The 72,089-nt window shown below is 37.6% G+C and overlaps 2 protein-coding genes across 2 annotated transcripts; one reads left to right on the plus strand and one right to left on the minus strand.

Moving 5' to 3' along the window:
- Positions 1-21,408: 21,408 nt before the first annotated feature.
- LOC131164246 (protein EXORDIUM-like 2) lies at positions 21,409-23,604 on the plus strand. Its single transcript, XM_058121286.1, has one exon. The coding sequence runs from the start codon at positions 22,419-22,421 to the stop codon at positions 23,337-23,339; it is 921 nt and encodes a 306-aa protein (XP_057977269.1). The 5' UTR covers positions 21,409-22,418; the 3' UTR covers positions 23,340-23,604.
- A 2,019-nt stretch (positions 23,605-25,623) lies between these two features.
- On the minus strand, positions 25,624-31,122 carry LOC131164245 (phospho-2-dehydro-3-deoxyheptonate aldolase 2, chloroplastic-like). Its single transcript, XM_058121285.1, has 5 exons — positions 30,440-31,122; positions 28,929-29,206; positions 28,170-28,446; positions 26,807-27,052; positions 25,624-26,152 (listed from the first exon to the last, which is right to left on the minus strand). The coding sequence occupies exons 1-5, from the start codon at positions 30,953-30,955 to the stop codon at positions 25,892-25,894; spliced, it is 1,578 nt and encodes a 525-aa protein (XP_057977268.1). The 5' UTR covers positions 30,956-31,122; the 3' UTR covers positions 25,624-25,891.
- Between the last annotated feature and the right edge of the window lie 40,967 nt (positions 31,123-72,089).

The raw sequence follows: 72,089 nt of genomic DNA on the forward strand, positions 1-72,089 counted from the left end.
TGGTGCATACGACTTCCAAACCACGAATCCACTCCGGTTAATATGTTGGTGGCCGAGAATGGAACCCAGGGGTGTTTTCCATTCTTCAATCAGCTAAGAATTCATCGAGAAATTGAGGAGAGAGAGTGAGTTGGCGTGGAGAGAGAGAGAGACAATGAGTGGTGAGAGAGAGAGAGAGAGAGAGAGTTGCAATGTGGCCAGGAAGATTTCAATTAAATTTTCCTTTTGAAGTTCAATTAGAAACTTCTTTTAAGCTTATTGATATATGTTAACTTATTATTTATATATATATATATATATATATATCATTTATTTAAGTAATTCAATTTAATAATAATTAATTAATTAATAATTTTTATTTATTATCATCATTTTTTTCACTTCCATGCATATTATTTTGGGGGTCATTACATGGCTTGCAAGAGTGTTAAAAAAATTTGGGATAATTTAAAGATTACGTATGAAGGAACTAAAGATGTTAAGAATAGTCATATTAACATGCTCACAAGTGAATACAAGGCTTTTAGAAAGACTCAGAATGAATCTATTTCATCTATGTGCACTAGGTCCACACACATCACTAATTCTCTTAATGCACTTGGAACAACTTACCTCACTTATGAGATGATTAGGAAGGTGCTCAGAGGATTACAATCCATATGGGAGCCGAAGACCACGACCACTGTAGAAGGAAGAGACTTGAAGGCTATGACCTTGGATGAGCTTATTGGATCTCTCCTCACCTACAAAATGACTATCAACGAAAGGAAGAACGAGCAAATTAAAACAAAGAAAGCCACTACTCTTAAGGCTTCAACAAAGAGCTCCAGTGACGAAGATGATGAGGATAATGACGAGGACATGGCCCTATTAACTAAAAGATTCGGTAAGTTCTTTAAAAAGAACAAAAAATTTGGTAGGAAATTTCAAGGATCTAGGACAGAGAAAGGAGAACCAAGCAGGAGAGAGCAAAAGTCGGATCCTGGTACTTGCTACAACTGCAAAAAGGTTGGCCATATCAAACCGGAGTATCCATTGCTTAAGAAAGACTCCAAGAAGAAAAAGAACGCAATAAAGGTCGTCACGTGGGACGAGTCAAGTTCCAACGGTTCAGACAATGACTCAAGTGGTCATGAGGTAGCAAACCTCTGTTTAATGGCACTTGATGATCACAAGGTACAATGTCATTATATTTTTTCTTGGTATAAAATACTATTAAAAATAAAATTTTATTCTAATATATTCAATTTTATAAAAAAAAAAAATTCAAATGTTAATGATATGTAAAATTAAAATTTTGTTTACTTGTTGATGCCAAATAGTGGGTAGTCACTCCAAAGATTAATAATATGGGTGATTTGAGTGGTTGCTGAATGATTATAGTGACTAATGAGATCTAAAAAATGAAACAAGCCTTTTAAGAGGCTTCAATGGCCTTCAAGGGATAACTTTGATGCCTAAATTAGTAGATTGGCATGGAACATTAAGAAAAGAAAGAGTTATTGAAAAAGAGAGAATTATCAGTGTAGTTGCATTTACTTGCCCCTTTTGAGAGAGAGTTCCTTGTCCATTATGCCTTGCTTGTGTGGCTTGTTCCCACAACAAGGCTTAACTGACCTTCGCATGTTTACACAAGTATCTCACCTTTAATGAGGGTGGTTATTCCTAGGTGGATAATCATTCGTCGATAACGATTCTATGTATGTGATTTGTACATAACTATAACTACTTTAGATATGGCAGTTGGTCAGTTCCTTCATGCTTTGAGGTGCCCTACCTGTGTATGTCGTGCACGCATGTGTGTGTGAGGTGCAACTGAGTTGTTTTGAAGACCTCCAACCGAAGTGTCTTGAGCACATACAATCCAAGTGGTGTCCCGTGTGTGCGAACGAGGGGCAACTGAGCGACCTTGGAGACCTCAAATCGAGGTGTTGTGTATCTATGTGTTGTGCCTATAGACTAAGTGTAACTAAACTAACTTTTTAATCCCTCTTTTTACCGCCAATATTTTTTTGAAGGTGGAGTAATAGTGCAATTATAATTTTTTAAATGCTCCATTCTTATATCCACAAATATGTCTAGTTCTGTTTTCTTTTTCTTCGAATAAAGCTGCTTCCTAATAGAAATCATTTGTATTAGTCTGCAAGATTCTCTTTCCTTTTTTAGGAAGTTGGAGTGGTAGCAATCAAAATAAGGTACCTTGAAGACCTTAAACTAAACAACATGTGTACATGTATCGCACATACATCTGATGTGCAGTTGAGTCATCTCGAAAACATCCAAGTGAGATGGTATTCTCATTTTTATTCTCTTTTAAATTGAAAATTATTCCCAAAATTATATATTTTCTATCTTATTTTTACTTTCTAATATTGTTTTAAGATCTTACACATAGATGGTATCTATGTGTTGCACCTATATTTTCTTAGTAATGTACAAAAATAGTACATGCTACCCTGAACATAATTCTTCTAATTTAATAATAATTTTTCATGAAAAAATTACTACTTTAGTTTATTCCCTTACCTGATACTGAAAAGAAACCCCCTAAAATACCTCTCCTGCACTCGCAGGGTTCCCTATTCAACACCCTGAAAATGACAACTCGCAGAACTAAACTTTAGTATTTTTCCGTGAATAACATTTCCTATAACTACGGCAAGACATCATATTTTGCATAAAAAGTCTTACCTTAAACCAAGGATGAATTCCAACTCTGCCCCATCAACGATTTGCTCCAGTAGATTTAGAGAGAACTTCCTCAGAAGGGTCGTGGTGGCCTCATATCGTCGATCCGGTGAACAACGGAGCCGAAATCGAAGAGAGAGGAGAGAGAAACCATAGGGAGGAGAGAAAAAGTGAGGTTTTCTGATTTTTCTACTTAAAAATATGAATTTTGCACTATTTATACAATGGGATTCGTTAACGAGTCATGTCACCTCATCGACGAGGTCAAGAGGCAATTCGTCAATGAACTCTTCCCTTCGTCATGAACTCTTCCCTTCGTCGATGAAATTCAAAGTGGCCCAAAACCTCCTCTCGGTATCTTCTCGTCGGCGAGGCACACCTCCATCGACAAGCCTATACTGCCACGTCATCGATGAAACCTACTGTCTCCTTCTGTTATTGTTTCCCATTTTTCTCTTTTCTTTATTATTTAAATACCATTATTTTTCGGATCATTACAATATCTGTATATTTGATATCGTCATACCTGTATTTTTCGTAAAAACTCATCGTCACATATTTCAGTATAATTCTGCTATTTCATATTTCTTATGTCACACAACTTTTGAATGATATTTCATAATCTAACAATCACAGGGAAATATTCATATCGTAATATTCCAAAATCATATACAATATTTTCATTTTCACGTACTTTAAGTCAACCAGTTAATCCCCAAAAATATTTGTCATAATTTATTCCCCTTACCTGCTTACTGAGAAAATGCCTGTAGGGATCCTAAACTGATGTTTGTGGCATTCGGAGCACGACACCTGTAATCATACATTTTAGTTTGCTCAGCTCAAACTCGGGATAATAGCTACTTAACATTCCTAGGCCCACACACTCCCATTAACCGGTCAAATTCTAAAGAAAGGCGTGTATGATCCACTTCCCTTATTTGAATTTAATTTCTAACATATTTTAAAAAACATCAATATGATCAAATCCCCGCAGTTTAATCTAATTCCAAAATATTCCCCAAAAATTCTAATATAATCAAATCTTGCAGTTTGATTAATTCTTTGGAATATTTTCAAAAATCTAATATAATCAAATACTACAATTTAATCGGTTAATTTTTAAAACAACAAACATAATTTATACTCCTCACCTTAACCTTAGAGTAGTGCTTAAGATCCCCAAATTAACAATCTACTCCAATTAACTTGCTCAGAATTGAAGTCGGGACGTTGTGGTGGTGTATAATCGTCGATTCAACTGAAGATTTGAGAGAAATTGAGGAGAGAGAGATGAGAGAGAGAGTTTGTCTTATCCCAGGAGTGGTGTCTACGACTTCCAAACCACGAATCCACTCTGATTAAAGTGTTGGTGGTTGAGAATGGAACCCAGGGGTATTTTCCATTCTTCAATCGGCCAAGAATTCATCGAGAAATTGAGAAGAGAGAGTGAATTGCCGTGGAGAGAGAGAGACAATGAGAGGTGAGAGAGAGAGAGAGAAAGAGAGTTACAATGCGGCCAAGAAGATTTCAATTGAAATTTTCCTTTTGAAGTTCAATTAGAAACTTCTTTTAAGCTTTTTGATATATATATAACTTTAAGTAATTCAATTTAATAATAATTAATTAATTAATAATTTTTATTTCTATTTATTTATTTATTATTATTATTATTTTCACTTCCATGCATATTATTTTTGGGGTCATTACATGGCTTGCAAGAGTGTTAAAAAAATTTGGGATAAATTAAAGATTACGTATGAAGGAACTAAAGATGTTAAGGATAGCCGTATTAACATGCTCACAAGTGAATACAAGGCTTTTAGAATGACTCAGAATGAATCTATTTCATCTATGTACACTAGGTTCACACACATCACTAATTCTCTTAATGCACTTGGAACAACTTACCTCACTTATGAGATGATTAGGAAGGTGGTAAGAGGATTACCATTCATATGGGAGCCGAAAACCACGACCATTGTAGAAGGAAGAGACTTGAAGGCTATGACCTTGGATGAGCTTATTTGATCTCTCCTCACCTACGAAATGACTATCAACAAAAGGAAAAACGAGCAAATTAAAACAAAGAAAGCCACTACTCTCAAGGCTTCAACAAAGAGCTCCAGTGACGAAGATGATGAGGATAACGACGAAGACATGGCCCTACTAACTAAAAGGTTCGGTAAGTTCTTTAAAAAGAACAAAAAATTTGCTAGGAAATTTTGAGGATCTAGGATAGAGAAAGGAGAACCAAGCAGGAGAGAGCAAAAGTCAGATCCTCGTACTTGCTACAATTGCAAAAAGTTTGGCCATATCAAACCGGAGTATCCATTGCTTAAGAAAGACTCCAAGAAGAAAAAGAACGCAATAAAGGTCGTCACGTGGGATGAGTCGAGTTCCAACAGTTTAGACAGTGACTCAAGTGGTCATGAGGTTGCAAACCTCTGTTTAATGGCGCTTGACGATCACGAGGTATAATGTCATTATATTTTTTCTTGATATAAAATACTATTAAAAATAAAATTTTATTCTAATATATTCAATTTTATAAAATAAAAAAAAAAAGTCAAATGTTAATGATATGTAAAATTAAAATTTTGTTTATTTGTTGATGCCAAATAGTGGGTAGTCACTCCAAAGAATAATAATATGGGTGATTTGAGTGGTTGCTGAATGATTATAGTCACTTATGAGATCTAAAAAATGAAACAAGCCTTTTAAGATGCCTCGATGGCCTTCGAGGGATAACTTTAATGCCTAAATTAGTAGATTGGTATGGAACATTAAGAAAAGAAAGAGCTATTCAAAAAGAGAGAATTATCAGTGTGGTTGCATTTACTTGCCCCTTTGGAGAGAGAGTTCCTTGTCCATTATGCCTTGCCTGTGTGGCTCGTTCCCACAAGAAGGCTTAAATGACCTTCGCATGTTTACACAAGTATCTCACCTTTAATGAGGGTGGTTATTCCTAAGTGGATAATCATTCATCGATAACGATTTTATGTATGTGATTTGTACATAACTATAACTACTTTAGATATGGCAATTGGTTAGTTCCTTCATGCTTTGAGGTGCCCTACCTGTGTATGTCGCGCACGCATGTGTGTGTGAGGTGCAACTGAGTTGTTTTGAAGACCTCCAACCGAAGTGTCTTAAGCACATGCAATCCAAGTGGTGTCCCGTGTGTGCGAACGAGGGGCAACCGAGCGACCTTGGAGACCTCAAATTGAGGTGTTGTGTATCTATGTGTTGTGCCTATAGACTAGGTGTAACTAAACTAACTTTTTAATCCCTCTTTTTACTGCCAATATTTCTTTGAAAGTGGAGTGATAGTAAGATTATGATTTTTTAAAAACTCCATTCTTATATCCACAGATATGTCTGGTTCCGTTTTTTTTTTCTTCGATTAAAGCTGCTCCCCGATAAAAATCATTTGCATCAGTTTGCAAGATTCTCTTTCCTTTATTAGGAAGTTGGAGTGGAAACAATCAAAATAAGGTACCTTGAAGACCTTAAACTAAACGACATGTGTACATGTATCGCACATGCATATGATGTGCAGTCGAGTCGAAAACATCCAAGTGAGATGGTATTCTCATTTTTATTCTTTTTTAAATTAAAAATTATTCCCAAGATTATATATTTTCTATCTTATTTTTACTTTCTAATATTGTTTTAAAATCTTACTTCCCATTCCCAAATACTTTTAAATATTTATAATCAATGCTCAAACTAATTTATGACCACACCGACAGTTGAAGAGCAGTGCCTTTTATTGAATGCCAAAGTTTAAAGCAGGGATATGACCGAAACCCACGGACACCCAATGCCAGAAGCAATCTGTGTGGGTGCAGACAAAATTACAGTAAAATATTTGTAGGTTAGAGTAGGAAGCATCTGACTCCCACTTTACACTATTCTTTTGCCCATGCTTATACTGGAAGCAATTTGTTCCGTACGCACGCGCCCACGGTGGGCCTCCCCGTCAACTCCTTCCCGGTACGCCTCCGCTCCGCCATCTGATGCAGCCAGTGGGCCCAAGGACGGCAGCGGGCAGCCACTATCTTTGACCAGCGCTCGCCGCCCGCCATGCCGACGCCGTGGTGCTATCCGCGCACGTGATTTGCATGCTTTTTGGTTCACTACTTTAGCTCCACGGCGGTCGTCCAGTCTCCCCGTGCCAGCCGTGACCGCTGCCTTTTATAGAGCTCAAAATAAAAAAATAAATAAGTTTTCTTTTTATAATCTAGGGAACTTTAGGCCTCGTTAGCTATTTTAATAAAAAAAAATTAGAGGATATTTCTGAATTTTATTATTTTTAAAATAATTAAGCTGAGAAATAAGATTACTTTTAGTAATTAAATGAATATTTAATATTTTTATCTAACTCATTACTTTTTTGGTAAAATTTTGAGAAATTTTTTTTAACATTAACCTTTTTGAGTTTTTAATAATACGCTTAACTTTTTAAAATTTGCAAGGAAATACTTTTCATGTAGTGAATAATAAACTATACATTTACATAATAATTTCGCCCCTTTTTAATTAAATATCAATTGAAAAGTAATGGCTCACAAAATTCACTTTTAACATTTAGGTTATCAAATAAAAAAACATTGATTTTATGAAGTGAGCAATCATTGAAAGATTTTTTCAAAGTTTAATATTATTTATACATATCTATCTCACATGCATTGACCATGTCATGAACTAGAATTTTTTAATTAAAAAAATTATCCTAAAATATAACTTAAAATAGAAATAAAAAATATAATATTTGCTTAAATAATTTATTTTCATGAATATCATATCATAAAAAATAAATTATTTTATTATTATGTTTGGAAGCATAAATTTTGGATCTTGAATTTAAATATGAGTAGATTTTAACAAATTTCAATATAATTTTATATTACGTCTTATTTAAATCTAAAAATAAAAAATTTTATTAGAGAGAGAGAGAGAGAGAGGGTATTATGGATATATCACGTATGATGCCCTAAGGGACATGCGGAGATTGAGAGAGAGAGAGAGAGAGAGAGAGAGAGAGGAGAGAAGCCTCAAAAGCCAACAAGTCATGTTGGTCTTTTAGAAATTTTAGTCAATCATGAAAAAATTAAGAGAAATTATAATTTTATTGTCAAGCCTCATGTAATTATTTTAATCTTATCCTTTTGTGACAGAGATTAGAGATGGGATGGAAATCATGTAATGAGTTCTCGTGATTATTTTTGTTTTAAGTTTAATTTTGTAGGTTTTTAAAAAAGAGGAACTAGCTAAGTGTGAACTAGCTAAAACTTAAAAGGCCTAGAATAAAATTTTTCATTTTCCTATAAATCACACTTGTACTAAAGAAAAAGTATGATTAATATGACAAATATTAGGACCAAAAATTTTAAATAGAACAAATATTGCTCATTGATAAAATAGATATGACAAACATTCAATAAGAAAATTAATAAGTATAATATTAATAAAATTTTGGCTTCAATCATCTTAACATCCATGCACAATACACTTCTAAGATGAATTTTGTGCCCTCTAGTGTATAGTTTACTATAGTTGATTTATTTTTTATATATTCTATTGTAAGCCCACTTTTAAAAAATTAAAATTAAAATTTATAACTTTTGGTAAATATCAAAATTTTAAGTACAGTAAAAAAAGTGTATATACCAATATTTGAGTCCTCTCTTTTCTTTGATTTTCGACTACAATTTATTTGACCTTTTGTATGAATGTTATTGACTTTGAATGCTTCTGCCTGAATCTTATATGCCACAATCTGTGTATGAATATTACAAATGACTTTGAATGCTTCTGTCTGACTTTTTTGTGCCTCAATTTATGTATCTAGATCCTCCTTTAAAATATTGATTGTTGTGTTTTTTCTGAATTCGCACACTACTTACCGTTACTCTCACACTATAAGAACCCGAACTGTAATATATGAATTTAAATGATTAAGAGAAGGGTAAAATTAGAATTTGAGCAGGCTTCGTTGACGAAGGCCTTGTGCTGCTCGTCGACGAAGTTCAAAGGCTCGTCGACGAGGAGAAGCCGAGGGGTTTCGGGAAATCGAAAATCTCAGGCTTGTCGATGAGGTCATTGTCTCATCGACGAACTTTCTATATGGTCTCGTCAACGAGGACGCTATTCGTCAACGAGGACGGTTGAGTCAAAGAGCTATAAATAGATATTTTCATTAATTCTCAACTAAGAAAACTCAAATTCTCTCTTTATCTATCTAGAAACTCAACCTACTCTCTATCTCTCTAGATTTCTCATTTGTACGTCACTGGAATCGACGATCCGACATTACCACGAGGATCAGGGAAGGATTCTCTATAAGTTCTACGGATCAAATTTTCATTTCAGGCATTCTCGAGTTTTGTCCCAAAATCAAGGTAAGGCTCGATTTTCAGTTCTGATTCGGTAGCCTTGTAGGTAACGGAGTTGTGAATAACTTTTGTACTATGATTTGTAGATTTTGGAACTCGGTTCGCTATTTAGGGGCCTTGGAGTTCGGGATTTATCATTTGGGGAAAAGGTAAGGGGATTCAGTTTATGTCAGTTATTTTTGAAATCAGACTCGATAGAACTGTGGTTCACGGCCCTGTGTGCGTTTTGATTACTCATTTGGGAGAATCTGACGGGAAAAATTATGGGTTTTTCATGTTACAGTTTTGGGAAAAATGGTGTATTGGGTTACATCCTTGGTTTTGTTGGAAAACTGTATGTATATGGTAATTTATATTGTGTAATAGGGATGGTCGTGCCTTGACTTTATTTAAACTATATATGTTTGGAAAATCATGATTTTTGGATTACCAAATGGGTGTGGTTTGTTTGGTTATATAAGCATGCATGGTTATGTTTTGATGGAATGCAATAGGAACTGGGTTTTGAGTTGTTTCAAGTACTGTGAGTGTCCGGCTCTATATCCAAGGGCGTATGAAATCACTGGCCATGTTTACAAAGAGTGTTTGACTTTATATTCGAGGGTGTGAGCCTTACTGATTGATCACCGAAAGGTGTGGATCCACTAGTTAGTACCGGTACGATGCCATGGGAGCCTGAGGTTTGCCATGTGTCAAGGACGCCCTGCATCGCGGGCTAGCTACGGGCCGACACCAGGTATTACGGGCCCGCTACGGGCCGATGGGTGTGACGACACCGGGTTGATCATGTGTGTGTGTGTGTGTGTGTATCGACTGTTTTGAAACTAGTATTGGAACTGTATTTAACTATGTATGTTTTGCTGTCATGATAACACTCAAATGCCACACACCGATATAACCTATATTCGCCCTTACTGAGAGGTGTCTTACCCCTGCTGTACGTACATATTTTCAGGTCCTTCGAGTAACCGGAACTAGCGTGCTGGTGTTGGGAGCATAGTGGTTGGTGTACTGCAAGAGGTACTTGGGTAAGTACTAGGACTGTATCGGGTTGACTTTTGTGGTTATGGTTGTCACCCGGGTAGTGTTGTATTTTTGTGAAGTTTGACTCCTTTGTATAGACTCTGGTATGGTATAGATTGTGTATAGAAATACTATCTTCCGTTGTGTTTCTATTGTGTATGTGAATATGTATAGGGTGCCTAGGAACCCCACGGGATCGGACCCTCATTCATTGTACTGTATCTTGATTTTGTATGATACAGGGACATGTTAGGTTATTTTTTCACCCTCGGGTCCATTATTGGATTCAAGGCGTGACAGCTTAGTGTTAGAGCTAACCAGGTTGTTAGGCCTTATAGACTTAGTTTGGTATAGCTGTATGTACATACCAGAGCGTCAGGAGGTTGGATGTGGATAGAGTTCGTTGAGGGATGTTTTGTTGCTAAACCGGGACTCGTCGGCAGTGTTCTGTGTTTTTTCCTGGAATGCGATTTTAGTAAAATCACGGCAAACCATTGATGATTTTCGTGTTAGTGTGATAGAACAGACCTGGACCTGGCAGGTGGTAGTTAACATGATTAGGGGTAGATAATTGTGTTAACTGTACATGTTGTAGGAGTCTTGATAGAACTCTGTTGTGTTTTCAGAATAGAGCCCAAGGATAATGACCTGGGAAGTGGCTCCGAGGAGACGGCGAGTCATGAGTCTCCTACTGTGCCTCAAGGTTTGACAAGGCAAGTCCTGCGGGAGATTGGGCAGAGTGTGTGGAGACACGAACGTTCTCCTACGTCTGCGGGGTGCACCATTTAGAGGTTCACACGCATGCAACCTCTGACGTTCTCAAGGGGACATGACCCGACGATAGGAAAGGATTGGGTCGAGAAGATTAAGAGGATTTTGGGGGTCCTCACTGTACAGACAGGCAGAGAGTCCTCTATGTTACCTTCCAGTTGTCAGGGGAGGTAGGGCGTTGGTGGATTGCGGTGAATCTGTTGGAAAAGCAGAGGGTCGGTCCTATGGAGATGTCTTAGAGCCGTTTTAAGGAAGTTTTCTTTGACGGATACTTCCCAGCTTCTGTACGTGACGCTAAAGCGGATGAGTTTTTTGCGTTGACTCAGGGGAGTATGACGGTGTACGGGTATGTTGCTCGGTATATAGAGCTATCTCGATTTGCGCCGTGTTTGATCTCGAACGAGTACGAGAAGACTTGGAGGTTCAAGAAGGGCTTGAGGAAGGACATCCGTAGACTAGTGGGTATGCTTCAGATCCATGAATTTTTGGATTTAGTGGATAAAGCCACTGTGATTGAGATTGGTATCCGAGAGGACGAGGTGGATCAGGAGCCGAAGAAGAGGCTAGTACCTTCTAGTTCTCAATCTGGATCTGGTCAGGGATCGTAGAAGAAGAGGAACAGGGGCTCGGGTTATCGATAGAATTTCGAGCATTAGGGTTCTCAGATGAGCCAGGTGGGTGAACGTTGTACCAGGTGTTGTAAATGGCATAAGGGTGAGTGTCAGCCGTTTGGGGGTAACTACTACAATTGTGGTCAGTTAGGTCACATGGCTCGGAATTGTCACGCACCAAAAAGGGGTACGCCTTCTTCGAGTCAAAATCGAGGGAGTAATCAGATATCCCGGGGAACCTACCAGACGAACACAACTCCAGCGATGGTGTACTTGCTTACTCCAGCGGATGCTAAGCATGCGAGGAATGTGGTGACAGGTACTATGACGTTGCTTTTAAATAGAGTTGTGGTTTTATTTGATTCGGGTGCGACCCAATCTTTTATATCTGTTAATTTTGTAAAACTGTTTGGGGTGGAGACCCAAGTCATGGAAGAGGAATTGTCTGTAGTTACACCATCAGGGGGTATATCATTCTGTAGGAGGATGTTGGAGGACTGCCCAGTGGTAATCCAGGGGATGCTGCTACCAGCAAACCTTGTAGTATACGACATGTCAGGGTTTGATGTAATATTGGGAATGGATTAGTTATTCTCCAGTTGTGCTGGGATTGACTGTCGTAGGATGGTGGTAGTGTTTAGACCTCTTGGAGAGCAGGAGTACGAGAACTATAATATATGAATTTAAATGATTAAGAGAAGGGTAAAATTGGAATTTGAGCAAGCTTCGTCGACGAAGCCAGATTTTGTCGACGAAGGCCTTGTGTTGCTCGTCGACGAAGTTCAAAGGCTTGTCGACGAGGAGAAGCCGAGAGGTTTTGGGAAATAAAAAATCTCAAGCTCGTCGACGAGGTCATCGTCTCGTCCATGAGCTGTCTATATGGTCTCGTCAACGAGGACGCTATTCGTCGACGAGGACAGTTAAGTCAAAGGGCTATAAATAGATATTTTCATTACTTCTCAGCTAAGAAAACTCAAATTCTCTCTTTATCTCTCTTGAAACTCAACCTACTCTCTATCTCTCTAGATTTTATCATCGTACGTCGCTGGAATCGATGATCCGATGTTACCACGAGGATAAGGGAAGGATTCTCTATAAGTTCTATGGATCATATTTTTGTTTCGGGCATTCTCGGGTTTTGGCCCAACATCGAGGTAAGGCTCGGTTTTCAGTTTTGATTCAATAGCCTTGTAGGTAATAGAGTTATGAGTAACTTCTATACTATGGTTTGTAGATTTTGGAAATCGGTTCGCTAGTTAGGGGCCTTGGAGTTCGGAATTTTTCATTTGGGGAAAAGGTAAGGGGATTCAGGTTATATCGGTTATTTTTGAAATCGGACTCGGTAGAACTGTGGTTCGCGGTCCTGTATGCATTTTAATTACTCATGTGGGGGAATCTAACGAGAAAAATTATGGGTTTTTCATGTTATAGTTTTAAGAAAAATGGGGTATTGTGTTACATCCCTGGTTTTGTTAGAAAATCGTATGTATATGGTGATTTATATTGTGTAATAGGGATGGTCGTGCCTTGCTTTATTTAAACTATATATGTTTGGAAAGTCATGATTTTTGGATTACCAAATAGGTGTAGCTTGTTTGATTATATGAGCATGCATGGTTGTGTTTTGATGGAATGCAATAGGAACTGGGTTTCGAGTTGTTCCAGGTACAGAGAGTGTCCGGCTCTATATCCAAGGGCGTATGAAATCACTGATCATGTTTGGCAAGAGTGTCCGACTCTATATCCGAGGGCATGAGCCTTACCGGCTGAGCATCGAAGGGTGTGGATCCACCAGTTAGTACCGGTACGATGCCATAAGAGCCTAGGGTTTGCCATATGCCGGGGACGCAGGGTATTACGGGCCTACGCCAGGTATTACGGGCCGACTACGGGCCGAAGGGTGTGACGACATCGGGTTGGTCGTGTGTGTGTGTGTGTGTGTATGCACTGTTTTGAAACTAGTACTGTAACTGCATTTAATTGTGTATGTTGTGTTATCATGATAATACTCAAATGCCACACACCGATATAACTTGTATCTGCCCTTACTGAGAGGTGTCTCACCCCTGCTGTACATACATATTTTTCATGTCCTTCGAGTAACCGGAACTAGTGTCCTGGTGTTGGGAGCATAGTGGTCGGTGTACTGTGAGAGGTACTTGGGTAAGTACTAGGACTGTATCGGGTTGACTTTTGTGGTTATCGTTGTCACCCGAGTTGTGTTGTATTTTTGTGAAGTTTGACTCATTTGTATAGACTTTGGTATGGTACTAATTGTGTATAGAAAGACTTATCTTCCGTTGTGTTTCTATTGTGTATGTGTATAGGGTGCCTAAGAACCCCACGAGGTCGGACCTTATTCATTGTACTGTATCTTGATTTTGTATGATACAGGGACAGGTTAGAATACTTTTTCACTCTCGGGTCCATTATCGAATTTGGGGCGTGACACACACTAAATTTCTAATGCACTATTTGCTATGCGAATGTTGTGTGCAACTCTCACTATAACTCTCTCACCAAATTTCCTCACACACTGTTTACTCTGAGTATTCTGAAATGTTGTGTGTCCATCCCTCTCCAAATACCTCACTATTTATAGGCTTTTTGTGAAAATTTTGATTAAATTGTGATTGATTCTGATTAATTTTGATTTGTTCAATTAGCTTTCAATCCTATCATTTTCATCAATCATCAATTTAATTTGATTTGTCACATTTAAACTTTGATTTTCAGCACATGTATTTAACTCCTTTTTTCCTTTTGCAGGTTTGCAGATTGAAGACTTGCCGGTTCACTTTATTTTTCCTTTTCTGCATTTTTTTCTTGTATTTTTATTATTATTTTTTATTTTATACATGAAATCAATATCATTTAAAATTAAAAGTTATTAATATATTATATATGATTTAAATGAAACTTTTTTCAATATTAAAATTGCTTAATACGATCTTGAATTTTTAAATAACAATGTTACATTTTATATATTTATATATATATATATATATATATATATATATTCAAAAATAATTATTCAATGTTCCCAAACAATAACAAATATCTTTGATCACTAGTTGATTGGTTAAAATGACATAGTTGGATTAGGATGTGGATTAGCTATGAACATAATCTTACACTAGACAAGCATTCTTATTTATATAAAACATATCTAAAATGAAAAATTATTTGGGGGAGAGAGAGAGAGAGGAAGGGTATTATGGATATATCACATATGATGCCCTAAGGGACACGCAGGGATCGAGAGAGAGAGAGAGCAAAGAAGTCTTAAAAGTCAACAAGTTACATTGACCTTTCAGGAATTTTAGCCAATAAAGAAAATTAAGAGAAACTAGAATTCTATTGTCAAACCTCATGTGATTATTTTGATTTTATCGTTTTGTGAAAGAGATTAGAGATGGGATGAAAATCATATAATGAGTTCTCGTGATTATTTTTAATCATTATGGCCAACACGTGCATTTGTTTTATGTTCAATTTTATAGTTTTTAAAAATAGAGGAACTAGCTACATGTGAACTAGCTAAAACTTAAAAGGCCTATAATAAATTTTTATATTTTCCTATAAATCATACTTATCTTATCTTCTCAACCGTTGTTCAAACTAAAGAAAAAGTATGATTAATATGACAAATATTAGGAACAAAAATTTTAAATAGAACAAATATTACTCATCGATAAAATAGGTATTGTTAGCCTTGTTGGCTACAATATCATATTTAATGTGTTTTGATGATATTAACCTATTTGTATTGTTCCTAATGTTTTCCTATCTTTGCAGATCTTGTTTAGTACAGGTACTCGTTCATGGAGTACTGGGTCGAAAGTAAAGATCGGACCGAGTAGTCGTCAAGTAGGAACGATCATACGAACACGTACTCGGAAGGACCCAAGCACAATCGAAAGTTTAAATTGTAGAATTATTTGTAATAAGGATTGTGTGTGTGTTAGGAACTTTTTGTAACTCTTGTGTTTTGTTTCTACTTGATTTCTGAGTAAGAGTTGAGCAATGCACATGCATACTAGGACATATGAGTTTATAAAATTGCACTAAAGTCATAAACACAGACTCATCTTTCATGGTTTCCAAAGTTAAACTTTAAGAGTTTGTTAAATGAATCCTAAACTCAAACATGGTTTTCAAAGGGACAAACTTTTAACATTTTGGTTTTACAAACATTTTCATACTTGGTTCCAAATGTGTCAAAACAAGTCTTATGTCCTAAAGCTTTAAAAAAGTTAAGTATATTTTTATAAAAGGATATTCTAAGTATATAAGATATCAAGTGTTCTTTCAATTGTGTTTTCATAAATTAAGATATCTTATATTTGAGGAAAAGCTCACTTGGACAAGTTTTGAATTTCATTAGACCTAATATCTTTCTAATATTTTTTCCAAGAAATGTTTTAAGTCATTAAAAGACTTTTATTAGGAAAAACAGAGCAATTGTTGACTGACATAGTGCAATCTCGAGTCTTGAACATCTTTTGGTATTTGAGGCATAACTTTTGATATAAAAGTCCAAAAATGACAATCTTGGTGTCCTTGGAAAGCTAAGAAAAAATCCTACAACTTTTATGTTAATGACTTTTTTTGATTCAGGGCACTCATCGACAAGAATCAGGAATCCGTCAACAAGTGACTAGTTGACACTAGTCGATGAGTGCAGGGGACTAGTCGACGAGTTCAAAGGGCAGAATTGTTCCAACGGGTGAAAAATGACTAGTTTACCAAATAAAATATTTTTTTCTTCTTCCCAACGTCTAGTTAATGATCTCTTGGCTCTTGGGCTATAAATACAAGCTATTAGACTTGTATTAACATGGTTTTGAAGGTCTTTGATCATTCTTAGTGAAAAACATCATTTTATACAAAATCTAGCACATTGCATATTAGTTCTTCATTACATGTGCTCATTTTCTCTTGCTCACTTATTGTGTTTGATTCAATTCTTGAGAGAATAGTATGATGTTTGAGTTGTAAATCATATTTGCTCATTGTAAGGAGCATTCTTTGTAATCTTCCATCTTCTTGTGGAAGGTTCTTTATGAACCAAGTTGTAAGGTTCTTTGTGAACCGAATTAGTAAAGGCTCTTTGTGAGCGGTAGGGATTTGTTCCCGAGTTTGTAAGGCTTGCTCTGCCAGGGAAGGAGCAATTATAGTGGATTGTGGAATCCTTGGCTTGGTATTAAGGCGTAGACGTAGGCTGAGTGTCGAACCATGTTATAATTGTTGGAATTGGTGTGATCCCAAGAGGGGGGTGAATTGGACATTTGAATTTTTTTTACTAATTTAAACAATTACGCCGATTCACCACATCTCATATCCCATTTGAAATAACATATGTATGTAAAGTAAGTGAGCAATGTGTGCATACATACACGTGTGTCGCATATCTCATTTAAATTATTTTTAGTGTGCATGCAAGATGGTTATAACAAAACATGAATAGACATACACATACTGAAATTAAAAATTAGAAAGTAAATGAGATAAGGAGAGAGAGACACACACGATATTTGTTATTGAGGTTCGGCCAAACTAGCCTACGTCCCCGCATTGGGCATACCCCCTAAGGATTACACTAAATCTACTCACTTAAACGGACAGAGTAGAAGCCGTTTACATCCTCTCCTTATAGGGTGAGGAAAACCCAGTTTAATTACAAGGTTAAGCCCAACTTGTCTCACTTACGGGACTGAGACTCTCTAGTTCAAGTTTCGGGCTGAACCCAACCGGTCTCACTTACGGGGATAAGACTCCCCGGTTCAATTAATGGGATGAACTCAACCGGTACAATAAAAATAATTTTTGTACATGAAAATGCTTTTGAAAATACAAGTAAAGATGTACACATTAATGCTCAAATACATGCACTCTCTTATGATATGATTTATGTTTAATAGAGTAACGGTATTTTTTTAAAAATGATTTTGCAATCTTTAAAAAGAATGTATATGATAAAAAGTTTCAAAGATTTAAACCCTACAAAATATTTTTTTTCCAAACAATATTTTTCAAGAACAAGCCGGAGAACCTAGGGTTTTCGTTTCAAATGATTTTGCACACAAAAAAAAAAGACAAACATTTGATATTCAATGTGCAAATCAAAGCAAGAAAGTATTTCTCTAATATAATATTTACCATGGAAATATATGGAGAAATATCAAAGCAAACTCTCAAAATGATTTTCAAAGTGAAAATGAAATGAGAGAGTTAATGCCTTGAATGAAGAACAAAATGCCTATAAAAATTACTCTTTTGTAAAAATGATTTACAAATAAATGAAAAAGAGTTTTGCAATAAAAGCATGTTTTGGGGGAACTTTGATTTGGATAAAATTAAAGAAAAAAGTTGGCTAATCAAAGTTGCTAATTAAAGTTATGAAAGGAGTATTTATAGTTTTTCAACGAAATATGACCGTTGGGGACCTATTGGGAATTTTAGAAAAGTTTAATTAAAATATAACCCCAATTATCCTTAGTTACCCGCGGTAAAAATGTGGCAACCCGAGAGTTTTGGTCGCCCGAACAAACATAAATAAAAAAATTACTTTTTCAAGTTCGAGTGTTGAGAGAAAGTTCGGGTGGTTGGGCCAAGGCGATTTTCCAAACACTCGAGGTTTGGTACCTCAGTGAACGGTTCGGTCTGTTAAACTTTATAATTCGGTTGCCCGAGGTATTTTTGATCTTAGAGTTTGGGCGGTCGGGAATAATGGAAAAGTGGCTTTTAAGTATTTGGTCGACCGGGGGTAGTTAGTTCAATTTAAGTTCGGTCGCCCGAGCCTTAGTTAACTTGTTGACTTTTTGGCCAACAGAGTATTCGGTCAACCGAGGGCTATAACACATAAATAGTTCTGTCGCACGAGGCTTTCAATTAAGCCTAAAAACCTAATGTCGGTCAACTAAAGCCCTAAGGTTTGTTTATGGCCTTTGGTTCCCTATGGTCAAACCACGGTCATCTGAGCATCATATCATGCATATGCATGCATTATTACAGACCAAATAAAAAATTAAATGCAATACAAATTAAAATCAAAATATCTTCTTCTTTTACTTTTCATTTTCCATGAAATTCACTAGTAGTATGTGAGTTTTATGTCCCTACTGGCTTCCATTTTTTGGTATCTTATGTTCATGCTAAAATGATAACTTGTTCACACACTAAATACACACATAAAATACTGGTGGTTTGTCAACATCAAAACAGAGATCGGACTCAAAAAGCCAACAAAAATCTCTGGTGTTAAGCTTTCCCTCCCTTCACTCTTTTATTTATGTTTTGTGCATGATTTATATTTCATATATTGTGATATAATTACTTGTATCTTACCAAACATTCTATTTTGTAGAAACATATGCATTTTGCGAAAAGAGTCTATTTACTCCCTCTTTAAACTACATACTCCCGGCTGGGACGACTAACAGGTATGACAAACATTCAATAAGAAAACTAACAAGTATAATATTAATAAAATTTTGACTTTAATCATCTCTTGACCTAACATCCATGCACAATACACTTGTAAGATGAATTTTTGTGCCCTCTAGTGTATAGTTTACTATAATTGATTTATTTTTAATATATTACATTGTAAGCCCACTTTTAAAAAATTAAAATTAAAATTTGTAACTTGTGGTAAATGTCTAAATTTTAAGTACAGTAAAAAAGTGTATATAACAAAGTATTATCTATGCTCAAAATTTTTACTCCTAAATGTTAAGCAAATATGGAAATGGAGAAATAAATATGAAATTTAATGGCTTGATGAGGATGAGCCGCAGATCGTGGAGGAGCCAATTCTCATGCGCTGGAATAAAAATACCACGTGCTTATTTATTTCATTAAATACCACATGTTCATTTATCCCATTAAAATGCAATAACTCCTTTCATTCTCTGTCTATCCTATGTATCTATAAATGAGAGCATTTGCGTTATGTGAATAGTGCAAGTGAATGAGTGAGCGAGGAGTGTGAGAGTGTTGAAGGTGAGAGAGAGAGAAAAGTGTGAGAAGAATTTAGTTGAGTCTGTGTCTCCTCCTCTTGTTTATCTCCTAAATTATAGTATATTTGGTGTGCTCCGTGGAGGTAGATTAGATTAGATCAAACCACATAAATCTGGTGTTCTTATTTTGTGTGATAGTTTTGCTTGTGTGTGTGATTATTGTTCCTAGATCCCTAACAATTGGTATTAGAGACAGATCAAAGTAAAGTTGCCAGATCATAGCAAAATTGCCAAATTAGAGCAAAGTCGCCAGATCGGAGGTCCTAGGAGCTATATTGTGCTAATTACATGTCTAAGGAAAATTCTGTCTAAGAAAGTGAGACTTAAGCGGTCCATTGTGACCCCCCACTTCCCTGAGAATTTATCTGGTGTAATTTAGTACAATCATCACTAGGCCCCACTGCCACGTCATCAGTCAACCCACTCCATCGTGATGTCATCATGTTGCGTCAGCATCTTCATCAGTGTCGCGTCAGCGTTGTGTTAGAGCCACGTTAGCAGACATGTGTCAGTCGCCACATCATCCCTGGGCCCACTTGCCACGACAACATCCACATCATCCCTGGGCCCACTTGCCACGACAACATCCACATCATCCCAGGACCCCACTTGTCACGTCAGTTCCACGTCAGCAGTCAAGTAACTGCGTTAGTAATGGCATCAGGAATATTCCGTTAAGTGGGAGTATATTGCATTAAGTTTAACAGAAAGTTGACCGATTTTGACCAAAAGATTTGACCAGGATTTTGGAATAATTTCAGGTCCGTTTTTCGAACGACTTGAACCATTTCTAAGATTTTCAGCCATTCCAGATTCAACCGCGCTGTCTGTTTGAGTTTATTTCATCTCTAAATTGACAAATCAAGATGTCAAACGAAAAGAATTCAAAGATCGAGATGTTTAATGACACCAACTTTAGTTTTTAGAAGATGCAGATTGAGGACTACTTGTTTGGTAAATAGTTACATTTACCATTGAAGGAAATGCCAGATTTCTTGATAATATATTTTTAAAATTTATTATTTTTTAAAGGATAATGGCGATCAAGAAAGTAATGGAAATTTGAAATTTTTTTATAGATTTTAAATTTAAAACCATTTTATTAATTAAATTTCTAATGTGCTCGTGACCTTGGTGGCCCCAAGGTCACAAGTTTGATTGCCCCTTGAGAGTTTATCCCGATGAATTACCAAAGGTACGTCAATGGACGAGCAGCTTTCACCCCCTTAGGTTTGGTGTTGCACCATAGTGGTCAAAGTACCGCGATGGTGGCCGGAGTTCCTTGGTTATCAATAATAATAAGATAATTTGTAAGAAAGAAAATGTTGGTGAAAAATTGTCTTATGTTCTCTTAATTAATAACAATATATATTATATGAAATATATTCTTAACACTTCAAAAATATGACTAGTAATGGATACATATTTTTTCATGTATTAATTGACAATTTTATCTATTAATTTCACAGTGAAATGACGGATTTGTCATTTTATTTTTTTTATTTTTGGGTGCTTTTTTCACTTGTAAAGTAAAAACTTAGAAAGCAAAATTGTCAGGTAGGGTGAAATTAACACCCCTTTTTTACCTTGACTTTTCTTTTTAAAAGTAAAAATTGAGTTGAATGTGTCAGATAAATAACTTTTTTTAATTTTGAAAACCCAATTTTTAATTAAAAATTATAAATTTGATGCAAAAAAGCATTTCACTCTTATTAGTAAGTGTTATTGGCACTCTATATTATTTCATTATATATTAAATGATAATTTTATTTATTCATTTTCACAATAAAAAGATAACTGTATTTTTTAAAATTTTAAAATTATAAAATAAAAAATTGGAAGATAAAATGATCATTTAATATATAATAAAATAAAATGAAAGGGGTAATAGGAAATTATAAAGTGTCAATAATGCTAATGTTCATATATATATATATGTCTATATATATATATATATATATATAAATAAAATACATTTGGTGCAGAAGACGTGTTTTCTAGCTAGCTTTCAGCTAGTAAATGATTGAGTGATATAAACACGCATCAGAAGAGACGTATCATTCACACACCAAACTCGTGCATGCCAATTGCCCTTCCTCACTCCCAGTCCCAGGCCTGCCCCCTGCAATCCAGACTAGGTCCCCACTCCCTCGCCCTTATCTCGTAGGACTCAGTAATTTAATCCTCTGGCTCAGGTCACGCCGACTCTAATTATTAAACTAATGCTAAAGCAGCGCATCACTACCCTACCCTCCCTTCCATCGTTCTTTACCTACGTACGTCATCATCCATCAAAACTTTAACGTGGGCCCCTGCCCTCCAATCATGCAACAGCCCTCACCCTAACCCACCCAGTTTCAACCCCCCCTGCCCAAAAGACGCAAAGTACTCCAGCCCACTGGACCAGAAATCCCTGCAGTACTGCAGAGATTAAACAGTTCATGGGGCACAGTTCTCATCCTCATCCTCATCCCATCCGCCCATTCATCATCATTACCCCCAAAGCGAGAGCCTTGATCTACGGCTCCGATTTTTTCTGGCGGCATGGACATTGGGACCCACTTGTAAATGGGTAAATTTCATCATGGAGGGGTGCATGGCATGGTAAATATAAAATTAAAATATAATATACCACTTGGGTTAGTCACCATCAGGGAGACCTTGGTTGTAGCTGGATTACCACGTCATCCAGAACCTGACAGCCTGGCTGGCGAGACTCCTTCGCGTTTGACAGCCAACCACTCCGCCCCACGTGGCAGTCTGGGACCCTGACACATCTGGCCCTACATCTGTAACCCTCCCTTCTCACGAGCCCGTGTATAAATATCAAGCCCTCTGCAGTCATCCATTCCAATATTAAGTTTTCTTCTTCATTTCCAAGCTTCAAACTCACTCTCCCAATGGGGTTTATTTACCGTTTTGCCACTATCTGTTCGTTTCTTCTCCTCTGTTCTTTCTTCTTCTTCCAGCTTTCTTCCTCCGCTCTGGTACAGCAGCAGCCGCTGGTACTGAAATATCACAACGGCCCTCTTCTCAAGGGCAATATCACCGTTAATCTCATCTGGTACGGCCAGTTCAGCCCCGTCCAACGCTCCATTATAGTCGACTTTCTCCAGTCCCTCAACTCTCCCCGGCCGCCGCTTCCCTCCGCTGCATCCTGGTGGAGGACCACCTCGAAGTATAAGGGCGGCTCCGCTGTCCTCCTCCTCGGCAAGCAATTCGTCCACGAGGCTTCTACTTTGGGGAAAAACCTCAAGAACTACCACCTCGTAGCTCTAGCCTCCAAGCCCGCTTCCTCCGGCGTCTCCACCGCCGGCCCCTCCATAAGCATCGTTCTAACGGCGAAAGACGTCGCCGTCGACGGATTCTGCATGAACCGGTGCGGCACCCACGGGTCTACCAGGGGGAAGACCCGATCCGCCTACATCTGGGTTGGCAACTCGGAGCTTCAATGCCCCGGCTACTGCGCGTGGCCCTTCCACCAGCCGATCTACGGCCCACAAACTCCGCCGCTGGTGGCGCCCAACGGGGACGTAGGCGTCGAAGGTATGATCATTAACCTCGCCACCGTCTTGGCCGGGACCGTCACGAACCCGTTCGCCGACGGGTATTACCAAGGGCCGCCGAACGCGCCTATGTACGAGGCGGTGACGGCGTGTACCGGTATCTTCGGAAAGGGGGCTTACCCCGGCTACCCGGGTGAAGTGCTGGTGGATAAGACCTCGGGCGCGAGCTACAACGCGCACGGGGTGAACGGGCGGAAGTTTCTGCTGCCGGCGATGTGGGACCCGCAGACCTCAGCTTGCGCGACGCTTGTGTGAAGCGTGGAAAGAAAAGTAGAAAGGAATTGTCACGGGGGATGTATGTGACAGGAAATCAAGAGCGTATGTAAATACGACAGCGTTTTGAGGTGTGGAAAAAACAATGGGCTCTTTGAAGAAGCTTCTCGGTTTGCATGACGTGTAAATTGTGTTATAAAAAAGGCTGCAAATATTTTTGTGGAAATAAATAATATTAATGATTATTAATTGCCAGAATATATAAGTGATTATTATATATGAAATAAGATGACTCTATTTTTCTTTCTTTCTTTCTTTATATATATATATATATATATATATATATACTATTTGAATGGGTAAGGTTTTTGAGATTTTGTTTGTTTGTTTGTTAGTAATTAATGGTATCTGAAAGGCGCCACCCTTCTTTTGTTTATTCAACTAGGAAATTTGATTATTGAATTGACAATAAACATTGAACATTATCAACATCTGACTGATTTAATTTTCACTAGATGACTGCTGGGGTTTGACCTCTGAGAGACGGCTTGTTTCATTTATCTACTTGTTTATTTTTTTAATCCATTAAAAAATTTAGAAGCCAAACAGTTCTTTAATTTTCACTCCCTGAACTTTGATCGTCAAAAAATTTATTGAGTTTTTTTTGTCTGCTTCATTTTGTTATTAATTATTATATTTAATAAAAATAATTTTGTCGAATTATGTTTCAATTGGTATTTTTTCTGTTTTAATATTTTAAAAAATATAATATAGAGCGGGTTAGTTTTGAATAGATATCAAAACATTTGGTCCCTAAATTTTTTAAAAAAATTTCTAATAGAAGTAAACACCTTATTTTTATGCTCTCTTCTTTAATTATATCCCTTTTACAAAAAAATAAAAATAAAAGTGGCAGCAAACTCAATACACAAGTGATTAAAATTTAAAATAATAAAATTTATTTTTGTAACAATAATAAAGTATACTATTTTTATTTATAATTATTATTTAAATATATAATAAAAAAAATATTATTTATGTTAAATTAAAATCAGATCGATTACATGAATCATTTTTCTCTAATTTATGTTGTCATTGACAATTTCATTTGATAAATTCTAGACTATTAAATCCTTACTACTCTCATTCCAAGTTATTAATTTCTTTTGATAAAGTGCACTTGATTTTGTATTCTCTTTTGAAATTTCAACATTCATTGGATTGTTTAGGAGGTGCTAATAACTTTCCTTTGCATAAACTATACTCTCAATCCTAATTTTGATAAAAGTAGATTGAGACTACCGAGTAACCTTAAAATTAATTTAGAGACTAATTAACGGATAGTAATTAGGTGAGCTAACCACACTTAGGAAAATAACAGTTAGCAGCGACTCTATTGAGCCATCAATATTTTTATCACCTCTTGCCATTCCAAGACCCTTTTTCGAAACACTGCGATAGGTTACAACAATGGGGTACGGTATGTTTATTTTTAAACATGTTTTAAATTATAAATGTTAATAATTTTAATTAATAATTTCATTAATACTTATTTTAATTATTTATAATAAATAATAATCTTGTTCTTAATGTATATTTATAAAATATTACTGTCATATTAAATCATTATTAAAATAATATTATTAATTAAATTTAAAATTTTAATTTATTTAAAATTAATTTAAATAAATTTATAGATAGTTGTTGTTCAATCTAGAATTAAATTATAATAATTAATACATATTTTTGAATATATTTTAAACAAAAATATTAATATTTTAATAATTAAAAATTTAAATAATAATTATATTAACTTTCTAATTAAAATTTAAATATTTTTTATAACCAAAATAATACAATGTTAGTTATAAATTAATAATAATCTTATGATTAGTATATATTTATAACATATGATTATCACATTGATTTATGTAAAAAAAAAAATATTAATAACTAAAATGAAAATTTTAGTTTATATAATGTTAGTTTAAATTTTTAGATGGCTCTTTTTATTCATTCTAAATTTTAATTACATTTTATTAATAATGCATAATAAAATAATATATAATTAATTATTTAGTTAATAATTATGTTATAGTTACTTTTTCAAAGTGCTCTCAAACCTAAATCCCCGAGATTCTAATCCCTAACCCGTTGTCCTGTCTGTAACGTCTCTGATCTGATTCAAAGTCAAATCCACATTTGAGCTTTGCCCACTATCACAAGAGCCCAATAATTCTCTGGTTTCTTCTTCATTCATTAAAGAAAGTGGTTTGCATCAATCCCCTGTTTTAGCAAATAACAATGGGTAAAATGCACGGTTGCATTTTGACAACCTCAGATTTATTAATTTTTTCCATGATACATCATGCCTGCCTCACTTTCCACCCCGTTTTCTATTTACAAGCAAAGAGAGAAACTAGAAAGAAAATAACTACATATTTGGCATATAGGAATGGAATTAGACAGATTGAAATCGAATTTTCGCTTGATTTTTTCAGTTGCCCACAAGTTCTTTTTATTTATTTATTTTTTTTTTGTTCCATTCCACAAACCAAAGCATTTCCTAAAGCAAACTAAAGCATTTCGTAGATTCACATTGGGGCCAAATAGTGTTGGGATCCAAGCCTTCTCTTCCGCAGTCGTTCTGCAATAATGAAAGCAAGCTCCAGAGACTGAGAAGCATTAAGCCTTGGGTCACAATGGGTGTGGTAGCGCGAGCTCAGATCGTTGTAAGTAATGGTGCGGGAACCTCCAACACACTCTGTAACATTCTGCCCTGTCATCTCCAGATGAACTCCTCCTGGGTAGCTTCCTTCTTGATCGTGCACATCAAAGAATGCCCTCACCTCAGCCTACCAACAACAACATCATTCAGTAAAAAAGGATTTGGTTACCATTTAAAACAATGCCAATTATAAAAGATTAGCTCAAGTGCAACAAACTGTGAGATTCTCTACTGTGTGTTCCTTGGAAATAAATAAAAGAAAAGGTGCTGGAAAATGAATCCATCAATTATAATCAGGAAAATGCAGCTACAGCAACAAAGAGTAACACAAATCTTGAAGTGATTTCATGGACCAAGTATTGCAAAATATGTCTTCAATGATGTTACCTTCCCAACTACAGCAGTTTGCATATATGTCTCTACCTAAACCATTCATCAAGTAGTTTAGAGTGTGCTGTGCACACATGCCATCAATCAGGACCCACATGGATAAAACATAACTATAAGATATTACAGTGACTGAAGGACCCAATGGTTCCAAAACTATTTTTGAGAATTACTCTTCAAGATTCGCATGATCACCCAAGCAACGTTTTTATGATTTTCTGAATTTTCAGAATTCTGCTATATGATCTCAAGGCTTGGTTTTTTTTTATACGGTGGCTTGTATGCTGAATAGACACTAAAACATCTGTACAGATTCAGGAATTTTTAATTTTAGAAAAGGAATTTGGACAATAGAACAAGTGAAAAAACAGTGACCTTAAGACACAGATCTTACCCGGATTGCATCAAAGGACCGGGTTTTGAGTCCACAAGGAGCTTTGGTTGTGTTACCGTGCATGGGGTCACTGACCCAAGTGACAATTTGCCCTGCTCTGCGGACAGCCCTGATCAGATGCGGAAGCTTCACTCTCATATTCTCAGCTCCCATTCTCACAATCACAGTAATTCTTCCTAGCTTATTCTGAGGATTTAGAATGTCAATAAGTCTAACCAGCTCATTTGGATCCATCTTATCACTTGCCTGCATCATAAATGTTTTCAGTAATCTTTGCCTTCAAATCCATATTTAGTTAACAAGCAATTTCACTAAATGATCCACACTGGCGCGACAACTTCCACAAATAATGTTAATCTATTAATATAGTCATGGTATTAGGGAGCATTTGGCAAAATGAGGTGTTGAAGTGGTGAACATTGAATTCAAACAAGATTTCTTGAACAAGTTCTGAATTTTAACTAGAACAAATACTGAATTATATTAATTGTTCCATAAAGTGGTAGTAAAAATATTCTTGTCAACAGCATAACTATTTGATAAAGCTAAGAGGCAATTACATAGTCAAATATAAATAAAAATATTCTTAGCTAAGAGGCAATTACATAGTCAAATATAAATAAAAATATTCTTATCATATGCTTACTTAATAATTAGAAAAAAAAATAATATAATTTCCTGTTAGATAAAAAAAATTTAGGGGCTGTTTAGACATTTAGTTATAGAAATCATTTTCCATTTTTCATTTTTCAATTTTCCAAAGTTAGAAATCTATAACAATAATAAAAAAAAAATGTTTTCCAAGCTTTCAATATAAATTTGAAAAATTTAAAAATAAAGTGGCATTTTTTTTTTTCAAATTAGAAAAGGAAAAAAAAAAATTTCCAGTAGAAAATAGTGCCAAAATTGTTTATTGTTAATTTATTTCTTACAAATGTTGTAAAAATGAAAAAAAATTAGCTAACTCCTTTGTAATTCTTTTGGAAAAAACAAAAGTAGAAAATGAAAACTTTTCCAAAACTAAATGACCCCTTATTGTTTTAATTTTAACCATTTGGGTGTTGAGTTTTTTGACATTTCATTTTCATAAAGGGTAAAAATGGAAAAGAGATCTCTGAATTTTCTCACAATTAGACTTGTTTCCATGTATGATTTGGTCGGACCAACTTTAAGAAAATTATGCATCGCCACCAACAGTCTAATAGGACCAGTTCAATAAATTAGTACACACCCGTTTAGGCAAACCTCTATTTCCTTCGTGCCTAGAATGAATTAAGTGGTGTAAAGCAAAGTTATCATGTAAAAAGAGATATTATGAGAAACGAGTAGCTTGTACAGGGCATAAATGAATCCATATTATTACCTTTATGCCGAGGGGATTTGAAACTCCTCGCAGATACTCCACATGGGCACCATCAAGCTGACGGGTGCGTTCCCCAACCCAAAGCATGTGAGCAGAGCAGTCATAGTAAAGTCCAGAAGTTGAATCCTCCCTGGTAAGGGCCTGTTCATAAGGTAGGAGCAAGCATTCATGGGATGTCCAAAACTCTGTTGTAGTCATGATAGGGTGGCCTACTGTGAGTCCTGCAGCAGCCATGAATCCTATGGCCTCATCAACTCGGTGAGCCAGCTCACGGTACCTGTACAGCCACAAATACAATGAAAGCCAGAAAATACTCCAAATGTAAACATCATAACAACAACCAGCTCAGCTCTAAGCCACTTCACGAAACAAAAGTGTTGGCTTCATTTTTGCATATTTGCAATTTATATACAGAATGCAGTTCCAAAATATGAACCCATTTTCCTCTTCTTTTCACTAAATTTGAAAAAAAATAAAAAAATCTTACTCTTTGACAGTAAAAAAACCACTTATTTCTACAAATTGCTCCAAACATGTAAAAAGTGAATGTATGCTTGAACAATTTCACATGTATAAACTTCCATTTGGCAATGGCAAACTCAACACCTAGATTAACCATTTTTATTTTCTATATTTGGAGATAATGTAAATTAAGAGACAAACCAGTGGAACATACGTGGAGAAAATTGGCTCAAAGATGAAATACATCTCTGTAAAATATATACTTGCTAAATAAAACTAGTGGATGAAATTAAATACCTATCCCCTTGCTCACTATGCTCAGTGAAATCTAAATTCCACTGGGTTACTCTCTGCATGGCAGCATACCCTCCAGTGGCAAATGCCCTAAGAAGATTCAAAGTTGCAACGGATTGGCAGTAGGCCCTGATCATCCTGTTGGGGTCGGGAATCCTTGCTTTCTCATCAAATGCATCACCATTTACATTGTCCCCTCTGAAACTTGGAAGTTTCACTCCATCCTTTTCCTCAAACGGATCTGATCTTGGCTTGGCAAACTGACCCGCCATTCTCCCCACCTAAACAAATAATATGTACAAGATTAATCTTCTTTGGCTGCAATGCCAGCATGCCTAATTGTTGAATAGCAAAGAAAGCAAAACTGACCAAGAAACAAGAAAAGCTACCCCCCCCCCCCCCCCCCCCCCGGGGGGGGGGAAAAAAAATCATATTGCACACCATGTAAATGTAAATGTCATCTCTCATGAATCCTGAAAATCATTGACTGGACAAATAGAATAACTGAAAAAATAAGAACAGTTCCTGTCAATGCTTCACACATTGATCCCTAATAAAATCTCTTAAATAGCTATAATCCATAATACCCCACATTTGTCATGTATCACATGATGGTACTTGCACAAAACTAATAACTAATAAAAGGGTTCTGCGATGAATCATTTTCAAGCCTAAAAATCATATGGAGGCTTCTATTTAAGGAAAACACAGCTAACCAAGAAAACAATAAAAGCTATAATAATTTATATCATTCCCCTCCAAAAGATTATATTTACATCATGTTTGGTTCATGGAATAGAAAGGTGGACGGGATTATTAAAAACAATTGAATGATAAATTTGATGCCATACTGTCTGACTCCATCACATTCCTCTCTGCCAAACATTTAGTTAAGATTTTCAATCAAACTATGTAATGTCATCTCTTAAAAACCATGAATCGTTGACCAGACAAATAAAATAGTTGGAAAATAAGAACAGTTCTTGTCAGTTGTCACTGCTTCACACAAGAATCCCTAATAAACTCTCCTAAACAGTCATAATCCATAACTTGTAGACATTAAGCCCAAAATTCGTCATGCATAGTCCTGGCAAATGACAAAGCTCATGGTTCTAAGAGAAATCGTTGTACCCCCTAAAATCACACCAAAGCATCCAATTACTCAGTCTCAATGCCCTTATGTATAAATTTTTAAATAATCAAGTCATACAATAAGTAAAAACAATTAAGAATTATAAATTTAACAGCTTCATTCTCAAGTTTCACGAGTTTACTCATCATTCCTCACACCTAAACAATCATACCCATGATTCCTAATCATTCCAACTCAAAACATTCTCACGACATAGTGAATTCTCATAAATAGAAAATGAAAAAGAGGTATGACAGGCTACAACCAAAATCACGTCTGCAAATTCAGCCAGCATTTTACCAATGAAACAACTCATACCCATTATCATTCAATAGTACCCCAAAAAGATGATGATTTGCGAGAGGGGGGAGAGAATTGAAACCTTGATAACAGGCATTTGACCACCAAACATTAGGACGACGCTCATCTGCAGAAGAACCCTTAAGGTGTCCCTAATGTTATTGGCGTTGAATTCCTGGAAACTCTCGGCACAATCCCCGCCCTGAAGAAGAAAAGCATTGCCAAGAGCAGCCTGACCCAAGCGTTCCTCGAGATTCCGGGCCTCCCCGGCGAACACGATCGGCGGAAACGACGCGATGGTTCGAAGGACGGATTCGAGCTCGTTCGGATCCGGGTATTCGGGTAGCTGGAGAGCCTTCTTGAACTTCCAGCTATCTAGCGTCCATCTCGACCGAATGGGGTCAGCGGCGGCCGTGGATTTCCCCGACTTCTCGGCGTTTTTCGCTGGATCAGCAGAGTGGATAGCCGAGGTGGGGTTGCTTGGTCTGAAAATTGGTAAATAAGCGTTTGAAGCTCGCTGAGCTCTGGAGGATGGCATGAACTGTTGGGTCTGTAGAAGGGATCTTGCGGGGAGAGGAGAGGCGTTAGCGAGAGCCATGTTTCTCTCCTTTTTCCAGAGAGAGAGAGAGAGAGAGAGAGAGAGAGAGGCGGTGAAATCGAAAGAAGAAAAAATCGGTAGGAATTTCAGAGAAAAAGAAAAAAAAGGAAGATGGAATTGCGTAGTGCCCGAGTCGGATCGGGTCGGATTACGCGATCAGAGACCGTACTGCAAGAGTGCACGGGATGAATTTTATTAATTTTTAAATTTAATAATTAAAATTAAATTATGTACCAAATTATCATTATATTTCTTAATATTCACAGAATTAGTACACATCTGTTTATACTTTTTTTCATATATAAAAAATTATATTTTAATAATTTTTAAAATTTAGTAATTAAAATTAAATTATGAATCAAATTAACATGTGCATAATATTCACAGAATTAATGTACATGTGTTTATAATTTATTTATTTTTTCATATATAATTTTTTTTTATAAACATATTCACATGTTGAGTATTTTTAAAACCTCTCCATAAATTTATAATTTATTTTTTGCAATATATAATAATAATTAGATTAACTGCTAACCTTAATTGAATTTACTGATATATTTGTTATTATTTTTAACTTCCTAATAATTTATACTTAAGAAGTAATATGTAATGCTAAGACAATGTATGAGTTTATGCATTAAAACAATAATAATAATTTCCGTATTAATAAAAATTGAATTGAACATTTTATAATAAATATTTGTAGTTTAAAATTTTAAATTATATTATTAATTGAATTGATAAAAAGAAATTGAAATAATGATTTCTGTAACCACTATTAATAAATGAATTAATTGTGAAAACTAAATAAAACAATTAATATTCCAAAAATGACTAGTTTTTAAAACCTTTCATTAATTTATAATTAGTTTTGCAACCTCTTTTAGCAATTAAATTAATATTTTTTGTAACTCTGAATAATAATTAAAATTTATCAATTTATTTTTATTCATTGATCTATTAAATATCATTAAATATTATTCTTATTATTTTTTTATTTCATGAAAATTTCATGTTTAGAGAATTAGATCCAATGTGCTTATGAGTTCATATACATTAAAACACTAAAATTTTGGTAGCCACTAATAATTAAACTAATTTTTTTTGTAACCTTCAATAATAATTGAATTAATATTTGTTGAATTTATTGATTTATTTTTTATCCATTGATGCTATCAAGTGTCATTATTATTATTATTATTATTATTATTATTATTATTATTATTATTATTTCATGTTTAGAGTGATATCTAGTGCTAATAGTGCTTATAAGTTTATATGTATTAAAACCTTCTTTATTAATAATGAATTAATCGTTTTTAGAACCACTATTAATCTAATTAATTATTTTTTTGTAATTTAAATTCATAATTTAATTTGTTTAACTAATATTAGAAAATAATAATTAAATTAATTATTTCTATAACCACTATTAATGAATAATTAATTTATGAAATAATAAGTAAAATAATTAATATTTCAACATTCCCTCGCTAAAAAAAATGATCAGTATTTTAAAATTACTAAATTATAATATTATAAAAATCATGAAAGTTCAATTACATGTGTAAAATCATAAAATAGTACCATATAATCAAATATAAACCTTGAAAATTTGGCAATGTTTTCATATATTTTAAATACTCTTTTCAGACCCAACTTAACTTCAGAGAAACTTTAAGTAACTCACGGAGTTACTTCATTGCTTGTGTTGTCTTCTTTTTACTGATTTCATGGATTGCCTAAATTGTTATGTTGTGGATTCCTTTATATTCTGTTGTCTCTTTATGATGTGACTAGTTGTATAAACTATGGTGAATGATTTTATTTTTATTTTTTTATAATTATAATAGCTCCAACACACACTATCCACTCACTATAGGAGCTCTATACCGAGGTTCTTACCTACTAGAATTTGAATAGGAATAGTAGTTGTTGGCCTGATAGTATGTCTAGAGGGGGGGTGAATAGACTTTCTTCAATGATGTGCTTACTTTCTACAAACACAGAAATCTTACCAAGAGTAAGTGCATAAAATTGTCATGTAAAAAAAAGGAAATATAGAAAATCACGATAACAATATAAATGAGATAAGAGAGAAGAAAAGTTTAACACATTGATATTTACGTGGTTCGACACCCCGCCTAAGTCCACGCCTTGAGACCAACTCAAGGATTCCCAAAATCCACTAAAATCCTCCTTCGGGCGGAGAAGCCAATACACACCAGCTCACAAAGAGCTTCAACAGGGTGCTCATTTAGAGACACCCAAAAACAGCTCACAAAGAGCCCTTGTTTACAAAAAGGTAGATGAAGATTAAATGTAAGCTTGAATACTCCCTTGAGGTAGTTAAACAAATAAAATCCTTACTCAATATCCTCTGTCAATAGAGTGAATGTAAGACTAAGAGTAGCAAGAAGAGGGTAAGTAAGTTTGTGAGTAAACCCTAGAGATAACAATACCAATGAATGATCTTCTTTCAATATGATTTCTCTTGATAGGAAGTAAATGCTATTTCCTCCTATTTATACATTAGATGGGCGAGTGCAACGCTGCAGAGCCGTTGGGCATTTATGAATGTAAGACAAAAATCCAAAATAGTCGTTTGCAACATTTAATGTTCGCTGCTGCCCGACGTTCGTCAACAAAGCCCTGTGTTTGTCGACGAGTTGCTGGTTCTGAATTCAGGTACCTCTTGATATATTTTCGTAGACAAGAACCTGTGTTTGTCGATGAGTCCTTCATGTAATTCGTCGACGACGCCCTATGTTCGTCGATGAGATGTGGATTTGAATTCAGATGCCCCTTGGTATCTTTTCGTCAACGAGAACCTTGTGTTCTTTGACGAAGTTTGTGTTAAACTCGTCGACGAAACCCTGTGTCCGTCGAAGAGATCCTCTTTCTTAAAATTTTGTCCTTTTAAGTTTCTAAGAAGGTTCTTGTCTGTTTGCGGTTTCTTTATACACTTTTAAATGACTTTACTAGTATTTTTTTGTGTGTGTGTGATACACCCCTTTCTTGCTCTTAGTATTTGAGTTTCACTCTATGTACAAGATATTTACAAGATGATATCTCTCTTATTTTACACACTCATTTTTCAGATGACTTTGTACATTTGTTGTATTGTTTATGAATGCTTTGAGAGACTTGTGCTTCTGGTCATGACATGAGTTACTCTGACTGTTTGTTAGTTCAGATGCCATTCTGTATACCTAAAACATATCTTAGAGAAACGTTAGTGACCTTAAGAGCAGCTAATGGGTTGATAGCATCAAAACATAGTAGGAATGAAAGACCTTTAACAATTTGGTCTAACATTCTCCCCCTTTTTGATGATGGTAATCCATTAGTGTCTCCTAAAAACATAAATGCTCCCCCTTACTAAATAGAATGGTTTAGAGTTTAAATAAAATTCCCCCCTTAATGTTTGCATTTTATGAAAGAGTATTTTATTTAAATTTTGGCAGCATGTCATTTATAAATGCGATAGTTTCCATTTAATCCTGCATAAACCATGACAGTTCAGTAATCTATCAAGTACGCAGATAGAGCATTTACACTCAAAAGGATGCAATGATTGTTCCATTACTAATTATATGCCATGCTTACAACGAGTGATTAAAGCTAATAGTATCAACTAGAATTGTTTTCTAATTACATCCGCATACATTTGAAAATTGAATCTAAAAACTACTTCTCCCCCTTTGCCATAATCAAAATTGGGGGTTTAGTGAGACAGCATGCTACTCGGGAGGGCGACCCAGTCGATCAAACAGGCCAGCAAAAGATGCGTCAAGAGTGTCGAAACGAGCGCGGTTAGCGCTTTCTAGCCGAGCAAGAGATGCATCAATAGAGTCAAATCGATGGCGGTGTCAAAGCTCGGACTATGTCATAGCATGCTGAAGCTCGTCCAAATGTGTCAGTATGTGACCATAGATGGGTTCCTCATGCTCGCCTTCTCCGGCTTTGGCTTTGGCTTTGGCTTCGACTTCCAGGGCAGCCTTAACCTCATCGATGGGAATAGGGCCCTGCTCGTGGGCTTTGACCCATGTGTTGGTGGCTTCGTCCTTTTCCAAGTGCATACGACGAAGAGTCGCCTCAGTGTAACTATCTTCGGGCGTAGGACGAATACAAGGAAGGCTGGCACGAATGAGGTCGAAGTGATCGAAGAAGGTTGTGAGGAGACGACTGTATGGGAGACAACCGCGTTGCCGCTTGAGATCTTTTTCCATGTTCTGAACGATGATGGAGGGGAGATATATACCCCGGCCAACCCATAGACAATACATGCAAAAAATGTCGCCGAAGGTAACCCAATCTCGGCCACCAATTTGAGGACATAAGTTATATGTGATGATGTGATGGAGGACCCAAAATTCCACAGTGAGGTCCTTGGATTTTGGGTGAGCGAGTGCGGAGATATGAGGGTTACCGGTAATGAGCTTGAGTGTCGTGTGGGAGTCGAACCAGTCGAAGCGGGTCGGCCAGGAGGACTTGGGGATGCCACGAAGAGGATAAGAATTGCAACCTAGTACCGCGGAGAATGTAGCGTCGGAAAGTTGAATGATGGTGCCTCGTACAATAGAGTAAGCGGCAATGCCACGATAGGAAGGGACAAAATTCGCGTAGAATTCGCGAACAAGATCTTCATAAACTAGGTCATCAAGATTGAACAGAGCATCCCATCCAAGGGCTTGAATCTTGGTGAGAAGAGCAGGGAAATGAAGCTGTAAAAATTCAGAGGGTACTATTTTTCCATATACGACATGTCGCTTGACAATGTCGGTTTGGAAGCAGTGGGCGGCTTCAGAGGAGACGAAGCGGGGGTTGGGGTTAGCCGGAGCAGGGGTAGGGGGACCAGAGGTAGGGCAAGAGGATCCCTCGCCGGCTTCAGTTTGAATGTGCCTGCATTTGGGGCGAGGAGCCATGGAGGGACGGGGAGAAAGGCACGGCCGAGAGGGAAGATCTGGGGGCTTGAGGGAGGAGACAGTCGAGGGAGGAGCAGCTAGTAGCGTGGGGGAGGATACAAGCTGATGGCAAAGATGGGGGAGCGAGGTGGTGGGAGGTGATGGCAAAAGGTGGGCGAAGGAACAACACAGAGTCGAGAGAGGGAGAGGTGCAAAAGAGGGCTAGGGTTTCTGTTGTTTTAACTTGAAGAAATAAGTACCCCGACAAATTTCGTCGACGAGAACCTTGTGTTCGTCGACGAAATATCGAATTTTTTGGCGACGAATGCCCTGTATTCGTCGACGAAAATGAGGGTTTCTCGGGAACGAAGACCCTGTGTTCATCGACGAGAACCTAGAGAAAAGAAATAAACATTAATGTGGAAGAGTCGGGAAAGTAAGAGTAGGGGTAGGATCCTATAGTATGTCTGAAGGAGTGCACATTCCTAGGGCGTGCAATTTTGTGAAATCTTTCTTCATTGAGAGGCTTAGTAAGAATGTCGGCAAGTTGGTTTTCGGTGGGAACATAAACTAACTCAACGTCTCCTTTTTGGACATGGTCTCGAATGAAGTGGTGCCTAATTTCAATATGCTTGGTTCTAAAGTGGAGACACGGATTTTTTGAAATGTTGATGGTACTAGTATTGTCACAATGAATTGGAGTACTTTTACCTAAGATTCGAAAATCCTCAAGTTGTTGTTTCATGTATAATGCTTGAGCACAGCAGCTGCCGGCTACTATGTACTCAGCCTCGGTGGTGGAAAGAGCTACAGAGGTTTGTTTCTTGCAAAACCAAGAGACAAAGGAGTGTCCAAGGAAGTGACATGTTCCACTAGTGCTTTTTCTATTGGTTTTACAACCACCGTAGTCAGTATCAGAGTAGCATGTGAGGTTAAAGGGAGCATTTTTAGGAAAGAAGAGTCCTAAGTCAGGAGTGCCTGCTAAGTATCCGAAGATTCGTTTAACTGCATGAAGATGAGATTCTTTAGGACAAGATTGAAATCTAGCGCAAAGACAAACGCTGAACATTATGTCAGGCCTGCTGGAGGTGAGATATAGTAAGCTACTTATCATGCCACGGTAGAGTTTTTGGTCAATGTTTTTCCCTTTTTCATCAACGTCAAGCTTAGTTGTGATACTTATAGGAGTTGCCTTAGATTTTCCCATTTCAAGGTTAAATTTCTTTAACATGTCCCTAACATATTTGGCCTGATTTATGAAGATGCCATGCTTCATTTGCTTGATTTGTAATCCTAGGAAAAAGGTTAGCTCACCCATCATGCTCATCTCAAATGTTTCTTACATAGTTTGAGCAAAGTCTTGACATAAGGTCTCATTTGTGGCCCCGAAGATAATATCATCTACATAGATTTGTATAACAAGCATATCATTCTCTTTATGTTTTAAGAAAAGAGTGGTATCGAATTTTCCTTTTGTGAACCCATTTTCAAGAAGAAATTTGCTTAAGCGTTCATACTAAGCTCTTGGTGCTTGCTTAAGTCCATAAAGAGCTTTTGAGAATTTATATACACGATCGGGATGAGTGTGACTCTCAAAACCAGGAGGTTGTTTGACAAAAACTTCTTCATTTATGTATCCATTTAAAAAGGCGCTTTTAACATCCATTTGAAACAATTTGAAGTTTTTGTAACAAGCAAAGGCAAGGAGCATTCTGATAGCCTCTAGTCTAGCTACAGGAGCATAAGTTTCATCGTAGTCAATACCCTCTTATTGGTTGTATCCTTGGGCTACAAGTCTAACTTTATTTCTGACAATGTCTCCATCTTCATATTTCTTATTCCTAAATACCCATTTAGTGCCAATTATTGTGGTATTTTGGGTTTAGGAACCAAGTGTCATACTTTGTTTCTTTCAAATTGATCTAATTCTTCTTGCATGACATTTATCCAATCTACATCATTTTTAGCTTCTTCAAAGTTTTTAGGTTCTAGGTGAGATATAAAGGCAATATGTTACATCCACTTCTAAGGTGAGATCGGGTGCTGACTCCTTGAGAGGGACTTCCTATGACGAGATCAGTTGGATGATTTTTTACAAACTTCCATGCTTTGGGTAATTCATGATCTTCTTTCTCTTCTGGTTGGTTAGGTTCTTGAGGAGAAGATCCTAGATGATCTACATTTGTATCTTGATAGTTTGTGTCTTGATCATTATTTATCTTGAGTTGTTCTAATTCTCTTTCAATTCTAAAGGTAGTGACTCGGTTTTCTTCATTTATCTCGACGGGGGTTTTGGATGTGTAAGGATTTGTTTCATCAAAAACAACATGGGTTGACTCTTGAACAGTTTGAATCCTCTTGTTGAATACCCTGTATGCTTTACTATTCATGGCGTATCCTATGAAGATCCCCTCATCGGACTTTGAATCAAATTTAGCGAAATGATCTCTATCGTTTAATATGAAGCACTTGCATCCAAAAACCTTAAAATGTGATATGTTAGGTTTTCTACCCTTCCATATTTCATATGGGGTTTTTCCTATTTTGGATCTAATAGTGACTCGGTTACTAACATAGCATGTTGTGCTAACGGCTTCTGCCCAGAAGTATTTTGACAAATTATGTTCGTTGAGCATTGTTCTATCCATTTCTTGGAGTGTTCGATTTTTTCTTTCAACTACTCCATTTTGTTGTGGGGGTTTTAGTGCAGAGAAGTTATGTGAATATCCATTTTCGTTGCAAAAGTCCTCAAGTTCTTTATTTCTAAACTCTCTTCCTCTATCGCTTCTAATATGTACAATTGACATCCCCTTCTCATTTTGGATTTTTCCACAAAAATGAATAAATGCATTACATGTATCACTTTTATTGGCAAGAAAAATTACCCATGCAAATCTAGAAAAGTCATCAACAATAACAAATGCATACAGTTTTCCACTAATGCTAGCAATGTCATTAGGTCCAAATAGATCAAGATGGATTAACTCTAGGGGTCTTGATGTAGAGATTACTTTCTTAGTTTTGAAAGAAGACTTAACTTGTTTTCCATATTGACATGCATCACATATTTTGTCTTTCACATAGTTGTCTTTTGGTAGACCGTTTACTAGATCCTTGGATGAAAGATTATAAAGAAGATCCATGCTTGCATGACCTAGTCTCCTATGCCATAGCCAACAATTTTCATTTGTGATAGCTAAGCATTTATTGTTACAACTTGTGATTTCTTCAAATTCAACTGTATATATGTTGGACTCACTTTTTCCTATGAGAATTGTATTTCCATTTAAATCATTCATTAAGCACTTTTTGGATTGGAAAATGATATGGAGCCCTTTATCACAAAGTTGACTAACACTTAGCAGATCATGTTTGAGAGTATCAACTAGAGCAACATTTTCAATAGCTAGGGAAGAATTACCTATTTTACCTTTACCGATGATTCTTCCTTTGGCGTTATCTCCAAATGTGACTAGACCTTCCTTTTTGTATGAGAGGGAGAGGAATTTGCTTGGGTCTCCCGTCATGTGTCTTGAGCATCCACTGTCTAGAAATCATTTGTTCTTTACAGAGTTGCTCTTTAAGCACACCTGCACATAACATCAAGTAACTTGTTTTGGTACCCATATTTTCTTGGGTCCTATTGGGTTAGTGTTCTTAATCACCCATTTGTAGTTCATATTTTTTCCTCTATTTCCCCTGAAGGGGCAAGTAAATTGTACATGTCCTTTTTTCTCACAATATAAACAGACTTTATTTGTGTGTGAGGGATTTAGTTTAGGTGCAAAACCTTTCTTTGATACAAAGCTCCTTTTAGCATAGAGGTTTGCAAATCCTATTGACTCGGAAGATGATAGGTCGTATCCTAAACCTTCTTTGAAAATTCCAAATCTTTGGGCTCCAAGTAAACTATCAAAATTTTCCTTTCCATTTGTAAATTTATATAAGGTATTGCTTTGATCCTCCACTTTCTTTTTCAATGAAGAGTTTTCTTGAAGAAATTCAATTACTTGAATTTTCAAGCTTTCAATTTCTCTTTAAGAGGACTCTTTGTATTTTGAGTATTCTTTAGAAAGCTTTTCTTTTTCAAGATTAGAAGATGCATTTTCAGCTTTCAAGGTACCACACGAGCAAATCGGTTTTTGTTTGCATTTTGAATAGTTTTCTTCTAAAAGTTTGATTTTCCTTTTAGATGCTATTAGTTCAACATAGAGTTTTCTACAGTTTTCTTCTAATTCCTTATATGAAGGGAGATATTCGTCATCGGAACTTACCTCACTAAGTTCATCCGCCATGAGGCAAAAATGAGCGATTTCTTCTTCAACTTCTTCATCGGTTGAGGTTCCATCTAGTTCATCACATTCAGTTGCATTCATTGCTTTGAATCTCTTCTTGTCTCCTTGTTGATTGTTGTTTTTGTTTTTGAAGAGAGGGCAATCGGCCATGCGGTGCCCGATCTTTTTGCAATTGTAGCATCTGATGCTCGATTCTCCTTTCTCCTTTGGTTTGCCATTTCATTTGTTCATTAGAAAGTTTCTGAATCTTCTAGTTAGTAAGGCAACTTCGTCGTCATCATCATTCTCCTCTTCTTCTATGATCTCTTTCTGCTTTCCAGCTTTCATAACAATTCCGGTAGCTTTCTTGGGTGCTTCAGCTTCAGCAACAGCATTTTTCTTCTTGATTTCGTAGGTCATGAGAGATCCAATTAGTTTGTCAAGTGAGACCTTTGAGAGGTCCTTGGCTTCTTCAATTGCTGTGGACTTTGCGTGCCAAGATGTCGATAGAGAACGAAGAACCTTCTACACATTATCTTCCATAGAGTACTCTCTACCGAGAGCTTTTAGTCCATTAGTGATGTGTGTGAATCGTGTGAACATAGCTGTGATTGTTTCACCTTCTTCCATTTTGAACATTTCATATTCTTTTACAAGCATATAAATTTTAGATCTCTTTACTTGAGTAGTTCCCTCATATGTTACCTGAAGTTTTTCCCACATTTCCTTGGCTGTGTTGCAACCACATATCCGGTTGTATTCTTCATCACTTATGGCGTAGTATAAGAAATTCTTGGTTTTAAAGTTGAGCTGTGCCAGCCTTGCATTTGCCTCGGGAAGTTTCCCAATGGGTATGTCATCGCTGTCTTCATTTTTGAAGGTGTAGTCTCCTTCAGTGATGACATTCCACATATGGTAGTCATAGGCCTGGATGAAGATGGACATTCAATCCTTCTATGCTGGGTAGTTAATCCCACAAAACTTGGGAGGGTGGTCCATGGATTGACCTTGGGCAAACATATCTGCCATGTTGATATTTTCGCCTGGATGTTACTCCGAATTTCAGCGACTGGCGCTCTGATACCACTTGTTGGCCTGGTAGTATGTCTATAGGGGGGTGAATAGACTTTCTTCAGTGATGTGCTTACTTTCTACAAACACAGAAATCTTACCAAGAGCAAGTGCATAAAATTATCGTGTAAAAGGAAATGTAGAAAATCATGATATAAATGAGATAAGAGAGAAGAAAAGCTTAACACATTGATATTTACGTGGTTCAGCACCCCGCCTACGTCCACACCTTGAGACCAACTCAAGGATTCCCAAAATCCACTAAAATCCTCCTTCGGGCGGAGAAGCCAATACACACAAGCTCACAAAGAGCTTCAACAGGGTGCTCACTTAGAGACACCCAAAAACAGCTCACAAAAAGCCCTTGTTTACAAAAAGGTAGATGAAGATTAAATTTAAGCTTGAATACTCCCTTGAGGTAGTTAAACAAATAAAATCCTTACTCAATATCCTCTATCAATAGAGTGAATGTAGGACTAATAGTAACAAGAAGAGGGCAAGTGAGTTTGTGAGTAAACCCTAGAGATAACAACACCAATGAATGATCTTCTTTCAATATGATTTCTCTTGATAGGAAGTAAATGCTATTTACTCCTATTTATACATTAGATGGGCGAGTGCAACGCTGGAGAGCCGTTGGGCATTTATAAATGTAAGACAAAAATCCAAAATAGCCATTCGTAGCATTTAATGTTCACTGCTGCCCGACGTTTGTCGACGAAACCCTGTGTTCGTCGATGAGCTCTTCAGCAATTTCATTAATGAAACCCTGTGTTCATCGATGAGTTGTTAGTTCTGAATTCAAGTACCTCTCGGTATATTTTCTTCGATGAGAACCTGTGTTCGTTAATGAGTCCTTCATGTAATTCATCGACGATGCCCTGTGTTCGTCAACGAGATGTGGATCTGAATTCAGATGCCCCTCGGTATCTTTTCATCGACGAGAGCCCTGTGTTCGTCGACAAAGTTTGTGCTAAACTCGTCGACAAAACCCTGTGTTCGTCGATGAGATCCTCCTTCTTAAAATTTTGTCCTTTTAAGTTTCTAAGAAGGTTCTTGTCTATTTGGGGGTTTCTTTATACACTTTTAAATGACTTTACTAGTATTTTTTTGTGTGTGTGTGATACGCCCCTTTCTTGCTCTTAGTATTTGAGTTTCACTCTATGTACAAGATATTTACAAGATGATATCTCTCTTATTTTACACACTCATTTTTCAGATGACTTTGTACATTTGTTGTATTGTTCATGAATGATTTGAGAGACTTGTGCTTCTGGTCCTAACATGAGTTACTCTGACTATTTGTTGGTTCAGATGTCATTCTGTATACCTAAAACATATCTTAGAGAAACGTTAGTGTCCTTGAGAGCAGCTAATGGGTTGATAGCATCAAAACATAGTAGGAATGAAAGACCTTTAACTATTTGGTCTAACAGTAGTGAAGACTTTTGTGAGGCGCCACCCTCAGCATAGGTCTCACAAAATCCCTTAATTTGATTGAACATTGTCCACTTAAAGTCTTTAATGACTAAGGATGGGCAACCTTGCTAGCTAGTAATGGCGTGCAAGGACAATTTTGAAGCCTTTAGAGTTAAAATAAATAGAGTTGAAGCCCTACACTAGCACCTTGGACTCCACTTCACCCTTGTGTAGAGCAAGCAATGATGAACTTGTGAACCTTGCCACCATATTCAGTTAGGAAATTGGGAGCCTCATCGTGTTTGCTAATTATTAGGTTGTCACACTTCAAGGTTATATCTTAAATCGTCAGGCTAAGTGATGCAGAAGATGTAGTAGTGAAACCCTCCCTTGTGATTTCATGAAGCAAAATTAGTGTGACCTATATAGGGCAAAAGCCCTCGTATGGACCACAAATTCAAGAACTTAAATGATGGGGTAATCTTATATAAGCAATGGTTCCTTTTTCACATTTGTGGTTGTTGAGTGTGAATACCCATACTAACTTTGATATTTGGCTCTTGTATATTCTTTGTGTCCCTTCCTTTTGTTCTAAGAAAAATTTTGCACTTAAAATGGGGTTAGCTCATTGGACACAATCCTATCATTACCCAATCCAAGACTAAGGAGATGAGTACTCAATAAGTGCAACTAGGTGAGGGATTTTCTAACAAAAGGATATTACCTTTACAAAAAGCCATGTAGAAGTTGCTAGCACCAACAAAAATAAATCACACCAAATCAAAGAGAAAATTTAGTGCCTTACCTCCCACTACCCAAGTTGTATCGAGGGCTGGTTGCTTAAGGCAGAATTGCCTTTATTTCTCCGAATCTTGATCCTACTGCAAAGTGGCACAACCCTAGTGTGGCTTGTGAGTTCCACATAAATTCCTCTAGACATGCCATTGAGAACTACATCATATTAAAGCACAAGATACAATATTTAATTGATGCTAATATCTTGAGGTTCCATACTAAGGAAGGAGAAAATTTAAGTATCAAGATCAATTGACTTCCGAATCAAAGGGGCCCTTTTGTGAAATAGTCTAGAGATGGCATAATGTTCATAAATGAAGAATGTATGATCCAATTACCTCTGGTATTTTACATATTTATGTAATTGTTCATTTGTGAATTGTCTTCCTTGTCACTAGCAGTTTAGCATATGGCCCTCAATGAATTTTTTGTTTTAATAAATAGTGATTGCTTTTTCCTTTAACATGCATACCTTTTTAGCCTTTTTTTTCTTAGATAATCATCACCTCGCCTCCGTGAGATAATATTGATTGCAATAATAGAACCTTGAACCATCTTATCGTCGGTAGGAAGAAGTTGAATAGCTAGTCGAACTCCTCAACTTGGTTGGAAGAAGTAAAGATGGTGTCTTACTAATGGTACATCCCAAGATTTCAAGTGGATCAATGGTACTTTCATAAGATGGTTCTATTTTCACTAGACATATTAGAAAGGCTCATTCAAAGATCTCATGCAAGTCCAAGTTGGATTGAACAAGTTGTTGGAATTTTTTTTGCTTTAGGATGTAAGTCTACAACAGATGGCTATGTTTAGCACCTAAATTATCTTATTTCTACCTTTATAAAATATTTTATCCTTTGATAGCCAATTGAGCCTTTGTGATGAATTTTTTCAATGCGGTCCTAAGATTATATGATTAGCTTTGCATATGCTTCAAACTTTAACAGGAAAGAACGGGATCCAAGATGACACTAGGCCCTCATTTTGGCTATCCATATTTTTGAAACATCGCACTGCTTAGCTTTTTTTAGCTTGAATTATCTTTTCATGAAAACTCGGTCCAAGGATCACTCCTGGGCATTTTATGCAAAGCTCCCCAATATTGGGGCAATTTTTATTTTGCTAAAAAAGGGAAGAAATGAAAAAGGAAGATAGAAAAAGGGGAAAATTGACAAAAGGTTGTGAAAAAAAAAAGTAAAGAATAGCTAAAGTTCAAAAGGAGAATGCAAGAGAATATAGACCAATTGATCAAAATTGATGAAGTGAAAGCAAAAGGTGTTTCTTGATAATTTTCAACAGCTCAAAAATTTGTTTTGAGCATGTAATACCTTTTCTTGTTCTATCCCAAGCCCTAGTCTCATTACAACCAAAAAACAAAGTTCTTTTGGATTGGATTCATCATCTTTTTCTTAATCAAATCTTGAACAAACTACATTAGAACTTGATCCCATAATGGGTACATAGGCAACCTACTTAACAATAGGTTTAGTCCAAACTATCACCATGCAAGAGCATTGGAGCACATGAATATTTTGAGTTGTTGAGCTTATCATTCCTTCGTTTTTGAGACTTTTGTAGCCCTGTGCCACATTGTTTCCTATTGAAAGTCCATCCAGAGATTCATGTTTTTCTATAATAGATGCAACATGCTTGTTATATGATCAAGTTTTAAAATCTTAGAGTATTGTGCAAGCACGAGCCAACTTTAGGTGAAAACTAGAAATGGTGCCAAGAGGGTGTTGGCCTAACAAGGCTTCATCTCTATTTTGATGATAACAAACTAAGGATTCTAATTGTGCTTCAAGTTAATTTACAGGTTTCATAACTCATAAGCACATTGGATCAAACTTAAAGCTTAAAAGCCATGAGGAGCAAAAGCTAAATGAGGAATGGTTGAAGCTTGGATGAAGATAAAGCTTCAAGAACTAGAGGACTCCATTCTTATTTGGTATGTATTGTTTTAGGAGTCTCATGTAAGTACTTCTCTATATTTAGATTGTGTATGAAGCTCTTAGGATATAATTGGACTTAGAGACCTATTTCCCAAACTTGGAAAATGTCTTTTCAAAGTTGAAATATGTTTTTAAAGAACAAAAATGAGTTTTGAAATAAATAACATTGAATTTCACAACAAACTAAATAAACTGTCCGAAATCAGTATGATTGGGCTATCGAAATGGTACTGCCAATGTTAAAAATCCAGACAATGTAAGTTCAGGCGACCCGATTGATAGTCTAGTCGACCGAACATGTTCAAGCGATTGAAGGCATAGGCTAAAGTGACCGAAGTGCTACTGCCTATTTTGAAATTCAATTTCTAAATGGTTCAAGCGACCGAGGCCTAAGCTTGGACGACCGAAGGTTCGTGGTTGAGTTTTTAAATAGTGCGGTTTCTTACCATTTTGAGAATGTAATGTTTCCAAACTTTGGGAAAATGGTTAGATTTTAAAACCTACTATTTAAGAGCAACCCTAATCGCATTACGACAACCCAAATCAATTGAATCGTACACAAATCATTGTTTTCATCTTGCTAAAGTTGTTGTGCATTGTGTTTCTTTGCTGAAATTCAAAATCAGGTTTTTTCTCTTCGTTTTTTAATCTTCTCAAACCAAAAAACCATAAAATATTTTTAGCTTCATTACATCTTTCAATTGAGAGGTTCATAGTGTTTTTATATTGTACAAATTCGCTCTATTCATTGAGTATTTTGCTTGTACGAACAATCAGCTGTTGCTTATTATAACTTGATGATTCAGGGATAGATTCATTGCCTAACAAGAGGGGCGTTCTTGCTAGAGAGGGGTCTCCACCTACTAAATGGTGAAAGGGAATTCCACCTATTGAACGGAGAGAGTAAGTAAAATCCTCACAATGAGTTGCTTGAGGCAAAGATGTAGGCAGGCCGCCAAACCTTGTAAAAAATCTAGATGTTCTTCTTTCCCTTAATCTCTTTATTTTTCTGTAATTTTCAATTGATTATTATATGCTTGTATGAATTAAATTAACTTGGAAATTGTTGAATGCTGAGATTGATTTGAAGAGAATGTGAATGATTTAAACTTACTTGTGAATATTGTGAATGGTTTATATTTCTGTTGAAAATCAAACATTGCTGAAATTTTGAATTCAACATCAAGCTAATCGTCTGAGATAGTTTAATACTTGGTTAAAGTTGTTGGGTTGTTAATGTTGAAATATTTATTACTTAAACATAATATTGATATTTGTATATCTTGTTACCTATTTAAATATGCTAAGCCATGTGTTTTAATTACATACATACATATATATATATATATATATATAGACATTCGTTGATTAGATATTTGTGGTGATTAAGATTATTTAAAGGGGACGTGATAAATAAGTGTTAAAATAAATCAAGCTTCCGCGCATTAATGTTTTTAAAATATCCAGTTCACTCCCTCTTAAGACTACACCATAACTTTCAATTGGTATCAGAGCCAGGTTGTAACATATCCTAATAGGTAGTTGCACAAAGATCACAATGACCAACCTAGGTATATCCCCATTTAGGGAAGGATAATCCTCCACTAGACCCCCAATCTTTTGCTGTGTAAATTATACCTTTTGGAAACAAAGAATGAGGATATTCTTACAAACTATGGATTAAAGAGTTTAGAGAGTTGTAATCCAAGGGAACTTTGTTCCTTCTAAGACTATTGAGAACAACAAAATTTCTAAGGAAGAAAACAAAATAAGTGAGGCTGATATGAAACAATTACAGATAAACTCTAGTGCAATGAAGGCCTTGTATTGTGCATTAGACGCAAATGAACTTAATAGGATAATGGGCTGTAAGACTGCCAAGGAAATTTGGGATAAACTAGAGGAAACCTATGAGGGAACCGTAGATGTTAGGGATAGCAGAATAGACATGCTTACCAGGGAGTATGAGGCCTTTAGGATGACCTTAGAAGAATCGAGTATGTAGACTAGGTTCACCCACTTTATAAACTCCCTAAATGAACTTGGGAAAAACTAGTCAACTTACGAAATGATTAGGAAAATCCTTAGAGGACTTCCACCTATTTGGGAACCCAAGGCCACTACTATAACTAAAGGCAGGAACTGAAAGACCACAACCTTAGATGAACTCACTAGGTCACTTCTCACGTATGAGATGGTCATTAATGAAATATCAACTGAAGTTGGAAAAAACAAGAAATCCATAGCACTCAAAGCTTCCAAAGAAAGCTTGAGTGACAAAGAAGATGAAGAGATGGATGGTGATGACCTAACCTTATTCACTAGACGACTAGGTAGATTCTTTAAAAAGCATAAGAGATTTGCTAGAAAATTTAGAGAATCTAAAATGGACAAAGGTGAAACTAGCAAGAAAGAAACAAAGGTTGAACCTGCAACATAATATAACTGCAAAAAGGTAGGCCACATAAAACCTGTCTGTTCACAACTCAAGAAAGAATTTAAGAATAAAAAGAAGAAAGCAATGAAAGCCACAACTTGGGATGACTCCAGCTCAAGCAGCTCAGAAAGCGACTCGAGTGATCAGGAAGTGGAAAACCTCTACTTCATGGTAATAAATGATGAGGTAAACTCTTACTCAAACTCATTTAATGAATCTAGTGATGAATCTTGTAATGAATCCTGTGAAAGCATGCCATCATACTCTGAAATGTAAATCAAACTATTTAAATTGCTTTGTCAGGGTGTCTAAGAGAAACAACACACTAAATAGTGAGAATGACATGTTATGAATAAAATAGAGTCAATTCAATCTATTGAAAAAGAAAAGGATTTGTATATTGCTAAACTAGAAAGTAAGATCAACAAGATGTCAAAAGAACTAAAAGATGCAAAGTTGCAAGCCAATTGTGAAAATGAGAAAGACTCAAAAATAACTAGTCTAGAAAGAAAGAAGATCAATCTAAAATCATATACAATTTCACAAGAGGTAAAGAAAGTTTTGACAAACTGGTTGGATCTCAAAATATGTCCTTAGACAAAGAGGGCATTGGATTTGATGGAATTGAAAACAGGAAGAAAAAGACTCTTTATATAGGGTCTTTTGTAAAAGCTTCTAAAAACTATGTCAGCACCTCCTCAACCAATGCTTATGCACACACCACATGTTTTTTGTGTAAGAAGAAAGGAAATATAAAATTTGAATCTCCATTTAAAAGAAAACATGTTAAAACTAAAAAGGTGTGGAGAGTCAAAGAAACCTCTAAAACAAACCTAAAAGGACCTAAGAAAGTTTGGGTACCTAAAGTAACAACTTGAATCCTTCTGTTGGTAAGTTTTAGGTCCACCCCTTCGAAAGACGAGTGGTACTTGGATAGTGGATACTCAAGGCACATGATAGGAGATAAGTCTAAGTTCACGTAGTTAACCCTAAAGCAAGGTGGACATGTCACTTTTGGAGACAATGTCAAAGGTAAAATTATCAACATTGGAAAAGTTGGTAAGGAACCCTATTTAATAATTGAGAATGTATTATTGGTTGAAGGTTTAAAGTATAACCTGCTTAGCATTAGTAATCTTAGTGATTGAGGTTTTGACATAATCTTTGAAAAGGAAAAATGCATAGTTGAAAATGTGAAAAAAACATGAAATACTATTAAATGAATCCAGTTGGCTATGGCATAGGAGACTAGGACACACTAGCATGGACCTGTTATTCAAGCTAGCTAGAAACAACTTAGTTAAAGGTTTACCCAGCACAAAGTTCACAAAAGAAAAAGTCTGTGATGCTTGCCAACTTAGGAAGCAAATCAAGACAAGCTTTAAAAAGAAGCAACTTATCTCTACTGGAAGGCCATTGGAATTAATACATCTAGATTTGTTTGGCCCCACTAAAACACAAATTCTAGGAGGAAAGAAATACGCATTCGTCATAGTTGATGACTACTCCAGGTTGACCTTGGTGTTGTTCTTATCCTCCAAGGATGAGGTATGTAAAATTATCACCAACCTATGTAAGAAACTTCAAAATGAAAAAGGGTATGGTGGTTTACACATAAGAAGCGATAGAGGTGGAGAGTTTAAAAATAAAGATATTGAAAGTTTCTGTGATGAAATGAAATTTCTCACAACTTTTCAGCACCACAAACGCCTCAAAACAATGGAGTTGTTAAGAGAAAGAATATATCACTACAGGAAAAGGTTAGGACTATGCTAAATGAGCATAACTTGCCTAAATATTTTTTAACTGAAGCGGTAAACGCCGCCTATTATACAATGAACAGAGTCTCCATTAGGGCTAATATAAATAAAACCCCCTATGAGCTTTGGAAAGGAAAAAGACCAAACATTTCATACTTCCATGTATTTGGATGTAAATGTTTTATCTTATATGATAAAGGGGACCTAGGAAAATTCAATGCGAAATCAAATGAAGGAATTTTTCTAGGATATGCTCTAAATAGCAAAGCATTTAGAGTCTACAACAAAAGAACATTATCTGTTGTAAAAACAATACATGTCGCATTTGATGAAGCTAACCCATTTTCTTCTAAAACTATTGATAATGATGATCTTGATATAAGAAAGAGTTTAGAAGAACTAGGAATTCATGTAATCAAAGATGAGAGCATTGGAACCAAAGAACCATCTAATGATGAATCTCTACAACAAGTTAAATTGCCTAAGGAATGTAAATTTAAGAAAAACCATCCTAAGGACCAAATAATTGGTGAACCGTCATGAGGGGTGTCCACTCGATCTTCACTAAAGAACTTGTGTGATCATTGTATGTTCCTATCTCAAGAGGAGCCTAAGAACATTAATTATGCAATCAACGATGATTCATGGGCGTTAGCCATGCAAGAGGAATTAAATAAATTTGAGAGGAATAAAGTTTCGAAGTTAGTTCCTACACCCGATGATCATTTTGTGATTGACACTAAATGGGTTTATAGGAATAAAAAAGAAGAAAACGTCATTGTTGTTTATAACGAGGCTAGATTGGTAGCACAAGGTTATAATCAAGAAGAAGACATTGATTTTGAGGAAACCTTTGCTCCTTTAGCCAAAATGGAAGCAATTCGTATGCTACTAGCCTACACATCCCATAAGAGCTTCAAACTATATCAAATGGATATGAAAAGTGCATTCCTAAATGGCTATATAAATGAAGAAGTATATGTAGCACAACCCCCTGGTTTTGAAGACTTCCATTTTCCAAATCACGTGTTTAGATTAAAAAAAGCCCTATACGGATTAAAACAAGCTCCTAGAGCTTGGTATGAAAGATTGAGCAGCTTTTTGTTAGACAATGGTTTCATGAGAGGAAAAGTGGACAGTACCCTGTTTATCAAAACTAATACTAATGATATGCTTATCATTCAAATCTATGTTGATGATATCATATTTGGTGCTACAAATGAGAACTTATGCAAAAAGTTTGCTACATGTATGCAAGATGAGTTTGAAATGAGCAAGATGGGCGAACTGACATATTTTCTTAGTCTTCAAATAAAACAAGTCGAAAATGAAACATTTAAGAACCAATCTAAATACATAAAAGACTTGCTTAAGAGGTTTGACGTAGAAGGTGGCAAGGCATTGGGAACCCCAATGAGCACCTCTATTAGTCTTGATAGAGATGAACAAGGCAAACTGGTCAATGTTAAATACTATCGAGGTATGATTGGTAGTTTGCTCTACTTAACAGCCAGTAGACCAGACATTATGTTCAGTGTTTGTATGTGTGCTAGATTTCAAGCATCACCTAAAGAATCACATCATATTTTTGTAAAAATAATTTTAAGGTATTTGATAGGTACTATAGACTTAGGTTTATGGTATCCTAAAGATACATCATTTTACATGATTAGATATTCTGATGTGGACTATACCCGGTGCAAAATAAACTATAAGAGTACAAGTTGTACATGTCATTTCTTAGGACGATATTTGGTATCCTGGTTTTCCAAGAAACAAAATTCAGTGTCATTATCTACTGTTAAGGCTGAGTATGTTGCAGCAAGTAGTTGTTGTGCACAAGCATTGTATATGAAGCAACAACTCAAAGATTTTAATTTGGATTATGAGGTTGTACCTATAAAAAGTGATAATACTAGTGCCATAAACATATCCAAAAATCAAATATGTCAGTCGGACAAAGCATATTGACATAAGACATCATTTCCTTAAAGATCATGTGCAAAAGGAAGATGTCATTCTTGAATTTGTGAACATAGATGAGCAATGGGCTGATATATTCACAAATCCTCTTCAAGAGGACCGCTTTATTTCAATAAGACGTGAATTAGGCTTATTACATGCTTGACAAATAATTTGAGAAGAAGGAGCTAATTAAGTCAAGAGTTCTGGACTAAAACTTAAGCTACCTCAAAACTCTTAACACTTCGGGCGATCGGAGGGTATTTTCGGGTGACCAAACCCCTACTGGTTTCGAGCTTTTAATATCCAGTATAAGTTCGAGTGACCAAACGGGTTTGTTGGGCGACCGAACGCTTAATGACTTAGAGTTCTCTGACTTCCAGAGTCAGTTCGGGCAACCGATTGAAATCTCTGGGCGACTGAACATCACAGATATAAAAGGTTATTTTTACAAAAACCCTAACTTTTTTTAGCTCTAGCCGCTGGAACTGTAGAGATTTAGAAAATGATAAGTAGTAGTAGTCAGAAAAAGGAGAAATTGGTTTGGTGCAAGGCCAAACCGTCGACGGTTTCCCCTGCACCAGCAACCCTATATAAAGGGTTGAGTTCATTTTTCTTATTAAAAATCAAGTTATCTCTCTCTCTCTCTCTCTCTCTCTCTCTCTCTCTCTCTCTCTTCGATTTCTCTCCCAAAACAAGCCCAAATCAGCTAATAAACATCATTTCGGGATCCCTCTGATGATTCGTCACAATTTAACCGGAACGGTTTTGCAATTCAAGTTTTCCAGGCACCACTCCAAAACTAGGGTAAGGAAGTTGTTTTTCATGTTTAGTTAGTTATTCGAATGTGTGGACTTGGGGAATGTTAAGTGGCTGTTATTATGGGGTTGAGTTGATTGAAATAGGGTTAATGGATATAGGGTTTTGTGTGAACGCCGCTGGCACGATTTAGGATCCCTACAGGCTTTTCTTCAGGAATTAGGTAAGGGGATAGAGTATGTCAGGTATTTTTTTTTTTTTTTTAAGAAAATCTACTGGTTCAAAATATAGTATTTGATTATAGAAAATATTTATGATTTTCTGGATATTTAGGTATATAAGAATGGAATTTATGAATTAATGTATGTTTTGGAAAACTAATGTTTTAGATTGAATAAACTATAGAAACATAATTAGTATCATTTTTCACCAAAAATATGTTTTTCCCCAAACAGTTAGTATATTATAGTGCAACACTCACTCGTGTGGCATGAGTGTGATTATTTTACAGTATGTATAAATATATCAAAATATTTTATGATTATACAAAACAAATGTAGTTTGATAATGATTTTCAGAATGACACAGACATCACAGAAAATATGAAATTATTTAGTATATTATTACAGTTCTGCTGGCCCAGTGCCATGATATTTTAGCCGGCCCAGTGCCGTGATATTTCAGATGGCCTAGTGTCATGATAGCTCAGTTGGCTTAGTGTCGTGATCAGATATATATATATATATATATATATAAAATAGTTTATTTAGAAATTTTAATATGACATATTTTACACAGAAACATGAAATGAGTTATATCACAGTTATTTATGAAATGTACTCTATGATAGCAGAACCCTTGTAATGCCCTGAACCCCTCGCGGGCTCGGGGTGCTACTTTAGTGACGTTTGAGTACCTGATACCATCTCACAGTATAAAACATGCAGCGGAATAAATAAAACATTTTCCATAATTTATTACCAGAGTCTAAGCATCAACATACATCAAGGTCTTTCCATTCTCTTATTACATCTCAAACTAACAAGTCAACTAACTCGGTCCATACGACCATAATACAAGCCCAGAGGCTTACAACATAAACTACTCACATTTGAATTCTTGAAGATACTCCCAAAAAAACTATACTAGTCTCTACCCCCTGGTTCTGCTAAACTCAATCTCTTGGATTCCCTGAAAAGATATGTTGTATAACGGGGTGAGACACCTCTCAGTAAGGAAGATTAAGTTAATAACAATGTGTGGTCAATATGCATTTCAGTGTATACAAAATCATACATCTCACTTTTAACTGAAAATAGTATGTATACTCATTGCTCATTTCTCATAGTATAAATCAGTACTGAAAACAATTATCTCATTTACATAAATATACATATATGCATAAAAGACTCTCTCGAGAACTAAACGTCATGTATAAACCCCCGTGGTCAGGGTTGTGCGACCCGAAGGTTGGACTAAAACCTAAGGGATCAACCCAGACCAAGTCACTCCTTGATATCTACAGGCTTCCGCAACTCGCTTGCGGGTCTGATTGCCTTACCACTTCCTGGTACGTATTTCCAGGGAAGGTAACACCTTTACCTAGGTCAACTGGCTAAACCACCCAACACTACTCTCAAGTACAATGTGGTGCACATGGTCTACTACTGAAACTCTCTCTAGCAACAATATCGTGCTCATAACAACTGGGTCTTCAGGGTTCCTAGAGAATATTATGCAATTTAAGTAATTAAAACTATACTTTAAACTCATTTCACATAAATTCTGTCATTTTATAAACTTTGGCCTCGCGCCGTTTAATACAAACTCAGTCTTAGCCCTCTGTTACAACTTGGCTCTCAGTCGCTGAATAAAACTCTGGCCCTTGGCCGTCTAGTAAAACTCGGCCCTTGGCCCTCTTATAAAAATCCCTGCATTTCTCAAATAGTTCCAATACATTTCTCAAACAGTTCAGTATTTCCCAAACATTCTTGTTTCTAGCATTACCAAAACTCTAAAGTTAGTATTCACTTGCCACACAATTTTCCATATTTATAACATAGCCCAAAGGCAAACAAGAAGAACACTGTATAAATAGTTTGTAAGATCAAACTGAGCTTTCCACCGTTCATTTCTACTCAAAATATCATATCATATATCTTAGGTTTGAAAAAAAACTTATTTTAAACGGTCATTTTTCAAAAGGATAACTAAAACCATAATTTACATACTCAAATCATATTTCAATTAGTTCAAAATCATTAAAATGTTGCATTAACTTAATCCCCTTACCTATTTTTGAAAAATGACCCGAGACGCTCAAAAACCAAATCCTAGCTTTTTTCCAAGTTCAAGAATCTACTCCATTAGACTTGTAGAGATTCGCCCCTGTTCCTCGTGGTAGCTTTCGTTCGTTGAAATAGGCAACGAACGGCGAGAGATCGAAGAGAGAGAGAGAGAGAGAGAGAGAGAGAGAGAGAGAGAGAGAGAGAGAGAGAGAGAGAGAGAGAGATTTAGTTTTCTTAATGAAGGTGCAAACAAAATTTACTTTTATAGCCCCCTTGACCCGGTCAAATTCGTCGACGAAATGACGCTTTCATCGATAAACCGCAAGAAATCATTCATCAACGAACCCTATACCTGCAACCCCCCTCGATATTTCTTCATCGACGATGCCTGAATTTTGACGACGAACCACAAAAGGGCCTTCGTCAACAAAAACAGGGGATTCGTCGACAAAGCCTGCTATTTCCATCTTTAAAATTTTTCTTTCTCCTTTTCTTTATTTAATTTTTGAGTTCGGGTTACTACAATCTCCCCTCCTTCTAAAATTCATCCTCGAAATTTGCCAATTGTTTTCTATCACATCATCTGAACTAATATTGCTCTGACTCTAGGAAAAGCTAGCAGCCACTCACATAGCAGCCCCATCCCAAATTTATTACCTGCTCTCACTTATAGCTGAGGAATATCGTGGTTACACATAATGTTTCGGGAGATTACAATATCCAAACACAACTCTCCCGAAGACCAAATATACTCTAAACCATAAACAAACTTATTCTAACTATAATACACACATACCACTTACTTACCGTTCTATCTACTATCTAGCTCTGAGCGTCTCTGAGTAGATGAGGATACTTCTAACGTATCTCTATCTCCAACTCCCATAAAGCCTCCTCTACTGTGTGGTTCCGCCACAACACTTTCACTAATGATATTTCCTTAGTATGCATTTTCTGTAACTTCTGATCCATAATCTGAACTGGTACTTCCTTATATGCTAACGCATCCCCGATCTCCAGAGGTTCATAACTTAGCATGTGTGAAGGGTCTAGCATGCACTTCCTCAATACTGATACATAAAACATGTCATGAACTCTGGATAGTGCTGGGGGGTGATGCCACTCGATAAGTAGCTAGACCTATCCTTTCCAAGATCTCAAATGGCCCAATGTACCGAGGGCTTAACTTCCCCTTCTTCCCAAACCTCATTACCCCTTTCATTGGGGCGACCTTTAGGAATATCATATTCCTAACCTCGAACTCTAACTCCCATCAGTGAGTATCCACATAACTCTTTTGCCGACTCTGTGGTGCTCCGATCCTCTCCCTGATAAGCTCGACCTTTACAGAGGTCTGCCGAATCAATTTCGATCCCAAAATCTGCCACTTGCCTACCTCATCCCAGTACAACAGAGATCAACACTGGCGACCATACAAAGCCTCATATGGTGCCATCTCTATACTGGCCTGGTAGTCATTATTATATGTAAACTCCACGAGCGGTAGATACTGAATCCAACTATTCTCAAAATCCAGCACACACACCTGCAACATATCCTCTAGAGTCTGTATAGTCATCTCGGATTGCCCATCTGTCTGTGAGTGAAACGAGCAACTGAATGTGAGCTACGATCCTAAGGCATCCTGAAAACTCTTCCAGAAATGATAGGTAAATCATGAGTCTCGATTTGAAATGATAGAAACCGGAATGCTGTGGAGTTCTACAATCTTCTGCATATATAGCTTTACCAGCCTATTCATGGAATAGTTGACTCTGATGGGAATGAAGTGCGTAGTCTTCGTCAACCAATCCACTCTAACCCAGATAGCATTTTGCCCACGCACCACCGAAGGCAATCCTGACAAAAAGTCCATCGAGATATGATCCCACTTCCACTTTGGGATGTCAAGTGGCTAAAGTGGTCCTGTTGGCCTTTGGTGCTCTTCCTTAACCTGCTAACATGCCAGACACTGCTCCACAAATCTAGCAATTTCCCTCTTCATGTTACTCCACCAGAATGATTCCCACAAATATCTATACATCTTCGTACTCCCTAGATAAATAATATAGAGAGAGTGATGAGCTTCCTCCAGAATTGTCCTCTTAATCTCTGCATCGTCAGGCACATATAATCCAGTATGAAATATAAGAACTCCATCCTCAGAAACATTGAAGTCCGTTTGCGGCTCACTCGGCACCTTCTCCACGATTTTCATTAACTCTGCGTCTCTCATCTGAGTAGCTTTGATTTTCTCCTATAAGGTTGGCTAAATAACTAAACTGGCTATGAACGCCTATGGATCCCTATCCACCAACTCTACTCCCAACCTCTCCAAAACCATAATGATCTGATGTTGTACAACAACTACTGAAATCGACGCTCTCACGCCCCAAACCCGTAGATGGATCCTAGGTGTGAAAATAGTAACCTAACCTGTCTCTATATCAGTTTACAACATACATGATACAATACAATAAGAGGATCCAACCCCGTGGGGTAAACGGATGCCCTATACACATACACATATACATTCATACTCAACAAATACGTAGCGAAAAATGTTTTATCTATCCATATACCATACCATACCAGAGTCTATACAACACTAGGATATACAAACCCATACAACACTAAGATATACAATCCCATAATTACAATACATACTCCAGGTGTCTACAAAAACCATCACAACAACCCAATTAAAAAACTCGTACCTAATCAGGCATTAAATGTAGCAAAACGACAGCCTCGTTTTCGGATGCTAGGATGCTAGTTTTGGCTACCCGAAGGACCTGAAAACATTTGTATATACATTCGGGGTGAGACACCTCTCAGTAAGGAAGAAAGCATGTTATATTAGTGTGTGGCATACCAGTGTTATTTTACGTAAATCATAACACCATACAATACGATACAGTTCAAAACATTTCAATATAGTTCCATTATTTTCACAAATCCATTCTAGTACATACGACACCAAACATACGATCAGTGTTATCACACTCAAGCAACCGAAACCCTGTGATAACCAAAGCCTCACAACTGTACATCGCTAATACGGTGTAGCTCACACCCATCGATGACCAGCCAGAACACATTGGTGATATTTCACACCCTTAGATATAGAGTCGGACACTCTCGCCCATGGTAATGAACTGGTACATAGCGCAGCATATGGTAATTAGCCGCCACATAGTTGTTTCAATGTACGGTAATTAGCCGCCACTAGCCGATTTCACAAAACCTAGAATCATTTTGGAACTCAAGTTTCTATACTCATCAGCGTACGGTAATTAGCTGCCACATAGCTATTTTACAAAATACTTGGAACAATTACATACAACCATACATTCCACACTTATTTGGTTTATGAAAAATCATATCATTTTCCTGTTCAAGAATATAATTTTGTACAAATATGGATTACGGTCATCTCAATAATACCATTCAAACATACCAAACGATTTTCCAAACAAAGTAGAGATGATCCCTAAAATCCCTAATTTTTTCGAAAACTGTAACCCGAAAATCCCGTATTTTACCCGACAAATTTCCCCCAATACCAAAACATATATACGATCATAACCTATAGGTTTACCAATCCTGATTTCAAAAAGTAATTGATATAAACTGAATCCCCTTACCTTAACCCGAATTCCAACTACGAACTCTGCGGTCCCCAAAACTACCAACCGAGACTTCAAAACCTATAAACCACAATACAATACATGCTTACAACTCATACTACTACACATATTTCAAATCAGAAAAGAAATCCAAGTCTTACCTCGATTTTAGCCCAAAACCCAAAACTGCTTGAAACGAGATTTCGATCCACTATTCACGAAGAGAATCTCACCCTAATCTAAGCGGTAACGTCGGATTTTCGAATCAGGCGACGATCGGCGAAGAAACCTAGATAGAGAGAGTTCTTCAAGTTCTAGAGAGAGAGAGAGAGAGAGGATGTTCTTGAGATAACTTAGTGATTAAGCAAAGGAAAGTGATATTTATAGCCCTTGACATGGTCGCCCTCGTCAACGAGCCACTGAAGACGCCTCATCGATAAGACGATGACCTTGTCAACGAGCCTAAGATTCCCCATTTCTCGAAATCTCTCGACTTCTCCTCGTCGACGAGCCTCTAAATTTCATCAATGAGAACAGAAGGGACTTCGTCGACGAACTCTGGCCTCGTCGACGAACTCTGCTCAATTTACCAATTTACCCTTCTTTTACATAATTAATTCATATATCACAGTTCGGGTTCTTACAACTTCCCCTCCTTACAAAAAATTCGTCATCAAAATTTGCAATCTCTTATTACAAACTCAATTATACTAACGAATAGATACATACTCTAAGAAGAACCGACGGCCATTTATATGTAGTCTTGTTACAATACATACATACCTACATACATTCCCTTACTTATGGCAAAGGAATACCGTGGTTACATATATACACAGCCTCGGGAGCTCAAAATAAAAACAAGACTCTCCCAGAGACTAACCACTCAATACTAATACGATAACAGAGTACTACATACATACATACATACATACCCATACCGACCCTGCTATCTAACTACTACTCAGAACAACTGTGGATACTTTCAGCGTATTTTTGTTTCTAACTCCCAAGAAGTTTCCTCAACTGCATGATTCTGCCACAATACTTTACTAACGGTGTTTCCTTGGTACGCAACTTCTCAACCTTCCAGTCCAGAATCTGAACAAATACCTCCTTATACGCCAAAGTATCCCCAATCACCAAAGACTCGTAACTAATAACATGCGATGGATCCAACACGTACCTCCTCAACATGGATACGTGAAATACATCATGGATCCTCGAGAGCACAAGGGGTAGTGCAATTCGGTAAGCCTCCGGACCCACTCGTTCTAGAATCTCGAATGGTCCGATATACCTTGGCCTCAGCGTGCCCTTCTTCCCGAATCTCATCACTCCTTTCATCGGAGCGACTCTTAAAAATATTTTTCCCCCCACTTCGAACTCTAAATCACGGCGATGAACATTCGCATAACTCTTCTGCTGACTCTAAGCCGATTTAATCCTATTCCAGATCAAACCTACCTTCTCAAACACCTGCTGTACGAGTTCAGGTCCTAACACTTAACGTTCACCAACCTCATCCCAAACAGAGGAGATCGACACCTCCTACCATACAAAGCCTCAAACGGTGCCATCCCAATACTAGCTTGGAAGCTATTGTTATAGGCAAACTCCACTAGTGGCAGAAATTGAATCCAACTACCACTGAAGTCTAATACACAAGCTCGTAACATATCCTCCAAGATCTGTATCGTCCTTTCTGATTGTCCATCAGTCTGGGGGTGGAACGTTGTATTGAAAGTAAGCTTCATCCCCAAGGCTTCCTACAAACTCTTCCAAAATCGAGATGTAAACTTTAGATCCCGATCTGAAACAATAGACACAGGTACTCTGTGCATTATGATTATTTCTTGCACGTACAGGTCTGCTAGCCTACTCAAATGGTAGTTAACCTTCATCGATACAAAGTGAGCAGATTTCGACAACTTGTCCACGATTACCCAGATAGCATTCTGCCCGTGAAGCACTGGCAGCAATCTGGTAACAAAGTCCACGGAAATGTGCTCCCATTTCCATACTGGAATAGGCAAAGGTTGCAATGGCCCCGCCAGCCTCTAATGCTTAGCCTTCACCCGCTGACACGTTAGACATTGTTCCACGAACCGGGCAATCTCCCTCTTCATACCACTCCACCAAAAGGACTCGAGCAAATCCCGATACATCTTTGTACTACCCGTATGTACCGTATACAAAGAACGATGCGCTTCCTCCAGAATTGTCCTTCTGATCTCGTCATCATTTGGAACATATAGCCTAGTCCCAAACCTCAACACACCTCCACCAAAGATGTTAAAATTCGTAGCCAACCCCTGCTACACTTTCTCCACAATCTCAGTTAATTCTGTATCATTAGCCTGTACGACTTTAATACGCTTAAACAAAGTCGGTTGGATCACCAAGCTAGCAATGAAAGCCTGATGATCACTAGACACCAACTCTCACCAAGGCTTTCCAGGTCTTGTCTGACACGATGCTGAGCTACAACTGCGGATACTGCTGCATGCTCTGACTTCCGACTCAACGCATCTGCTACCACATTAGCCTTTCTCGGGTGATAACTGATTGTGTAATCGTATTTCTTGATCAACTATAGCCACCACCTTTGCCTCATATTCAGATCCTTCTGCGTGTAAAAAGTACCTGAGGCTTTGTGGTCAGTGAAAATCTCACACTAAACATCGTATAGATAGTTTCGCCAGATCTTCAGGGCATAAACAACAGCAGCTAACTCTAAATTGTGCGTAGGGTAATTCTTCTCATACTCCTTAAGTTTCTGAGAAGCATAAGGTACTACCTTACCCCGTTGCATAAGCACACATCCCAAGCCCTTCAGGAACGCGTCACTATAGATCACAAAACCGCCATCCCCCGAAGGAATGGTCAATACGAGAGCAATAACCAGTCGGTGCTTCAACTTAAGAAAGCACTGCTCGCAATCACTAGTCTAGTCAAACTTCACCCCTTTCCTGGTCAAACGTGTCAGAGGTCTAGATAATTTAGAGAAACCCTCTACAAACCGACGATAGTAACCCGCCAGTCCCAAAAAACTCCGAACCTTTTGCACATTCTTCGGTCTCGTCTAGTCAACCACAACTTCAATCTTGCTAGGATCAGCTGAGATATCGCCCTTAGACACCACATGACCTAAGAACGCGACTTGATTCAACTAGAACTCACACTTCTTCAGCTTGGCATACAGCTACCTCTCTCACAGAATTTGTAGTACCAACCTCAGATGGTTTTCATGCTCTTCTAGACTCCTCGAGTATACCAGAATGTCATCGATAAACACCACTATGAACTGGTCTAGGTACTCATGGAAAATCCTATTCATCATATCCATGAACACTACCGAAGCATTGGTCAAACCAAATGGCATAACCAATAACTCACAGTGGCCATATCTGATTCGGAAAGCAATTTTTGCTACATCCTCAGATCTAACCCTCACCTGATGATACCCTGATCGTAGATCGATCTTCGAAAATACTTGTGTTCCCTGTAGCTGGTCAAAGAGATCCTCAATATGAGGCAACAGATAAGGGTTCTTCACAGTCACCTTGTTAATCTTGCGGTAATCAATGCACATACGCATGGACCCGCCCTTCTTCTTTACAAACACAATTGGAGCTCCCCAGGGCAAAACACTCTGTCGAATAAAACCCTGGTGGAGTAGTTCCTGCAATTGCTCCTTCAACTCTCGAAGTTCTGCTGGAGCCATCCCGTATGAAGCTTTAGAGATCAGTGCCTTGTTAGGCAGCAATTCTATCGCAAACTCCACCTCACGATCCGGAGGTAAGCCAGGTAAATCTTCAGGAAACACATCCGAAAACTCGTTGACCACTCGAATATCCTCGAGCCCCAACTCCTCCCGCGGCGGTTCCTTCACGCAAGCTAGGTAACCCTAACATCTATCTAAGAGTAGCCTCCTTGCTTGTAATGCCGATAGAATATGTGGCGTCGAAAGCACACACGATCCCACGAACTCATACTCTTGCTTCCCAGGAGGTCTGAACACTACTACCTTCCTTCGACAATCAATCACCGCATAACTAGAGAATAGCCATTACATCCCCAGTATGACGTCGAAACCAGACATGTCGTATACTACAAGATTTGTTGGTAGCAGCCTCTTCTGAATTACAACTGGGCAATTTCCTAACATCTTACTACAGATTATTACACTCCCAGTCGGCGTAGCCACAGACAACCTTTCATCCATTGCTCGGGTTTCAACCCCACATAACTTCACAAAACTAGCAAATATAAACGAATGGGTTGCTCTCGAATCAAATAAAATAATAGCTCTATTCGAAAGCAATAACATGGTACCTATCACCACATTCCCAACATGTTCCGCATCTGCTGGAGTAAGTGAATATACTTTCGCCGGAGCCGTGTTTTCCTAGTAATTTCCCCGAGGCATTTGATTACTCCCATGGTTCTGGCTCTGTGCAGGTGTATCTCTCCTCGGTGCTTGATAGCTCCTAGACAGGTGGCCCGATTTGCCACAGTTGTAGCAGTTACCCCAGAACAGTTGACATTCGCCATTGTGCCATTTGCGGCACTTGGCGCACGGTGCGGAGGATGGATCCCCCTGATAACTCTACTGCTCGGTGTTCTGCCAATAACCTGATTTGTAGTTCTTCTTCTTCTTCCACTGTCCCCCTCGAGGACCACTCTGAGAACCAGAAGATACCGGCCTCTTCCTCTAATCCTGCTCCATCTCATCTCCCTAAAGGTCGGTCTCAACTATAGTGGCTTTATCCGCCGAAACAGAGAACTCACGGATCTGTAGCATCCCCACAAGCCGGCAAATGTCTTTCCTCGTACCCCTCTCAAACCTCCGAACCTTCTCGTACTCGTTCGAGACCAAGTACGGAGCAAATCCAGACAATTCGATGAATCTGGCTGTATATCGCTGCACCGCCAAGGTTCCCTACATTAGGCTCGAGAACTCATCAGCCTTCGCATCACGAGTGGAAATCGAAAAGTATCTCTTGAAGAATACCTCCTTGAAGCGGCCCCACGTAATACCCGATGGACCAGCTCTCTACTTCTCAAGTAGACTCACTGCAGTCCACCAACGCCCGGCCTCACCAAACAGCTGGAAAGTAGTGTAAAGGTTTCTTTGCCTATCTGTGCCATGGAGGACTTCCAAAATCCTCTCGGTCTTCTCGACCCAGTCCTCTGCTATACTTGGATTGGGTCCTCCTGCAAATGTCGGAGGGTGCATGCGTGTGAACCTCTCGATGGTATACCCCGTATCCATAGGAGAGCTCTCACATCCCCTAACACTCTGCCTGATCTCTCGCATAACCTGCCTCGTCAACCCATGAGGCACAGAAGGAGTCCCATCACTCGTAGTTCCCTCAGAACTGCTTTCCAAGTTGTTATCCTTGGGCTCCATTCTAAAAATACAATAGGAATCAGTTAGAATTCCTATATCGTACACATTTAACACAATCAATCACCTAATCATGTTAACTACCAATCCCACAGGTCTAGGCTTGTCCCGTCACACTAACACGAATCCATCAATGGTTTTCTGTGATCTTTCTGAAATCGTCAATCCAGGAAGAACACAAAACACCGCCAATGAATCCCCATCTAGCAACAACACAATCCTCGACCTACACTACCCATTTCCTACATCCTATACTCTGGTATGTACACTTAAACACACCTAGCCAAGTCTACAAGACCTAACAACCTGGTTAGCTTTGATACCAAGCTATCACGCCCCGAACCCGCAAATGGGTCCCAGATGTGAAAATAGTAACCTAACTTGCCTCTGTATCAATTTACAACATACATGATACAATACAATAAGAGGGTTTGACCTTATAGGGTATACAGATGCCCTATACACATACACATATACATCCATACTCAACAAATATGCGGCGGAAAATGTTTCATCTATCCATATAACATACCATACCAGAGTCTATACAACACTAGGATATACAAACCCATACAACACTAAGATATACAATCCCATAATTACAACACATACTCTGGGTGTCTACAAAAACCATCACAACAACTCGGTTACAAAACTCGTACTTAATTAGGCACTAAATGTAGCTAAACGACACCCCCGCTTTCAGATGCTAGGATGCTAGTTTCGGCTATCCGAAGGACCTGAAACCATTTGTATATACATTCTGGGTGAGACACCTCTCAGTAAGGAAGAAAGCAGGTTATATCAGTGTGTGGCATAGCAATGTTATTTTACGTAAATTATAACACCATACAATACGATACAGTTCAAAACATTTCCATACAGTTCCAGTATTTTCACAAATCTATTACAGTACATACAATACCAAACATATGGTCAGTGTCGTCACACTCAGGCAACTGAAACCCTATGATAACTGAAGCCTCACAACGATACGTCACAAATACGATGTAGCTCACACCCATCAGTGACCAGTCGGAACACACTGGTGATATTTCACACCCTCGGATATAGAGTCGGACACTCTCGCCCACGGTAATAAATCGGTACATGGTGCAGCATACGGTAATTAGCCATCACATAGCTGTTTAGCGTACAGTAATTAGCTGCCACTAGCTAATTTCACAAAACCTGGAATCATTTTGGAACTCACGTTCCTATACTCATCAGCGTACGGTAATTAGCTGCCACATAGCTATTTTACAAAATACCTGGAACAATTACATACAACCATACATTCCACACTTAATTGGTTTACGACAAATCATATCATTTTCCTATTCAAGAATACAATTTTGTACAAATATGGATTACGGTCATCTCAATAATGCCATTTAAACATACCAAACGATTTTCCAAACAAAGTAAAGATGATCCATGAAACCCCCAATTTTCCCAAAAACTGTAACCTAAAAATTCCATATTTAACCCGGCAGATTTTCCCAAATAAGTTACCAAAACATACATACGATTGTAAACTCCAGGTTTACCGATCCTGATTTCAAAAAGTAACTGATATAAACTGAATCCCCTTACCTTAACTCGAATTCCAACTACAAACTCTGTGGTCCCCAAAACTACGAACTGAGACTCCAAAACCTATAAACCACGGTACAATACATGCTTACAACTCATACTACTCCACATATTTCGAATTAGAAAATAAAATCGAGCCTTACCTCGATTTTAGCCTGAAACCCGAAGCTGCTCGAAACGAGATTTCGATCCACTATTCACGAAGAGAATCTTGCCCTGATCTATGCGGTAATGTCAGATTTACGAATCAGGCGATGAACGGCGAAGAAATCTAGAGAGAGAGAGTTTTTCAAGTTCTAGATAGAGAGGGAGAGGATATTCTTGAGATAAATTAGTGATTAAGCAAAGAAAAGTGATATTTATAGCCCTTGACTTGGCCGCCCTCGTCGACGAAATGGCGCCCTCGTCGACGAGTCACTGAAGATGCCTCGTCGATGAGACAGTGACCTTGTCGACGAGTCACTGAAGATGCCTCGTCAACGAGATGGTGACCTCGTCGACAAGCTTGAGATTCCTAGTTTCCTAAAATCTCTCGACTTCTCGTCATCGACGAGCCTCTAAATTTCATCAACGAGAACAAAAGGGACTTCGTCGACGAACTCTAGCCTTATCAACGAACTCTGCTCAATTTACAAATTTACCCTTCTTTTACATAATTAATCCATATATCACGGTTCGGGTTTTTATAGACGCACCCACTGACTTTCGACTCAATGTATCAGCTACCATATTAGCTTTTCTTAGGTGGTAACTAATAGTGCAGTCATAGTCCTTAATCAGCTCAAGCCATCTGCGTTGCCTCATATTCAACTCCTTCTGGGTGAAGAAGTATTTGAGGCTCTTATAGTTTGTAAAGATCTCACACCTTTCACCGTATAGGTAGTACTGCCAAATCTTTAATGCAAAAACAACAACTACTAACTCCAAGTCATGCGTAGGGTAGTTCTTCTCGTACTCCTTGAGTTGGCGAGAAGCATAAGCGATAACCTTTTCCTGTTGGATCAAAACACACCCGAGCCCTTCTTGAGATGCGTCACCGTAGATCATGAAACCACCATCCCTTGATGGAATGGTCAACATTGAGGCTGTGACTAGATGTTGCTTCAACTCTTGGAAGCTCTGCTCACGCTCAGTAGTCCAGTCAAACCTACTATTCTTTTTGGTAAGCTGTGTCAAAAGACCTGCCAACCTAGAAAAGCCCTCAATGAATCGATGATAGTACCCTGCTAGACCCAAAAAACTTCTAATTTCATGTTCATTCTTTGGTCTCGCCCAACTAACTACCGCCCCTACCTTGCTCGAATCTACTGATATTCCCTCCTTAGACCCTATATGTCCAAGAAATGTAACCTGATCCAGCCAAAACTCGCATTTCTTGAATTTAGCAAACAATCTCTTCTCTTTGAGTACTTGAAGTACCAGCCTCAAATGAGTCTCATGCTCTGCAGAACTTCTCAAATAAATCAGGATGTCATCAATGAACACCACCGCGAATTTATCTAACTACTCATGGAACACCTTGTTCATCAGGTCCATGAATGCTACAGGTGCGTTTGTCAATCCGAATGGAATAACCAAAAATTCATAATGGTCATACCGAGTTCGAAAAGCTGTCTTTAGTACATCCTCTGATTTCACCTTCAGCTGATGATACCTGGATTGTAAATCGACCTTAGAGAAAACCTGGGTGCCCTGTAGTTGGTCAAACAGGTTGTCAATACAAGGCAACAGGTATTTATTCTTCATTGTCCCCTTGTTAATCTCCCCAAAGTCGATGCATATCCTCATCGACCCATCTTTCTTTTTTAGAAACAACACCGGTGCTCCCCAAGATGATACGCTCGGTCTGATGAACCCCTTATCAAGAAGTTCCTACAATTGTTCCTTTAGCTCCTTTAGTTCTACTGGAGCCATTTTGTAAGGTGCCTTGGAGATTGGTGCCATCCTTTGTGCTAACTCAATAGCGAACTCCACCTCACGATCAGGAAGCAATCCTGGTAAGTCCTCAAGAAACACATCCGGTAACTCCTGTATCACTGGAATATCCTCCATCTTCAACCCCTCCTTTGGTACTACTTTCACACATGCCAGGTATCCCAGGCATCCATTCAGGAGTAACCTTCTCGCCTGCATCACTGAGAGGATCTGTGGTGCAGAGCTCACATACGACCCGATGAATTTAAACTCCTACTCTCCAGGAGGTCTAAACACTACCTCCTTCTTTCGGTAATCTATGCTCGCATAGTTAAATGCTAACCAATCCATCCCCAAAATAATATCAAATCCCTACATCTCAAGAACAATTAGACTAACAGACAACCTCCTCCCCTGAATCTCCACTAGGTGGTCTTTAACCACTTTACTGCATACAATAACCGACCCTGTCGGCGTGACCACACCTAACTCGAGCCCTAACAACTGAGTTTTAACTCCGCATACTCTAGGAAACCCTTGAGATACAAACGAGGGGGTTGCACCTAAGTTAAATAACACAATGGAATTATGTGACATAATTGAAATCGTACATGTCACCACATTGTCAGCATTCTTTGCATCACCTAGTGTTAATGAGTACACCTGCACCTGCACGGTGCCCCCCTGGTGACCACCTCTGGTTGCCTGACTACCTCCACCATACTACTGCTCTGGAGGCGCATAGTTCAATACCGTGCGACAATCCCGCACCTGATGGCCCGCATTACCGCACTGGTAACAGCCCGTAAAACCAATCCTATTCTCACTCGTATGCTTCCTATGGAATTTGGGACAGGTAAAGCATTGAGAATTCCCTTGAGGGGCTCAAGGTCCCATCACCTATCGCTGGCCCGACCAACTACCAGGCCGATTCCATAAGCTCTAGCTGGTGTTGGACTAAAAACTCTAAGGTAAGGGCCTCTTCTTCTGATTTGTCTTTCTTTCCCCTCCTGAATGTTGGCCTCCCTTGACATGGCTCTTTCCACTAGCTCATGTCGTGGTGGCCTTATATTGTCGAACCGGCGGAATTCCGGCCGAAGTCGAAGAGAGAAGGTGGCAGTGCTAAAATTTCTAGAGAGAGAAGGGGAACATGTAGAAAATCATGTAGAAATGAAAAGAATTCCACTATTTATACGCAGGGATTCGTCGACGAGTCCTGTACAAAATTCGGTGACGAAATAGTGAACTCGTCAATGAATTTTAGTTCGTGAAAAACCCCCCTCTCCATATTTCCTCGTTGACGAGATACATACCCTCGTTGACGAGCTATGAAGAACATTCGTCGACGAATGTTTGCTGCCTTCCTTTTTCAAATTTATTCTTCCTTCCCTTCTATCTTCCTTATTATTTCAAACTATTTAAAATTTTCCAGGTTGTTACATTCTCCCCCTCTTAAAAGAATTTCGTCCCCGAAATTCGTTAGTCACTTATTACACATCATTAAGCTAATTAACCTCATTCACAAATCCCAAGCAATTCTATCATGTGCAACATCAAATCATGCAAAATCAAAAAAAAATTAACACACATACTAATGTAAACATATAACACATAAGCATATTACCTGGGCCCTTAGTCTTCCCCTCCTTAGGTGTACCCAACATGTAGACGCACACCGGGCCTCCACCACCACGAGGCGCCGGGTTGTTCCTTTGGTTCTGATTTTGGTTCGGTGCTGGAGCATTACTCGGTGGTTCCCAACATTCCCAAGCAATGTGACCCTGGTTTCCTCACCTGTAGCATATAGCACTCCTACCCCGGCATTCTCCCCAATGTCGTTGATTACATCTAGGGCAATGGGGGCGTGACGAGTCGCCCTACAGACCTTGATCACCTCTTTCTGACCCCTGGTCTGTTGTATCTCTATCTCCTCTCCATGACCCTTGTCTAACGTTTGATTGGGATCGTGGAGACGCAGGCCTTTTCCTTCAATCAAAGGCCTCTGTACCCCTCTGCAAACTCGACTTTGCCACCGTAGCTTTCTCCACCAATTCCGTGAAATCCTGAATCTATAGACACACCATGTGCTCATGGATCCTCTGATTCAGGCCCCTATCAAACCACCTCACCTTCTGATATTCATCTGGAATCACAGAATTTGCAAAATGAGACAACTCCAGGAATCTAGTGGCATACTGTTGAACAGTGAGGCGTCCCTGAGTCAAGCTGAAAATTCTTCTGCCTTTGCATTTCTAGTGGTGGCAAGAAAATATCGGTCGTAGAAGACCTGCTCGAAATGACCCCAGGTCATCGCTATTGGGACCACTTGTTGTTCCTCTAACAATTTCATCGCATGCCACCACCGTCCAGCTTCTCCGACCGGCTTAAAGGTGGTAAAGAGGACCTTCTGCTCCTCGGTACAGTTCGAGACAGCCAAAATTTTCTCCATTTCTTGCATCCACATCTTTGCCTTAATTGGATCGGTACCACCCTCAAAAGACGAGGGTTTCAGACAAGTGAACTGGTCAATGGTGCAACCCTGGTGCACCGGTGGATAGCTTGTTCCCCCAAAATCCTGTCTCATTTCTTCCCTAACTTGACGAGCTATTCCTCATAATAGTCGAGAGGTGTCAACCTCATCTCCGCTAGAAGCTCCCATCTCGCTTCCTCCTCCTTCATCCACGCCCTTGCCTCAAGGATCCATCCCAAAATACAAAATGTACAACTAGGTAATTTAGAATCTCCACATCTTTATATAGACATAAACACCAAAACATAAAATCCAAATTAATATACATATCCTCAAATAAACATCCAACATCCATTTGTCCACAATCATCTGAACTTCCAATATTTAAATTCAAAATCTCGATGTCACAACTCGAAAACATCACCGTCAATGGATTTACCGTGGTTTTCTGAAACTGTCTACTAATTTAGAAAATCACAGAAGTCCATCAAGGGATTTTTGCCTCCTAGTTAGGAAACAACTCAAATTCCTATTAACACCCTAATCTACCCATTCCTACCCCCATACAACTCAACCTATACTCTAGTATTAGTCCTCCTAAGTCCGCAAGACCGTTATGCTTTAATACCAACTGTAATGCCCCAGACCCGCCACGCGGGGCCCAGAGTGTTAAGAGACTGACATGGGTCTCTAATACTATTCACACAATGGAAATAATAAATATCTTCAACAGAAAATGCTAGAGTACTATATTTACATACATTGATCCATAAAAAAAAAAAAATTACAACCTAATCCTTCATATTATAAATCCAGAATTATTATATATTGGACATAAACTAAATTCATATCCGATTTGCTATATTTAACTCACAAAACTACCCCGCCCTGGAGCTATCTAAGCTCGATCACCTGGGTAACCTAAAAAGATTTAACATATGACGGGGTGAGACACCTCTCAGTAAAGAAGAAATAATTTATAATAGTGTGTGGCTAAAGTGTTTATAATACCTTTTAAAATATCCTTCTTAGGTGTACACACAGTTCACAAGAAACTAGATAACATGACCATAATCGCACAGGATCAACGTCCTTATCATCCAATCACATACCCATAACCAATCAGTATTTTAATGTTAGTTTCTGAGAATAGGGAAATCTTCCGCCCATACAAGTGGGTTCCCTCTGCTCTAGTGCTAACACCAGGGCACTCACCTTTCTCAGTAAGCCCTCAGGTTGTGTATTCAGGTAAAGTCACCGAGGATAAGGAAGATCACCTGCTCATACAAGTGGCTTCCCTCTACTCTAGTACCCACAATTAATTACCAGCGTGCTCGCCTTTCTCAGCAAGCCCTTGGTTGGAGTAATCTACTTTACCCTAAACACTTAATTAATTAACATTCGTACACGGCTAACACAATTGCTTCACAGAATTTCACACATATGCCCATATCATAATCAATCCACAGAGGATCAAATTACGCAGCATCAGTGTCCACACAGGACTAATCAAATCACATAGCATCAATGTCCACACGGGACTGCTCAACTACAACATCAACGTCCACACAGGACTAATCAAGCATAGTATAAATGTCCACACAGGACTGCTCAACTACAACATCAACGTCCACACAGGACTAATCAAGCACAGTATAAATGTCCACACAGGACTGCTCAAACCACACAGATTACAAAACAAACACCCCGTTCATGATAAATAGGTAAACAACCTCCTCATACCACTACCAATGTTTACCTCCCAGTATAAACATCCATATAACGACCTCCTCATGCCACTACCAACGTTATATGAAAGTTATAGCGGATACAATATAACGACCTCCTCATACCACTACCAACGTTATATCGTCATTTACATGAACCACACCATAGATCAATCACAAACCTGACCAATCAACCAAGTCCACGCAAATACCACAATATACTCAACCATTCAGTATTTTCAACCAAACAATGTTCACAATCCAATCAGTGTATTCAATCAGACAAGAATTTCAGTCAAATGGCATTCACAATCTCAACAATTTCCTCATTCCACTAAGCTCAACAATCATTTAATGATAAAAATATTTTCAACCACACAATTTTTACCAGTTTAGTACTTATATAATTAAAACAGTATTTTCAATATCAGTTTGGTTCAGAAAATTATACCTGTATATATAGGATTTTTACCCAAAATTAGTCATTTTAATAATTACTAAAAGCTATTATAAAATATTTCCCTTTACCTAATTCCTGAAAAGCCTTTTAAAATAACCAGTCCTATACCTGCAGAGTTCCTCGTTCAACATCCTGAAAATCACATCTCCCAGAACTAAACTTCAGTATTTCTTTGCATATAATATTTCCTACAACTAGGGTAAAGCCAAATTTTTCATAAAAATCCTTACCTTAAATCTGGGTTCCTAACTAGTCCCACCAACGATCTACTCTAGCAGATTTGTAGAGAACTCTTCCA

The sequence above is a fragment of the Malania oleifera genome, chromosome 9 (genome assembly GCF_029873635.1).
Source record: "Malania oleifera isolate guangnan ecotype guangnan chromosome 9, ASM2987363v1, whole genome shotgun sequence".
Classification (NCBI taxonomy): domain Eukaryota; kingdom Viridiplantae; phylum Streptophyta; class Magnoliopsida; order Santalales; family Ximeniaceae; genus Malania; species Malania oleifera.

What these genes read in the sequence shown, in the direction of transcription:
- LOC131164246 (XM_058121286.1), top strand. Translation starts at nt 22,419, where the DNA reads ATGGGGTTTATTTACCGTTTTGCCACTATCTGTTCGTTTCTTCTCCTC.
- LOC131164245 (XM_058121285.1), bottom strand. Translation starts at nt 30,955, where the DNA reads ATGGCTCTCGCTAACGCCTCTCCTCTCCCCGCAAGATCCCTTCTACAG. An exon ending in CAAATCCCCTCGGCATAAAG is followed by an intron (nt 27,053 to 28,169) that starts GTAATAATATGG and finishes TTTATGATGCAG; the next exon opens with GCAAGTGATAAGATGGATCC. An exon ending in GGTCCTTTGATGCAATCCGG is followed by an intron (nt 26,153 to 26,806) that starts GTAAGATCTGTG and finishes TGTTGTTGGTAG; the next exon opens with GCTGAGGTGAGGGCATTCTT.